This window comes from Oryza brachyantha, chromosome 2, assembly GCF_000231095.2.
Source record: "Oryza brachyantha chromosome 2, ObraRS2, whole genome shotgun sequence".
Taxonomy (NCBI): Eukaryota; Viridiplantae; Streptophyta; class Magnoliopsida; order Poales; family Poaceae; genus Oryza; species Oryza brachyantha.
The window spans coordinates 3,167,075-3,229,958 of record NC_023164.2 but is presented as its reverse complement, the minus strand read 5'-3'; the positions used below and the strand labels follow the sequence as shown (position 1 = coordinate 3,229,958).

At 37.4% G+C, this 62,884-nt stretch overlaps 6 protein-coding genes and 1 pseudogene across 10 annotated transcripts; 2 read left to right on the top strand and 5 right to left on the bottom strand.

Annotated features, from left to right (window-relative positions):
- Nucleotides 1–4,084: 4,084 nt before the first annotated feature.
- Nucleotides 4,085–7,910, bottom strand: LOC102703009 (annotated as a pseudogene).
- Nucleotides 7,911–11,307: 3,397 nt separating this feature from the next.
- On the top strand, nt 11,308–14,014 carry LOC102714259 (chorismate mutase 2, cytosolic-like). The gene is made up of 5 exons (XM_040520935.1): nt 11,308–11,594; nt 12,378–12,464; nt 12,557–12,700; nt 12,912–13,004; nt 13,256–14,014. The coding sequence occupies exons 1-5, from the start codon at nt 11,409–11,411 to the stop codon at nt 13,508–13,510; spliced, it is 765 nt and encodes a 254-aa protein (XP_040376869.1). The 5' UTR covers nt 11,308–11,408; the 3' UTR covers nt 13,511–14,014.
- Nucleotides 14,015–17,802: 3,788 nt separating this feature from the next.
- LOC107303499 (probable N-acetyltransferase HLS1) lies at nt 17,803–19,697 on the bottom strand. Its single transcript, XM_040521424.1, has 3 exons — nt 19,371–19,697; nt 19,096–19,247; nt 17,803–18,970 (listed from the first exon to the last, which is right to left on the bottom strand). Exons 1-3 carry the CDS (start codon nt 19,629–19,631, stop codon nt 18,106–18,108), a joined length of 1,278 nt encoding a protein of 425 aa, XP_040377358.1. The 5' UTR covers nt 19,632–19,697; the 3' UTR covers nt 17,803–18,105.
- A 15,380-nt stretch (nt 19,698–35,077) lies between these two features.
- Nucleotides 35,078–39,157, bottom strand: LOC102713981 (nucleoid-associated protein At2g24020, chloroplastic-like). Its single transcript, XM_006646915.2, has 7 exons — nt 38,989–39,157; nt 38,072–38,211; nt 37,007–37,107; nt 36,885–36,924; nt 35,794–35,865; nt 35,539–35,595; nt 35,078–35,454 (listed from the first exon to the last, which is right to left on the bottom strand). The coding sequence occupies exons 1-7, from the start codon at nt 39,059–39,061 to the stop codon at nt 35,380–35,382; spliced, it is 558 nt and encodes a 185-aa protein (XP_006646978.1). The 5' UTR covers nt 39,062–39,157; the 3' UTR covers nt 35,078–35,379.
- A 1,136-nt stretch (nt 39,158–40,293) lies between these two features.
- Nucleotides 40,294–43,740, top strand: LOC102713518 (ubiquitin carboxyl-terminal hydrolase 2-like). Of its 2 annotated transcripts, none has more exons than XM_040521267.1 (6): nt 40,294–40,491; nt 41,320–41,383; nt 42,138–42,184; nt 42,514–42,560; nt 42,642–42,741; nt 42,827–43,740. In XM_040521267.1, exons 2-6 carry the CDS (start codon nt 41,353–41,355, stop codon nt 43,592–43,594), a joined length of 993 nt encoding a protein of 330 aa, XP_040377201.1. In that variant the 5' UTR covers nt 40,294–40,491; nt 41,320–41,352; the 3' UTR covers nt 43,595–43,740. The 2 variants fall into 2 exon arrangements, with proteins under 2 accessions (XP_040377201.1, XP_006646977.1); XM_006646914.3 differs by lacking the exon at nt 40,294–40,491 and adding an exon at nt 41,100–41,239.
- A 388-nt stretch (nt 43,741–44,128) lies between these two features.
- On the bottom strand, nt 44,129–48,712 carry LOC102713045 (probable protein phosphatase 2C 11). 3 transcript variants are annotated; one of them, XM_006646911.3, is made up of 13 exons: nt 48,524–48,712; nt 47,403–47,504; nt 47,168–47,299; nt 46,526–46,589; nt 46,258–46,366; nt 45,997–46,150; nt 45,795–45,920; nt 45,587–45,710; nt 45,432–45,508; nt 45,272–45,324; nt 45,061–45,115; nt 44,784–44,968; nt 44,129–44,677 (listed from the first exon to the last, which is right to left on the bottom strand). In XM_006646911.3, the coding sequence occupies exons 3-13, from the start codon at nt 47,282–47,284 to the stop codon at nt 44,662–44,664; spliced, it is 1,080 nt and encodes a 359-aa protein (XP_006646974.1). In that variant the 5' UTR covers nt 47,285–47,299; nt 47,403–47,504; nt 48,524–48,712; the 3' UTR covers nt 44,129–44,661. The 3 variants fall into 3 exon arrangements, with proteins under 3 accessions (XP_006646974.1, XP_006646975.1, XP_040377034.1); XM_006646912.3 differs by having other exon boundaries at nt 47,168–47,293; XM_040521100.1 differs by lacking the exon at nt 48,524–48,712 and adding an exon at nt 48,033–48,361.
- A 4,173-nt stretch (nt 48,713–52,885) lies between these two features.
- Nucleotides 52,886–62,297, bottom strand: LOC102712604 (protein RRC1-like). Of its 2 annotated transcripts, XM_015833907.2 has the most exons (18): nt 62,182–62,297; nt 61,563–61,623; nt 61,327–61,459; nt 61,134–61,179; nt 59,584–59,635; nt 59,345–59,497; nt 58,642–58,761; nt 58,380–58,545; nt 58,127–58,239; nt 57,902–57,973; nt 56,808–57,029; nt 56,260–56,318; nt 56,076–56,154; nt 55,842–55,979; nt 55,063–55,287; nt 54,195–54,979; nt 53,665–53,840; nt 52,886–53,473 (listed from the first exon to the last, which is right to left on the bottom strand). In XM_015833907.2, exons 2-18 carry the CDS (start codon nt 61,620–61,622, stop codon nt 53,208–53,210), a joined length of 2,865 nt encoding a protein of 954 aa, XP_015689393.1. In that variant the 5' UTR covers nt 61,623; nt 62,182–62,297; the 3' UTR covers nt 52,886–53,207. The 2 variants fall into 2 exon arrangements, with proteins under 2 accessions (XP_015689393.1, XP_006646973.1); XM_006646910.3 differs by lacking the exons at nt 61,134–61,179; nt 61,563–61,623; nt 62,182–62,297 and having other exon boundaries at nt 61,327–61,407.
- Between the last annotated feature and the right edge of the window lie 587 nt (nt 62,298–62,884).

Genomic DNA, 62,884 nt, shown 5'->3' with positions numbered 1-62,884 from the left:
AGATTAATTAGACTCAAAAGATTCGTCTCGCGGTTTCCAGGCGGAGTCTGAAATTTGTTTTGTAATTAGGCTACGTTTAATACTTTGAATGTGTGTCGAAAAACTTGATGTGATGTTTTTGAAAAAAAATTTACAAACTAAAGAAGGCATAAGGGTGTAAGTGGGCCGGTCCTCCAATCCATTTATAGGATAATTAAGTGGGAAACCTATCGGATTAACCACTTAATTTGCTTATAAGCGGGTTCGTGGGGCACTCTACTTATACCCCTACCTCAATGCACGACATTAATATTATTTCGTTAATATGCTCGACATTAGTATTATTGCGTTAGTCCCAGTGTTGCTTTCCAAAGATAAATTTATTTGAGCCAAAGTATTTAGTTATTTTGGTATGCATGAATTGTGTTTGGAACGGATAAAGTAATATTAATATCTTGCAATCGAAAGTATATATAACCTTGTGCAATCAAATTTAAATTTTAAAAATCAATTTAATTTAATTTTGAAGTTTTTTATCGTAGTTTATTTTTCTAACATTTTGCTTTTATTCTAAGAAATATATATATATATATATATAATTTATTGATAAAATATTTTTTGTTTTTAAATATATCATTCTGTTTGTTTTTCTTCGAAAAAGTCAAACTATGAAGGCCATAGTTCCAAAATATATACAGTGCTAAGTTAAATATTTTAAAACTTAGCTAGTAATAAAAAAATCAGTTGTGAATGATGTTATTTACCATCGAATACACTACTTATAATATGCAACTTTTCTTTTAAAAAAATAGTAGCATACTTTACAAATACTACGGACATTTTTATTTAAGATAACCTTTTTTATATAAAAACTACTGGCCAAATTAATAATCTAAGTGTAAATTTTCGTACCGAGAAAGGCTCTGTTCCTTTTAACTTAGGATTATTATAATCCAGATTATTGAGAGTAAGCTGAAAGAAACAGACAACTTATTATTGAAGTAGTTTATTATAATTTGGAGCTTAACTTATTATAATCTGATAAGCTTATTTAGGTAAGTCTTTTTCTAGATTATTAGGTGAAAAATTACCTACCGTGCCACTCACTCTCTCTTTAGACTTACAAACCCAATAATTTAGACTCTAATAATCTATGAAAGAAACAATACACAACTTATTCCACTACAGATTATAACTAATCTCTCAAAGAAACAGAGCCTTAGAATAGTTTAGATCATAAGTAAGATTTTCCCTTAAAAAATAAACATAGGTAGATCCGGAAGCCGAGGGTCTTCATGCAATCATGAGGTCAATATAACTATGATTTCCTAGTTTGAGTCACGTTCTCGAATATTTTGACCCGGAAACTCTTGTTTTTTATTAGACAATTCCCACAAATTAATGGCACACAAGATGTTGATTGGTTAAAACAATATATAGCCCATGTGAGCTGTTTAAAATAATAGTCATGTGGTCATTTGATTAAGTTAGAACGACTTTAATATATTATATTACACCCCAATCGTTTGGTCTACAGCTGATACGTAACGTATGCTGTGCACACGATGTTTCCGTGCACAACTGTATACGTAAAGTTTCATATTATAAGATTTTTTAGTCTTGTCTAAATCTATTTATTGATTAATATATATAATTTATATATATATATATATATATATGTCTAGATTTACGAAACGGAGTACTAAACTTAAAAAGGATATTGAAAATTTTAGAAAATTCTGTAGATATACAATTAATGGTATTATACCTATGTATAATGTATGATCTAGATATTTATTATTTTTTTAGCCGTAACAAAAACGTGCAAATTTGTTAAAATTTTGTATTGTTGTTGCTCCGTATATATAATGAATTTGAAGACAAAATAATGCGTGGGTGTAATACTATTTGGAAGTAGATATGCAGTTTTTTTCTAATTTTTTTTTTTGCGAGATTTGCTAATTGATATGTGCTGTGTGCGGAACTTGCGTGCATGGAAATATGGAATACGTTCCCAGGCTGATAAATAACAACATAAAATAATTTTATAAATAATATTTTGGTGATTTAGAATAAAATACTGGAAAAATAACTAAGACGAAAACATTCAAATTTAATTTTAAAAATTAAAACTTGAATTTTGAGCACGGCTTATATAGCTATGCATGTACGCATCATCGTCGTGGAACTCTAATAAGCCACAAACATCGAAAGGTAGTATATGTAAAGGATACTGGTAGCTACACATGACACGTAGACGCCATCTTTCTCGAGTACTCCCTCCGTTCCTAGATGTTTGACGTTATTATCTTTTTTATATAAGTTTGATCATTCGTCTTATTTAATTTTTTTTAATAGATAAAGCTATATATATGCATAAAAGTATATTTAACGATAAATAAAATGATATAAAAATAATTAGTAATTATATAAATTTTTTGAATAAAATGAATAATCAAATGTGTATAAAAAATCAACGGCGTTAAATATTTAGGGACGGAGGCAGAGGCAGTAGCTGACAGACGAACGAAGGTACTTCAACGACTTCTGAGTTTGCACAATTTCAATTCATTAACTGCATTATAGTACCCTGTTCCAAAATAAATCAACATCACTGTGCGTACGATCCAATTATACTATTTGCGTACGACCGAAATACTATAACCATTGATTAGATAAATAAAGTCAATGACACTGTAGCCGTTGATCAATTAGATCGTACGTAAGTCAGATGGTTGGGTCATATGCATAGCAATTTTCAAAAAAATTATAGCCCTCTATTTAAATTTAAACTGGTAAACCGTATTTAGCTTAAAACACATATAGTAGTGATCTACTGATTTACCACCATTTTGCCTGCACATAGCCTCTAGTGAGGAACAAATGCATTGAAATTAATTTAATAAAAAATAATAAAGTGAAAATATATTCTATTTCTCTTTTGATTTTTATTGGTATTTATGGGATAGGTGAAAAGTAATTTTATTTTAGTACGAACAGAGTACTTATGACTTATTTTTAATGTTTGCCCATTTTCAACAAATTAATTAATTGTATTCTAGTACCGATCTACTGACAGCTGCGTGCTTGATGTCTCCTCAATATACCCCCACAATATAATATCTTCATCTCAAAGAATACGTAATAAGTTTTAGAAGCAGATATAGGCACTAAGAAAATTATTTAAATTAAATAGAAAGATATCGTGATGGGTAAGAAGGGGCAGTAGTGGTAAACTTTAGCACTAAAAACTTATTACAATTGGTTAAAAAAACATAGATATAAAAACTATTAGATTTCTAATTACTTTTTAAATAATAGAAGTCAGTTATATTTTGGATCAAGCGAGGTGTACACAGCGAAGTGTGGTTACGAATTATGAGCGCTGTCGTCTGTTTGGTACAAATCCCGGGAGCATATTCAACATAACAGTACGACGGTGGATGCATCATTATTTTAAAAATTAAAGTATTTGTTTCTTCTTTCTTTAAAGTTGGCCTATTTGAGAAAGCTTTTCTCAGTGGTAGTTTTTTTCAAAAACTATTTTTGTCAGAAGCTATCTCAAACGGTCCAAAAAAATGAACTAAGAAGCCAGAAGACGAAGAAGATGGATTTCAGAGTTTTCTAGATTCTCAGGAGATGCTACAATTATTTCTTAGAATCTAAAAGCTCACCCCACACATACCTCTCTCTATTTAAAAAAATATGATAGTATTATGCATTTCGGCCTTTATTACAATTATATCGCTTATTTTTAGGGATAACTGTTGCAACATTTTTTTCTTAGTCAGCGAGTTTTCAGCATGGTCATCGTGGACCGATAAAGGGCTTAATAAAATGGGTTGATTTGATTTATATATCACCGCATGCTTATTTTTTGTAGCGTTACTTCTAGCTATCTTCATTATTTTGTTTTACTTTTTCACCGATCATCGTTACATCGACCGATCACTGCCTTCACTTCGCCATCGGCCGTCTGTTCATGATTTGGTCATATGCTGTGGCACTCGGTAATACTAGTACAAGAAAAATTCACCTTTGCTGGATACTGCTAGGTGTACATGTTGGGTGTATCAGGGAAATTCAACTATAGTAAAGGCACGATTATTAGTATTAACGACTTCATTCTATATTATAAGATTTTATAATCATCTTTATATTCACATGAATACTCATAAATCCAGACACATACATTGGATCAGTCAATATGTATACATATACATACTAATTGATTTATATGGATGAATCTAAGTACGACCAAAATGTCATATTATATGAAACAGTGAGGGTACGTTTTATTTCACGTGATCAAAAGTTCCTGTAATATATTTCTGATGTGTTACGTTTTTAGCGTCAACAGCTACCGAAGCTTCGAAATCAACATGGTCGCTGGCAATTGGGAGAACTTTGCACGTGGAGTGCCTGCAACAACAAAATGGCATTAGGACTGACCAAGGGCGTCCTTTCGTGTTCAGTCAAATGGAACGTTGAAGAGCTGAATGTTTTATGATAATTATTTGAAATTATAAATGAATGAATTAACTATTACATAGTTGAAGATAGATTTAAAACATTATCTAAAAGTCATATATTGGAAGTTTTTTTTAAAAAAAAGCTCATAAAATGTGTCGCTGAATAGGATTTCACACAAATGTGGCCATTTTGTCCGAATCGTACATCAGAAAAGAAAAACGTGGGTTTCATGGAGAGTCGTTTGCATTCCAGATGATTTTCATAATGCTCCTTCCTCACTCTGTTAATCATCTTAAATATGAATATATATAAGCTTTCACATGGTTGATTTCACAAAATTCACCTTTTACTTTTGCAGTTCCATACTTTACTGATATAGGGTTGGAGTTTTACCTTGGTATTGGAGGTCTTCTTGATGAATCCCTTTTCTTCCAGCGACTTAACTGCTTCATACAGGTATTGATGAACAGGTCTGAACTTCACGCCTAGGTCCTTCAGAGGCTGGTTTGTGAACTTGTAGCCCTTCTTTGGTGGATTTACCTCATCCCTGCACCTGCACAAGCAACATGTCATTAACAGATATCAATCAGTATCAAAACCGTTGTTTAGTGTACGAGGACTTGAAGATTTTACAGGCCATATTTGTTTTTCGGATGACTGATGTATAATCTGGCTTTTACTTCAACAGAAACTACAGCACTTACTGGTTATTACACCATATTGGTTGTTAAATCTTGGAAAACAGTCGCTGTTATTGCCTTGATGAAGTTCCAACGACAATCTATTTTGTGTTTCAAGCAAAGAAGAGCAATTGTTTTGCCTTCGAGAATTCAGATACCACTTTATTTTCAAACTAATGAATAACCTGGCATTCAGGTACCTCATAGCAACTCACTGGTGCAGCAGTGCTTCAGTTTGGATGTTCAGAACTTCAGAACAGTACTACCATACATTGCAGAGTCGACTTTTGGAGGAAAAAAAAATACTTGCAGACCTTAATCGTTCAATCCTTTTTCGATAAAGGCGGCAGGAGTTCTGTCAATTTCAAATTAAAGAGAAAGAAAAAAAGTCCTGTTACAACCACACTACCATGCCGACCGTAGCGTTCACTCTAGAATTCTAAAAAAAAATAGACCGACTACTACTCTCACGTCCAAGCTCTCTGCCTCTCTCGGTAGAGATCGATAGCCTTGTCAACCACATCCTGCACCGTTACGGAGATTAGTTGACTAGTGTCTTTTCTAACAAAGAAATTGCCAGCCATGAGAAGAATACAATTTTCAAACACTGTAATCTCTACTGCCTTTGGTACTCCATCACTGTCAGTCAGCCAGTGTGGTAGAACAGCAGGAGCTCATTTGGCTACTTGGCAAGCTGACATTCTTGCCGTGAATATGCAGCTAAAAAATTGATCATTTGCTATATGATGACAGCATCTAAATCCTGATTTTGGTGTGAAACAGATCGATTCAGAGTTTGCTCTGGTCAACAAGGGGAACACTGCAATGCTAATATGCTACACAAACATCTCTACATAAATCTGTTTACCGACTTTATCGTCTTAACCAATCGCAATCACGTCTCATTATAATCCTAATCTTTTTCAAAAAAGGCGTAACAATCATTTATTTTTTGAGACGGATGGAGTACCTCGTCGGAACTGGATACTCCGGGAAGAGGTCGGCGAGGATCCGGCAGAGCTCGCCGCGGTGCAGCGTCCGCTCGGCGCAGACGTACCGGCGGCCGCCCGCGTCCGGCGCCTCCAGCACCCGGACGTGCGCGTCGGCGACGTCCCCGACGTGGACGTAGGCGTGCGACGCGTTGACGTACGTGGTGGCCTCGCCGGTGAGGTACTTGAGTATGTGCGTGGTGCTGGTGTTCATCTCCGGCTGCAGCAGCTCGCCGAGCACCATCACCGGGATCACCGCCGCCAGGTCCAGCCCCCTCGCCGTCGCCGCCTCCCACGCCCTCTTCTCCGCGATCGTCTTCGCGTAGCAGTACCAATGCTGCCACTCGAATGTGCAATTTATTTTGCAGGTGAGAATTTGAGGTAAATCCTCTTCTCATCAGAGCCAAAAAAGAAGTTGGGCAAATTGGGTGGTTTAAAATCTATAGGAAATATCTCTAGATTATCCGCCGGAATGCCATTTAACCGTTCCATTAAAACAAATCTAATTTTCGTAATTGATGGGGATTATATAAGGACAAATGGGTCGCCCGGCCTGGTACAGCCTGGGCACGACCAAGCCATGGCTGAGATCAGTTGGGTCAGCATGGGCCGATCTACACATCGAACCTACCCACGGGCTGCATCAATGGCTCAAGTCTGGTCCAGTAAGACTTGGACTTGCCATGCTAGTCCGAAGGCATGATAGTCTATCATGATTTTTTATAAAATAAGTTTATTTTCTACTTTATCCCTTTGGGTCATGTCTTATATAGAATAAGACTATTTGATTTTCCTCTTTCTCTTTGATCGTACATTATACTTCTAGATTAAGTCTATTTTGAGTGTCTTAACTCTTTTTCTTCATCATTAGACCGTGTCGTGTCAAGCGGTCCAAACATAGCCTAACTGTTGAACCAGCCCGGTATGAGTCCAATACTAGTTGTGTCGTGACGTGTTTGAGCCAGTCCAAATGGCTTTGCCGTGGCTGGGCCATCGACCCTTGCACCTTATGACCGTCTATATTGGAGATAAAAAAAGAACAATATTTGTGAATAAATGAGGATAAGATTCCAACCTTGGTGTTCTTGCAGTAGTCGAGGTCGCTCCAGCACGACTCGTCGAGTAGGGCGTCGGGGTCGCGGTTGGGGTCCATGTACATGGTGCCGATGGTGGAGCAGTACACCACGCGCCGCACGCCGGCGTCGGCGGCGACCTCGACGACGTTGAGCGTCCCGGTGATCACCGGCTCGATGATCTCCTCCTGCCAAAAAGCATTAGTTGCATCGTGTCACCGTTCTTCTTCTTCTTCTCTCTCTCTCAGGGTCAGGGAAGATGAGATCCATTGATGGTTACGGGGATGTCGTGCATCGGCGAGGCGGTGTGGATGACGCCGTCGCAGCCGTCGAAGGCGGCGCGGAGGCTGGCCCGGTCGAGCAGGTCCACCCGCACCATCGTCAGCCGCTCCGCCGCGCCGTCGAGCTCCCGCAGGTGCGCGTTCTTCTTCGGGTCATCTGCGCACGCAACCGAACAACCTCGAGCTCGTCACGTACCTCGATGTATCCCCGCCGCCGCCGGCGAAGAATCCCGGCGACGGACGGCGGCGAGGCGAAGAATCAATCCAGCCGCGCAAAACAACCAAACCGTACGTACGTACCGGCGCGGCGGGAGGTGCCGCGGACGGCGTAGCCGCGGGCGAGGAGGAGCTTGACGATCCAGGACCCGATGAAGCCGCCGGCGCCGGTGACGCAGACGACGACGGCCATCGATCGCGAGCGTAGCACGTCCGCCGATTCTTGGAACAGGCTGGGCCTGGGCCGAGCAACGTGGTATTTATAAGTATGGAGATGGACGAGAGCCAGAGTGGTCAACTTGGCGAATTGAAATGATACAATCGTACAGGATTTCAACAGAAAATGCATACTCTAGTTCTATCATTCATATGCAACTTTACAGTGTCTATACTTTCTGTTGGGTGGGAGCAGAAACACTTATAAAAGTATTTCTCATCATGGACGTAAAGAGAGTAGCTACAACTAGTAGTAGGATCTAATTATCCTATATATATATATGTGTGTTGGGGGTTTTAGCGATCTAACAGATAAGACTGCAAAATAACCTATGACGAAAAACCCCAAAATTAATTTTAAATTTAACATTAGAAATTTAAATTTTAACTTATAAACATAAACAGAAGCGAAAAGATTGGGTGATGTGCGTGTCGATCACTTGGTATTAATTGTATTAACTAAGAGCAAATTTAATAGTATAGCTAACTGCCGACTACAAATTGCCTATATCCAACATAATAGCTAATTTATACCATAGTTATATACTACATGATTAATATTCGATATCATCTGTTATATACACATGTGTCTTGAAGTCTGTGTTGCAGCTGGATGTAAATCTGTAGCTCGCTACTATTCTCTCTCATCTCTTATCATATTAAAATATGTTTATAAGTGGCTTATAGTCTGCTATGTTACCTGCTCTAATTATGTGCATGTCATCTCCATAAATGTCAATAGCATTTTCAACCCTACGCTTATAAACGGTAAGTCATCAATTAATATAGCTACGTACTAGCCAGTTTTTCTTTATGTACACATATATGTTATAAATTGAATGTTATTTTTAAGATCTACTTAAACCGTCACATTTCCACTCGAAATATAAAACTAAGGAGTCCAATATTAAAAATACTTAAACATTGGGTGGTTATTTCAAATTACTAAAATAATTTAAACAAAATATGAAAGAAACTTAACACTAAAATAAAAATAGTTCTTTATTGTATTAGAAGTACTTTAGCAAATTATAGAAGTAACTCGACACATAAGTAAAAAAAGCAACTCTTTGATGTATTAAAAGTAGTTAATTTAAACCAAGTATAGAACTAATTTTATCTGAGAGAAAAAAAAGTAACTATGCTATATTACCATATTACAAGTAATTTAGACAGATTAGAGAAGTAACTTAACATAGAAATAAAACAATGTCTGTTGTATTAAAAGTATTTGGACAAATTATAGAAGTAACTTTACTTAAAAATAAAAATATTTTTCGTTGTCAGATGATTTCTTGATGCAGTTTTTTCTGGACGCCGAGGAAAGTTGTGAACAGGAGCGCTAGTTTTGGAAGGCCGCTAGGTATAACTAACGAGTGTAGGCGCACCCTATATAGTCAGCTACATCATTCGGTTTGCTATATATCCATGGGTGTCAATTTTGTGTTCTAACAAATTTTGTGAAACAAAGTAAAAATGCAGGTGCTCATAAATCCAAATCTTATCTTAAAGACCGGACTGGTCATATATTAGGATTAACGAAGTTATCACACAGCCCACTGGCAACAGATACGTCACCTACCGCACTGTCACTAGAATAATAATTAATCGTAAATACAAGATGCGTATAAAAAAAATCTAATTTTCACAACCTAATTCTTCCTTGCTACATATTGTAGTAGAATATAATTTCCACAACCTAAAATTGACTTTGTTAGATTTATACTCAAGAGCATTTTCTTATAACTATACTCTCGTACCAAAACATAAATAAGATTTTGTCTTAAGTAAATAAAATACATCTCTTATGTTTCCACATACGGATCGAGTACATGAATTTTATTGATCAAAGATGGAAGAAAAAAATGTCATAATCTGTCAGGTAGGAAAGGACTGGACGTTGAAACAAGGGCTATGTGCAGCGTCAAGATCTGCACATGGTGCTATAAATCAGTAGTACAGTACTAATCATGTATAGTTAATGTATTGAAATGAGTAAAATACACGGACGGTCTCTAAACTTGATGGCGAGTGTCACTTAGATCTATGAACTTGAAAACTGCATATCTAGATTTATAATCTTGGTTTAATAATTTATAGCGGGTCTAAATCTCATTTGACCTAGGTTGACTCCCGACGTGGCAATCCATGTACGCAAAACATTTATAATTTACCCACTCCATGATAAAAAATGCTGGAATAATTACAATTTAATCCTCGACGGTTGGGGGGATTTTTGGGGTTTCTAGATAGGTATTGTACCATCAAAGATTAAATTACAATTAGCATTCTTTATTGTGGAGGGAGTAAATTGCAAATGTTTTGCCTACGTGGATTGTCACTTTAGGAGTCAGCCTAGGTCAAATGAGGTTTAGACTCACTACAAATTATTAAACCAAGATTATAGATCTAGATATATAGTTTTTAAGTTTATGAACTTAAATGACACTCGCTCTCAGATTAAAGAACTGTCCATTTATTTTACTCTATTGAAATTATGCAAACACAAGAGTCGCAAGTACTATTGTAGTACACTGCTATACCTGTTTTCCTCTGTCATGTATAGAAACGGAAGGAGGAGATCGAGGCTGAAACAATCAAGTGCTGGATTTAACACCATACTCCCTTTTAAAACAAAGTCGACTATGCTATACTCCGTTTTATATACGACGTATTGCCACCGTTCTAAGATATAAGTTCTTCTATGTTTTAAGTTCGATAAAAAAAGATTATAATGCTTTTTAATAAATGAGAAATGAGCAGGCTTCGTTGACTTTTAAATCTACGTTCGACCCTCGGTCTTATTAAAAAATTAATATAATTATTAATTATTTTGTTATGATTTAATTTATTACTAAAGTAACTTTAAATATTATTTATAATTTTATATATTTGGAAAAAAATAGAATAAGATGAAATGTCAAACATAAATTAAAAATTAACGACGTCCATGTAAAAAATCAAAGAGAATATTTTATATAATCTGGTCAAACTCGAAGAGATTTGAGTTAAGATAAACCAAAAATGACTTACACTTATAGCATAAAATATATAAACATATGTTGTATGTAAATAAAAACCCAATATACTATATGAAAAAAAAGAAAAGTTCACGGCACTCACGAGGTCTTGTTCATGTCGTTTCTTCCTACATGTACTTTTAGTGGGTGGGTGCGTGGAGGGAGAGACAGCGGTTCAATAGCTTTATCATTTTGTTAATGTATATATTTATAAACTAAAATTTAAATATTTAATTTTAGATATAATGTTGATTTTATTTTTCATCATTTGCATTTAGATCGATAAGAAATAAATGTAAAAAAAACTTATTTATAAATTATTTTTATTTGTAAATACCGTTCTTTTTTTTTCGCTGCCACAGGGCAGCGCACTAGCAGTGCAGTAGGCCGTAGTGGAGGAGCGAGCAACTCCATCCCCTTGCAGCGAAGCCATTATCACAGATTCACAGTCAAAGCCGCCGGATCGAGAGCGAGAGGAGCGATGGGCGAGGAGCTGAGCCTGCCGGCGGTGCGCGACGCGCTGGTCCGGGAGGAGGACTCCATCGTCTTCGCGCTCATCGAGCGCGCCAGGCTCCCGCGCAACGCGCCGGCCTACGAGGACCCCGCCGCCGGCGGCCGGTCCCTCGCCGAGTTCTTCGTCCGGGAAGCCGAGGTTCTGCACGCCAAGGTAAGCCCCCTCCCTTGCGAGCCCCTTCTTCTTGATTTCTCGTTCATGATTCAGCGCCTCTCCAACTAGGTCCTTAATTTGTTTTCTTTTTCGATCAAAATCGATTCTTTGTGACCATGCCATAGTGTCAGTTAATTTGACCTACGCAAGTTCATCATGGGCTCCTAATCTAGTTTAGCTGCCTTTCTGTCAGTTACCTTAGTAATTAAACCCATGGTTGAGGAATCCACTGCGAAATTCAGTCAAATTTTCCTGGACAAGCTTGGATTTGATTTAGCACAGATTTTCTTGGCCCTGATGAATTGATAGACTGCATCCGTGCTGATACATGCGTTCTATTTGTCATGTAGCACTGAGGCTTATTTTGGCTTGATGAATTCAGTTCCTCCAAAGGACACAAAAAAGTTGATCAAGTTTATATTAACAGGAGGGTGGTTTTGTTACATGTGTATGCAAATCAAGTGTTTTACAATTGCTTTCTCACTCTCCACTGATCATTCGACAAGTTGAGTGGGTGTGGTCTGAACTGAAAAGTAATGATGACGGATTTATTTGACTGAAAGTTGTTTGTACCACAGCCATACCAATTAACAAACAGAAAACATAAATGATTTATTCCATGTTTCGGTTTTATACTTCAACAAATACTGTTGAAACATTTAACCTTGAATCAATCAATGTAAAATCAAGTATTGGTATAGCTGCTTTACTGTGTGATATTAGTATGTTACGGTTCCTGATCATCCTTCTGCAGAATCTAATTACATCTGTAAAATCTGATAGGCTGGACATTACCAAAAGCCAGAAGATGTTCCTTTCTTTCCACGAGATCTTCCTCCACCTATGTTTCCAACCAAAAGTTACCCAAAGGTGGTCTCTCAGCTTTAGTCTTACAATAATGTCCCTATTAATCTATTACTAATGATTGTGAGGTTATGATCTTTTTATTGCTTTGTTGTTAGGTTTTGCACCCTTTCGCATCATCAGTCAGTGTGAATGATGCAATATGGAAGATGTATTTCAATGAGTTGATTCCACTATTCACTGTGGATGGCGATGATGGTAACTATGCAGAAACAGCTGCATTAGATTTTGCATGTCTGAAGGTACATGTTTCTTGTTTATTATTTATTTTAGATGTTCCATCTAGTTGTTTTATTCTTTTTAAAAAATAATATCTATCTAGTAGCTAGTTGGATATGTTAATTCAATCTTTCAATATGCTAATTCAAATTTTGCACAAATGATTGCAAATGTCTGGTAAACTGTTCTCTGATCAGTGTATATGTATGAAATGTGTTGATCGTTTCTTTGTAGGCTATGTCAAGAAGAATTCATATTGGTAAATATGTTGCTGAAGTGAAGTTCAAAGATGCTCCTCAAGATTATAGTCCGCTAATCCGGGCAAAGGTTGATTTAATGAACATCTCATACCCTGCTTCACCAAATTTTCTTAAAACTTCCTGCAGTAACGGTTGATTCATCAAAACTGTGAATACTCCTTGGTCCCATTCTAGTTAGTTTAATTCTCATCTAGATTCTTCTTCTTTTAATGTGCATTAGATGTTAAGCTCCAGTGTGCATTACCACTTCTCGGTAGGAACTGCCTGTCAGCATTGGGCCTTTAAATCTTTAATTTATTGTGTCTTTCTGCTCAACAGGATACCAAGGCTCTGATGAATTTACTAACATTCAAGGCGGTTGAAGAGAAGGTCAAGAAGAGAGTGGAGAAGAAGGCCAGGATATTTGGTCAGAATATCACTTTGGAGGAGGACAGTGCTGGCAAGCAAGAAGGCAATGCAGGTGACAGTGAGTGCAAAATTGATCCTGAAGTGCTATCTAAGCTATATGATCATTGGGTAATGCCTCTGACGAAGGATGTTGAAGTCGAGTATCTTCTGCGCCGTCTTGACTGATTCGACAAATAGTTTCAGCTGCAAAAAAAGATTCACACAATGACATAACACATGAAAGAGTTTTGATTGAATGTGGCATGAGGAAAGCCGTCTAGAAGAGCTCACAAAGGCGACTTCTTGTAGAGTTTCTGGTCTCTTGGTTACAAGTAGGGGAATACACCGTGGTATTGTATCTTGGATCTTGCTTCATGTCCATTTTCGGTGGCGAGAGACAGAAGATGGGATGATCACTGCAGCCCGATACATATTGGATGATCCTGAGGGGACCTGCTGAAATCCCAGCAAACCTGTTGTACTCCTGTTTCTGTTCTCCCTATTTTTTGTGCTGCTACTTAGTAGCATTTCTGTTCAAGCTTGTTTCACTCTTAACATCAGCTAAGTTTTTCTTGAATAAATAATTCAGATTGTCCATCTGAGTTGTGTACAAAACAATTGAACTTGTTCTTGTTTGAAATGCACGTCCATCCTCCTACATGATGTGGACAGCAAATTGAAATGTTCAAAAAAAAAAAAAATTTCTAATATTAGGCCGTTTTTCTATTGGGCCCGGGCCTCCATTTCTGCCCCCTTCTTTCTCTCTTTCTTCTCCCACCAGTAATAGCCATGGATGGACCACGCTGCTTGGGAAGGCGCCGCCGCCGGAGGTGGAAAGCGGCGACTCCGTCGGCAGTGCCAGGGCGAAGATCCAGGTCCGCTTCCCTCTTCCTACCTGCTCCTCGTTTGCTCAAAGATTTGACTTTGGTCCAACGCGGTGACGATGACGATGGCCTTCTTGTCCGGTCGGTCTAACTGCTGCGGCGATATTTGATTTTCTTTTTTTCCTATCCCAAAAAAAATTAGGATGTACTGTTCGTTTGTTCATCTGTGCTGTCACATTGAGAGGACTAATCATTTGATTTGTTATGTTATGGCATGATGATTTATTGATGAAACAGGACAATCAACAATGAAGGCCTTCCTATAAATCTGCAAATAATGGTTTTTTTTTCCTGGAAAGGAGCTATAACATGAGTAAACATCATCTGATATTCTGATCACAACATTCAGAAAGAATGGACACTTAGAGGGTGGGACTGTAATCAAAGAGCGCATTGAGGAAATGTAGAGCATTCCTCCGATTCAGCAGAGGTGCCCTTCCATTCCCTGAACTGATCATTGTGTGCTCTGTTTGTAGCTCCTCCGGTTATATGTATCCATTCATATAAAATTAGCTGTTAGGGACAGCTTGCAGTTACCATATGTGATATGCTTCACTATGGTAATCTTTTACTGGTTCGAGTAAACAGATTTGCTCTTACAGCTAAAGAAAAGAATTCTATCGCTAGCTATTACATCGAAAAGCTGAAGAAAAGAATTCTGTCACTAGCTATTACATCTAAAAGTAGACAGATACACTGACATAAATAAGTGATTTTGAAAAGCTGTTGCAATACCTAATGGTGACTTAATGCTTATAAAATCTCCTTGATGTTGCTATTTAATTCAGTCAACTGTGTGCGTGGATCTAGATTCCTAGATTTGTTTAAGCTGAACCACTGACCTCTAAACTATATTTTTTCTCGAATTACTAGCAGCGCCTGATACAAGACTAAGCTATTCATATGTTAAGTGGAAAACATATAATTAGCTTACCCACTTTGGTGGAAGATGATAGCAGTGCATATGTTAAGTGGAATTTCTACTGAAGATAAACGGCATTGTGCAAACAAATCATCATTATAACATTTTGCTTTCAGTAACTCGGTACTTTTCTTGTTTTATACTTGGACCTCCTAGCACAATCTAATCATTCTAGTAAGATGATTGGCATCCATATTTATGTTATTAATATTTTTATTATTATGATAACATCATAATCGTCACCATTATCTGAGATAACAGTTGAAGCAAATACTATCCTGTTCCAACTTTAGTTTATGCTTGAAACATGTGTAGCCCTTGCTAGCTCCTTTCTTATGTAGAGCTGTTTCATTTACAGGCTCATTTATGCTGGAGAGCAGCTTACTTATGACTGATAAACATTACTGCGTTGAAGTTGGTGGAATGCGCCACCTTGTGCTTGCTCTGAGGGGTGGCCAGGAGAGACAATGATAGGATCTTATGACTATTGCCACTCGGTATTCATTGGGAGAGCAGTCTTGGCTTTTGCTGTTTTTCTCCTAACATTGTTTTGAACCAGAAGTCATGCCCTTGGCAGTTGGTTAGAGTGTCATGTTATCACTTCAGTAATATTAAAACATGCTATTTATATGAATTGGAAAAGAAGCACTTAAACCTTATCATGTTTTGTAAGTTCTAGAATCTGATTTTTCATTGCTGTTTGTGCCACCTTTTGTTTTCACTTGAACAATACTACAGTGAAGATATACTGCCTGTGTGTTTGCCTTAACCTGTGCTTCTATAGTTCTATGCTTCTTCATATACATAAGTTGGGTACAATTTCTGGTGAATACGAATGCTGAAATGCAAATGGAAACTACAAAGTTGATTAGAGGTTAGCTCATGTGGACTATGGCCCTGCCTCCTGATTGGGACTTATATTGTCATGAAATACCCTGTGATACGAAGACCAGCATCCATGTGCTGCTTGTTTACTGTTCCACTTGGTTTAAACATGTTGAATGCTGACTAGACTAGGTATGAGGCATTCCAAACATAGTTGACAGGCATCGCTTCTGACTATGTAGGTGGTTTCTGAAATAGTTTATTTATCTTTTTCTTAATGTTGACTGATATTGAACTATTTTCATTGCTCCACATTGTGCCATGACAGATGAAGCGGGATGTGAGGGGAGGGGAGTTGTTTTGGTGGTGTGTTTAGTACCAGTGGTATATTTTTTGCATTACTTGTGAATAGTCTTCTCTAGCAAATTATTGTCTCAGAAAATAATCTATATATCTGTTTGGGCATAATTAACAATGTCTTGGGACTAAAAATTACCATCCACTGTCTAATATTTCTTTGATGACTTGGTGCCACGTTGGCACCTTCTCATTTTCCTGATTCCTTCAAGCAAATCTACTATTTTTGCTAGCCATTTGTTTTCTTAATTTCAATACATTCCTCATGCACCTGCAAGGCCACTTAAAGGATATTGCTTTTACATCTTCCTTTTCTGTCAACTTTTGTAATAAGATCTTTTGTTCTTTGCTCAAGTGGATCACTAGCTGATTGGATGGATATTTCTTTTATCCCTGGCCAAAATGTAGCTTGTTAGAAATCTAGAATTAGGCGCATAGTTTCACACAAGCAGATTGGACTGATTATGCGTATTCCGTGTCCACACTGCGATCTTTATTAGGCTTAGGTATGATGTCAGGACCTACTCATAAGTTTATTCTCAGTCTGCATATGATAGCCAATAACCAATATGCTTTTGTCTCTTTAATTTGTAGCCTCCTATTTATGTTAGTTCTTTAGACCAAGAAATATCAAAGAATGTTCTTTGAATAGTTTGAATAAATTTTACATGACATCTGACATAAAGAATTGTGCTTTTTCTTGATACAAACAGAATATCTTTTATTCTGTTTTGATATCACCCGGAAATGATTTATATGTACCTCAATGTTGACTTTGAAATTTCTTGTCCTTTTGTTGCTACTAATACTCCCAAGTGAAAAAAATGTCATGCAGATCACCTTAGACCATTGCACTCTATCATATGGTGTTTTTCACAATTATCTTGCGTTTGTATTTATTTTGCTCTTTTCATACAGGTTAGTTCCTTTCCTCCAAACTATTTCTTGTTTTCCTTTGCAGAACTCTTTGAGGATGACGCCAGAGGAATCAATCTGTGAGTGGTGATGGCTTTGCTGCTTATCCAGGTTTTGGACAAACAACACAAGGATACAGAGTCATACATAGAATTATTTGTTCTCCTTTTGTTTGTATCTGGTTCTATTGTCCGAAGAAAATCCAAGTTATGATTGTTCAAGAGGGCCTATCCAGGGCCTACTGATTAGTATTTAAGTTCCTTTACATGCCATCTGGGGTTGGTACGATGTGATCCCAGAATGGATATTTTCTTCTTTGGACATAATTTACCTGGCCCCATCAAATTTCTGTGTGGAAGATTTTTTTAGAAAATTCTGGGATCTTCTGCAAAATAAAGATTTTGCTACAATATACACGTACCTTTGTTGTTTTCTGAAACTTTACTCATTCAGTCAATGACAGTTTTTCCCCCCCTTCAGCTCAGAGAATTCTTTTTTTTACCATTGACTGTGATCCATGTTAATCTTCAGATGTAAGTGCTCCCTGTGAATTTTCAGATTATCTGATCCATGACAGCAAGACAGGCCCCAAGTACAGCCTGTCTGAATCTGTGATTTGCACATGTGTTATTTTTCTCTTGTTGCAGAGTTACTATGGTCCATTTGTGCATCACCATGATGGAATCTTCAGGGTTCAGACTTAGGAGGCAATTAAGTGATAATTAAAGCTTACTACACTGTTGGGGTGTTTGTTAACTATATGAAAAGCTGCAAATTTGCAATGCATCTTTTTTTTTTTTGCATCCATTTGCAGCTTACACTTGTCATGTATGGTGATGTATTTACAACGTCGTCAGAATACCAAAACTGATGGAGATTCAGAATTCCCGAGGGTCCACGAACAGGACGTCGGGCGGCGGCGCCGCCGTCCAGTCGTCGTCGTCGTCGTCGTTGCCAGCATTGCCGTTGTCGGCGACGGAGGGGAGCTTCTTGACGCACCAGACGTCCTCGTTGCATGAGAAGCTTTGCCACTGCGGCACGGCGGCCGCGGCCGGGTCGTTCGGGCCGATGTCGGCGGCGACGACGGCGCACGCCGGGTTCTTGCGCGCGACGTTGTGGGCGTGGCGGCAGAGCGTGCGGAGGAGGGCCGGGCCGGAGGGACCGGACATGTGGACGCCGTAGAGGAGGTAGGCGCCGAAGGGCCTGAAGACGTCGGGGACGGAGGGGACGCGCAGCCACGGCGCGCGGCGGTCGAGCGCGCGCGCCGCGGCCAGGGACGCGCGGAGGAGCGGCGGCGCGCCGCCGACGCGGAAGCTGAGGGAGCGCGTGGCGTCGTACACGCTGAGCACGGCGAACGACGGAGGGTCGGCGCCGGGGCTGCGCTCGACGGCGAGGAACGTCCCGCGCGTGAGCTTGTGCCCGAGGAGCGCCGGGAGGTCGGCGGGGACGAACTCGGCGGCGGCGGCGGCGCCCGTCGGCGGGAGCAGCGCGGCGTAGGTCGCCGCGGCGATCGGCGGCGGGAGCTGCAGCACGCGGTGCGCGCGCGGGACGCGCGCGCGGTGCCGGTGCACGGGGTGCCCCAGGAACAGCGGCCGCCGGAACCGCGCGTACGCGAACCGGCCCTCGAACAGCGCGAGCGACGCCGCGTTCGACGCCGTCGTCGCCATGGTCGCGTACGCTGCGCCCCTCGCCGCGCACCACTCCTCCGCTCTCCGCACCAGCTCCGTCGCGATCCCGAGCCGCCTGCAACCACAATCGAACACCTGTCAGTCACCCCGCCAACTAGACATGGCACACGTGCCACAGCAACCTGCTTTGATCGATCGATCGATGCATGCATGGCCGGCCATGGCGGCGCCGTCGCTCACCTGTGAGACGGAGACACCCTGAGGCCAAGAAGACACGCCGCCTTGACATACTTCTTCGTCTTCCTCAAGCTGCCGCCGCCGCCTCTGCTCACCATCCTGACACACGCCTTGATCACACCTACGACCTGCTCGTCGTCTCCATACTCAGCCACCTAGATTAAGCAGCCAATGATACCACATTAAGCAATCTAATCACATCAAGAACATCACTGTTTCATTCATGGCATCATGCTCATGCATGCACAAGATTAACACATGCAGTGTCACAAGATTACCAGGATGACGTGGTCCGGCGCATGGCGAACCCGGGCAAACGGGTCGCCGATCTGCTCCACGTAGACCGGCATGCCACTCTTCTTCTTCTTCGTCTTCGTCTTCTTGACGTTTTCGTCGCCGGCGCCGGCGTTGTCGGCTTGGTCGTCGCCGGAGAGGCCGGCCTGGCACAGGTGCTCGAGCTCCTCCACCGCCGGCAAGTCCTTCTCCATGATGAACTCCCTCACTTTCACCATCTTTCCAGCCATCTTCTCCTCACCCATCTATCTATCAATCTATCTATCTCTGTCTCTCCTTTCCAAGAGTAATTAAGCAATAATACAACTAGATTAGCCTCTGGATTAGTGACTAATTAAGCTTCTAGCTTGGCTCCTGGCTCTTGCTGAGAAGTGCTTAATTCTGCTGCTGCTGCTGCTTCTTCTTCTCAGATGGAAGGAAGGAGCTGGGAATTTATACACATAGGTTGGCAGGCAGGTTTAGGGATGAGAATGGCCGCTCGTGTGTATGACATGTGGGCCCGTCGGAGGATGTGTGATTAATTTAATTAATCAGTTAATTAAATTAGGGTGATATGCAAAGGGTGCAGAAGAAAACAATAGTGGCCTTTTGTATAATAGCTTTGTGTGAGCTTGATTTGATCATTAGGAGGATTAATAAGTGTGCTTGAGTATGATGGCATGCAAAGCCATGGCATAAAATAATATATGTGTTGTGCTTATCTAATAGTGTAGGACCTAGCTAATGCTATCTCTGTTCAGTGCATCTATCCTAGCTTGCAAAATGTTAACCTAGCCAAGCTGGTGGATATTAATGGGGCCTAATTACATGTTTACAACTAGTTTAGTGACCCATGTCAGCTTGATTAGCCAGATGCATGGCAGAGGCATGCATGCATGCATGCATCCTGGAATTATGGATTATGTTTTGTCAAGTTCAAGACAGAATAGCAACTAATCTAGCTATATATCTACAATGACATATACCATGATATAGGAACACTACTCCTTAATTAAACAAGTGAGATTCTAAATGTGTAACTTTTGGTTTTCTATGTAGACTAGCTAAGATCACCTGCCTAGCTTAATTCGATCCTCTATATCAAATTGGAACATTTTTTAAGGGAGGAAAAAGTGGTATATAGACTAAGAATTAGATAGAACATAGGCCAAAACCTATCAATTCTAGGGCATCAATCCAACAAATATTCTGGACAAAGCATTTGTGTGGATATGTACTCAGGATATAATCTTAGGGCATCATATATGTCTCTCATACACAAGTGAGAGATATATACATACATGGAAGAACAGAAAAAAATAATTAATCAATCCAGAGGTAATTAATTAAAGGAAAACTTTTGCTGACTAGAGAATTTTAGATGTGATCCGATTTATCTTACATCTTTAATTAATTAGATCATGGCAACATAATGATTGTGTGCATGCATTCTCATTGATGCAGGGACAAGAAGTTGTACTTTCATTATCTTAATTTCTGTTTCCTCATAAAACCAATGTGCTATGGTTTCTTTTTCGTGAGGGATACACATATAGAGCAAATTAAATATCCAAATTAATTGATTTGACAATTGACACAATCAAACTTAATTCTTTTTTCTCTCTCCTAAATTCCATTTCAATTAGAGAAGAGGGAAGAAGAAGTCTCAATCGGTTGACCTGTCATATATATAGGAACTAATTGGGACAGAATCTCCACAGGAAATCTGAAGGAGGAAACACGCTGTTTCCTGCAAAATTCCCTGTTCTTGCGTCCTTCCAAATGCAGTGGTGATGTGGTTATTGCTACACACAGTTTTGTATATTCTGATGTGTTTTGTTTTTAATTAGACAATTAATATTTGATAGCATATAATTAAGCTACATGCATGTTGATCAGTATGCTTAAGCTATTTCGTACTGGCTTCTGAGCAAATATTACTACAACCAATTAATTTAACCCAATTTGATTAAGAATAATTACTGGTACTGCACTTGTGGACTTGTCGTTGTGCGTGTTCAACAACTTTTTGGTTGATCCTCTAGTAAATTGCACCTGTCTTCTTCAATCATAGCTTAAATATGTACTGGTGTTTTGGATTGATTAATTGGTCAATTACCAGCAGGAACTTGCTAATGACTTGCTGAGTGTTTTCTTGTCCAATCCTAGGAAAGTTTCTGCCATTATATAATAGTACAACATGGGTGTACATGGTAATTAAGCTTATCTGTGACGAAAGGTTATTCCACGCACGGGGTCAAGTGATGTCTGAATTAAACAGAGGACAATGCACCTTTCCTAAAATCCCCCCTCTCTCTCTATCTCTCTCTATATATATATACACACATACACGCAAATTAAATTAATTAGCATAAATGTATGTGTGCCTTCCCACTCTCTAGGAATATTTAACAACTTTCGAGCTTGTGTATAGAAGACAGATATGATCGTACGTGTCTGGTGGTGTGCGCACGTTTATGATTACCACACCCATTGGATCTCAGCGATCCAATGGGTGTGGGTGCAGCAACGCGGGTGTAATAGGTGCTAGTTATTGCCTCTATTTTAGTATAAGTTAGTGTAAGTAATAAAAAGTAATGGTCGACTGGCCAATGAAATTCTTGAAGATAATGAAAAGTCAATCAAATAAAAAAATATTAGAGAGAATATATATTATCAATATTAATTATACAGCTTGTTGTACTTGTTAGCTAATGGACTACCAATAATGCTAATTAGATATTAGGCATATATGAAAGCACATTTTGACTAATTGGGATGTTAACCATGTTAAGAAGTTTGACATCATCTTGACTACGCGAGCATACCTGGCCTGGTTTCATTTCCAATTAATTATTTGACATATCTCCAAGTGTAGTATGATTAACACATATACAATCTTCCCTCAAGAAAAAATATGTATAATCTATATGCCTAAGACGAGGTCAAAAAATAATTGCGTTCACATTGAGTTAAACCTATATACAGAATTAGTTCGCCCATGTACAATGCATTCTGAATTTTATTGCCTCCAGGAGTCTATTTATAATTAAGCTTTCTGTTGTATTCTACCAAACTTGCCACATAATTTAGAGGTTACATTTTTTTTTCTTTCCAGTGATGACTTGTGCAGTGTCATGTGTTTCATTATCTTGGGTCTCCAACTTGTTCTAGATAGCTTATTAATTAGTACCATTCGAGTGGCCAAACTTGGTACACATATGCAACTGACAACTAGTTTAATTTTAATATTTGGTGAAGCATGATATATATATATATATATATATAAATGAATAAATGATCGAGATGTATGTGAGAGAATATTCCAGTCAAAATATGCAAGTCAACTTGAGAACATTCATGCGGGTGTCACTGAATTTTTCTTGAGCATTTAAGAATACATTAAAACTATTAGGTTATCTAATCATCCATATATATCATATATTATATATATGCACTGAAAATAAGATTTGTTCGTTTCTGTTGCATTCCAAGTTGACCATGGACTCTATTGACTTCGTCAAGTACTCTATATACACTTGATGAAGTCAATGACCAAGTAAAACACCATTTTTATAAAAGTAACGACCTTGCAAGACGTGTCTAGATACAGGTATTATTTTGGTATGTGCCTTGCTTAATTAGAACTAATCACAAGCTTTGTCAACCAGCAAAACAATGAGATTAATTAATTATTAATTAACAGAAATATAGTATTACATTGCACAGACATTTTTTTCCATTAACCTTGTGATGAAAAAAGATCAATGGACTAAAGTAGTAATTAGTAATTATCATGATCTGTCTTTGTGTGTTGCCTTGCTATATGTTTTACATACTCATGTTTCACAATGTGGATTTGTTTGTAGCCACTAATATAGATTCTCATATCACTCCATTTGGAGTACATGGAATCAACAAAACCAATTAGTACCTACTAAAGATCATGCCACAAAAAGGTAGGGCACATTTCGACATAGCATCATGAGAAAATATACATTTGGTACATAGATAGATTGAGCTATATAGAAACGATGCGTATCTAACCAAACTAATTATTTTATCTGAGTTAAAGCCTGGACCATGCATTAGCCTGCCTGCATGTGAGGCTCTCCTACTCAGGTTAATTAGTGTCGGTCCATAGGTTCATCTAGAAGAACACAATGGTTTTCATTGATTAGCTAATTAAAGTTCACACTGTGTTCATGCATATCCAAGTGACCCATTTAAAAATTACTGATTTTTCTTTGTAGATAGGGGACCATATATATGTATAATTCTATATACATGGTTACATATTGTGTGTTCATCATTATCTTTCATGCATTTGGATTGTTTGTTTGGAATCTGATCCCATTTATATATACTGTGTGATCAACCCGATTTAATTATGCATGTCGCCATCAAAATTTCACACAAATCATGAGAAATAATTCATTTCATATAGTTTGATCTGGTTGTTGTTGTTGTAATCTTGACTTGAATATATGATTTATTTAGTTCAAAAGGTGAGTATCTACGTATATACTCCGTCCGTTTCAATTATAAGTCAATTTAAGTTTGACGTAAGTCAAATATCTCTAAATCTAACTAATTTTATAGAAATTATAGTAATACTTTTAACTGAAAATAAATATAAAAAATATTTAATTGTGAATTTAATTAAATAATTTGATGTTATAAGTCTTAGCATATTTTTATAAATGGTCGCACCTAAAGATATTTCACTTATTATTTATTCAAAACGACTAGTAATATGAAACGGAACGGGTGGCGAAAGTACTTCTTTAATCGATCATTTTGTCTTAACCTAGCGATGTTAGGCACACCGGCTTGTATGTAAATTACTCCAACTAATTAAGGTTTGATTATGTGTGTAGTTAATTAATCATGCAAATTAAGCGTGTAATTGCCTTCCTTAATTATCATTAATGGACAAACAATATTTTTATGCATGTATATACAGTGCCAATTAGGACACTTAGTTATACGATCGTGGCATGCACCTATATATGCAGAATTATTGGCTTCCGAAACCTAAGTTGTTACGTCTAGCTAACACAATTGATTCTTCCACATGAAAAATATATAGTACTATGTTGAAAAACATTTTTGAGTTATTTTATGGTTATATTAATTATAATAAGTGGCCATATATGAGTACAGAAATATATAGTGTAAATCTAATGATTGTGTTGATAAGTCTAAAAAATATATATATCCATGCAAATCATTACACTATATCGACATTGCATGAATATATCGACATCATGCAGGTATTAATTAGTGTTAACAACCAAATATTTCATGAGATGTTTAGAATTGTATATCGTCCTTCACATTCTGCCCATATCCTTCTTTCTGTGTTGTTTCAGATATTGATTTTGACCTATCCTAAAAATATATATAATTTTGAGCTTAATTTAATTGTCCATTAACTTAACTGTATCAGCTCAAGGAATATTTATATAGGAATCCATATACTAAATGTACTGTCGTATTTGGGTTACGTTCAGGATTTTATTTTTGAAACGACATGGAAAACACTCATATTTACATCCACAAGTATATTCCCCAACACATGTTAAAAAGACAGATACCAGTAATAAATGTCTGAACTAATATTATAATATTTTTTTATTGGAAATGTTCACTAGTGCCCAAGACACTACTTAGTGCCCTACCTATTGGGCCTCTTGGGTAGATGTGTTCCATTCATTTCAAAAATAAGGATGTTTGTATATTTTAAAAATATATCTCGACAAAAGTATGTCTAGATATGTTTTGAAAAACGTAAATATGTTTATATTTTAGAACGGGTAAAGTACCATGCATATACACATCTGGTGACTATAAACCTGTTTCATGTCTATAAATTCATCCCTTCAAAACAACAAATGTGAATGGTAATTAAAAGTAGGCTCAGTATAATATTAGTTTTTTTTTGGATAATGGATATAAGCCGGTCGCTATGTGTCAAAGACAAAAACAAAGGCTAAAGATACATTCTTACAAATGATACCACACATTCAATGGTACGTGTTGACATAAATAAAACAACAAATTCCCAACAAGCTAAACTAATACCAAATATTAGATCGTAGTGTGTGTGTGTGTATATATATATATATATATATATATATATATATATATATATATATATATATATATAAACCAAAAAATAGTGCTTCAGAAAAACAAACATGTTGGTATCCAACAACAAATTAATTATGTCATGTCTTGTGACTGACGTAGTAATTATAATCATTATGTCCCATGCAACAACAACATGGCACCTATATGGTAGAGAAACACACACATATTATATATATATATATATATATATATATATAACCACTCTATCTTGTAAAGAGTACATATTTTATTATTTATGTTAATGTTTAACTTTATGTCTTATTAAAAATTCATAATTAGTATTTCTATTATTATTAGATAATAAATATAAATAGTATTTTATGTTTGACTATTTTTTATATTTTTTTAAATAAACGGACTGTTAAATATTAGAAATAGAAATATCCAGAAATATATTTAAGTTGGGACGGAGGTAGGATATGCTGATGCAGCTAAGAATGGTCTCACACTTTTGTAGTGTCAAGACTAAAACTTAGCAAAGCGACCGACCAATCAAAACACACTTTATAACCACATGCACGAGCGATGCATCGATGCATATCAGCAGATCGACACGTCTCGTATCTTGCTAAGGTATATCTGTTCACCTGCCTCTCCTGCAAAAATCCAGAGCCAAACTTATTAATTAAAGATCATTTGTATGTATATGTTAATAATAATGGCTATATTTTAGTAGCATCATATTTACGAAAATAATGCTTAAAAGAAGATCAAGGGGTCAAATATACAGGAACATAAAGAACAGTGCAGACAGTAGTAGCAAAGGTTAATTTGCATTTACAACAAAAGAATGTTCATCTCAAAATCCTATGAAATTCTTAAGAGTTATCTCAATTTATAGGAACTTTGGAGGGTTCCTATAGGATATTTACTACTCCAAAAACTAGCCAAGATGATATCCTCATCCCGCTTATAAATTATGTCACTTATATGAGACCCTACATAATTAATTAATTTTGTTTTGTGTCTTCCTCTCTCCAAATCTCCAAATTCCTTTTTTTTTCTTTGAAGCATCCAAGCAACTTATTTGAATAATTCACGCTATTATTGAGATATTAATTAATGATCCAACATATATTTTCCGTGTTTTTAGAATCATGAGTTCTAAATTATCCCTTAGTAGGTGTGAACACCAAATACTTCTTTTATTTAATTTTCTTAATAAAATCTGCATTATCTCAAAAACATAGGGACTGATTGTTTTGTCTTTTTTTCAGAAAAGGGGGATTAACGATATATTTACAAATAAAAAATAATTTATGAAAAAAAACTTTTATATGTGTTTTTAGCGAACTAAAAGCCAAGAATGAAAAATATAATATAATAAAAAACTTAAAAAATCTATTTTGGTTTGTAAGCATAAGCAGAAACGAAAAAATAAGTGCGATAGACCATACTTAGCGAGTGCAAGTGTTGCTTTATTAGGTTTATATATATTTGATCTATATGACTACTTGTACCTTGTCTGGATTCCTCCTAGCTAGCTAGAAAGCTACTACTTGGTACGGTTTAATTCAGTTGAGCTTGCTTTTAGCTTTAATTTGTTAGTTATTATCTAAGAAAGGATGTGAACTTTCATGGAAGGCCTCACGTTTGTCTCCATCTTTCTGCCAAACTCCAAGCTATACGTGGAAGAAGGGAGGTTAATAAAGGTGGTGGCTCAAAAGGAGATATGCAAAAGGATACATGATCATTTGGGATATGGTATTTTACGTATACTTCCTTTTTATAATATAAAATTTTCTTTTCTTCTCAAATTCACATGAGTGTTAATAAATTCAGACATATACACCATATATTTTCGCTTCTGCTAACGCTTATAAGCTAAAATTTAAATTTTTAACCTTAAATTTAGAGTTAATTTTGAGGGGGTTTTTTCACCGAAGTTTATTTTCTGGCATTGGTTTCTAGATAGCTAAGAATGTGTATATAGAAGTTTTATTTATAAATTATTTTTCTTTTGCAAATATAACATTACAATCAGCTCCATATACATTGATCAATAAACAAATCTACATAAGACTAGAAAGTACTACCATATGAAATATAGAAGGAGGATTTTGTAAATCAGTACATAAGGATGCAAAGAGGGCTTGAACTAAGGATACAATACTCTCAAACCCATGGGTGCTCTACATATAAATTGAAATTAATCCATGGAGATGACCCTTTTCTCGGTGCTGATTAATTAGCAGGTGCACGCTACATTAATTATAGCCTGCATTTCCCCCCTAGTAAATAGAAATAGTAAAACATATTTTATAAAAATCAGTCTATGTTTTACCCCTCATTTCTGTTCTCAGACCGATTTCAATTTTAAAATATGAAGCCATTCACTTTTATAACCCTGTACAAAAAAGTCATTCATAATATATATTCGTTAGACCTAATTAAATGCTTTTAAAGCATAGAACGGTAGGGAAGACGCCAATATACTCCCTATGTCCTTTAATGTAAGGAATCATGAAGATGAACTTGGACAAGTGATAGTCTAGATTCATCCCTATAATCCGACGAATGGAGTGTTACTTTTCATAACTACCATATCGTCTGAAATGAGATTTAATTAAATAATATATAATATATTGTATATATGTTGTCATCAAATTTTATTAAAGAAAATTATTATTAACATATTACTCCCTCCCTCCAATTCCATAATTCTTATTGTTTTGGATAAGTATGTGTTCAAACTTTTAAAACTTTAATTATTAATAACTTTTAAAATACTTAGTTTAAAACTACTATAAACTTGGCTAGCGGTCTGCCACCACCAGTAACTCTTTGTTATTTTTATCTATACTCTATTTTTAAAAGAGAAAATAATTGTGGATTCCATATATTAACAATTCTCACTAACTCTACTTATTACGAGAAAAAAACCATGAGATTAATATACCCATATATCATTCCCACTAACTCTACTTATTATGAGAAAAAAGAACCGTGAGATTAATAGACAATATGTCAATAACAAATATACGTAACAATTAAAATATAACACATGCAAAAAGTAATGTTAATAATATGTTATGATTTTTTTTAAAATTAACCTCCGTTGCAATGCATGGGCAATGTACTAGTATATATAGATGAATCATAAAGAATACTTTGAAAAACATATTTATTTATTTATTATATATTCTAATAAAAATATAGTAAAAGATAGATTTAGAAGACCGTGTCGTTGTTCAAAACGATAAGAATTATTAAACTGGGGGAGTATTACCATTATTTTCTGCATATATTATCCATTAATTGTTGCATATATTTTTCTTACTGGCATATGAGTTCTTTACCATCGTCCTTTTTTCTTCAAAAAAGGATTAGTAGGGCTGGTTAACACGTGGATTCCATAGTTATTTTTATTTTCAATAAATAGGGACTTGGTGACTTGGTGGTGGGTTGAGCGAGGAGTAGATTCACCACCACTGCTACTTTTTACAAGAGTATAGATAATGCAAGCAACAAAAATATTGCAAGATGATGCTGATTTTATAGTGGTGTTTGGGCAGAAAAGTGTATTTATTAATTTGCTATAAATTCCTGTTGCTTATTTGCTAATAATGCTTTTCGTGAAATGCTAACTAAGTGCAACGTCATGCGGCCCTTTTTTTTTCCCTTGGAAATACGGTGTTATAGGTTTCTAATAAGGTGACGACACACGACAGCTGGATTCAATTCCATTATCGAAAAAAAAAGAGAGTGACAACTCTAAGGTTAGATTCAGTTCCATTATCGAAAAAAAAAATATAAGATGACAACACTAAGGTTGTTTTCAAATTCCATCATCGAAAAAAATAAGACGATGACATAATTAAATTTCACTTCTACAATATGACACTTTCTTGCAAAATTGCACTATATGATAGATATGATTGAATGTAAGTAATTAAGCACTAATATAGAGACAATTTGCTCTTTTCTAGCATTCCCGAATACTCCCTCCTGTAAAAAATATTTGCCATTTACGTCAAGATTTATTCAAACTTCTAAAATTCTGACAAGTAATTTTGTGTTAAAATAAATTTATAAAATATAATAAGTTTATGGTACTACTTTTAAGGAGAGTTTATGTGTACCGTTTGTCTTGTATTTAAATTAAAATTTTAAGAAATTATTGATGATTAGAATTTTAGAGGTTTGACGAAATCTTATCACATAAGACGAATATTTTTGACCAGAAGGAATATATACTTCTCTACTTGGGAAGAAGTACATAGGAACATAATGCCATAAAGAATTGCTAGTTACACAATATATGCATCATGAAAGCTAAGGGCTCGTTAATAATGTCATTGAGGTCGGCATTAACCGACAGGCTTACATAAATATTACTGTTTATTATTGTTCAGACAAATAGTGGACTTTATTTGGGCTTTTGAAATTAAGCAATAATCAGCCTTTTGAATGGTGAAGGCTTGATAAGATTAAAAAAAAAATATGGTTTTGGACTTCTAGTCCCCTAACCTTATGTGTTTCCTTGCACAACTTGCTAGCTAAGCTTGTTGTTTCTCTTGGATGCTAGCTAGGTTGTCAACTGGCAGGCAGCAAGACTGGAAGTTGGAAGATGACATGTGGCTGGCTACTCATGCTGACAACACCCTGTCCCAAGGTTATCACAAGCAAATAAATAAGCTAGCTAAATGGGTTGCAACAATTGTGAGAAGAAAATGCTACATTCAGAGCCAATTTCACATGGTTTTCACAGGAATTTTTTTTTCTGAAAACAACTGAATTTCTGGAGGAAGATATGAAAACAACTGATTTTTTTTTTCTGAAAACAACTGAATTTCTGGAGGAAGATAGGGGAAGTTCATGTACTGTTCTTTGTTTTCTTTGATGCGTGTCGTGGTGTTTTTGGCAGAGTACACTTTGCGCAGAAGCTAAACGCTTTCATTTACTTAATGAAATGTCCACTCTGAAAAGTGAAGATGAATTTTTCTCCCGACAATGCTTCGCACCTGTAACATTCAGAAAATGACCCAACTAAATTAAAGCACATGAGGCAACTGTGCACACCACAGACACATCAGATATATAGTACTTCTTTTTTTTTTTCCCTCATGATGCAGATATGGCATAATTAAGGATTTGTGATTGGCATTCACAGGGCAAGCAGAAAGCATCAGTGCTGACCTGGCTGTGAGTGGTGTTGCTGGCATGCAGCTGGTACATGTTGCCCACTGTTTCCTGATCAGTGTGATGACTTTTCAAGTTTTCATCTCCTTGCCCAGTTGAGTTTTCAAATCCAAAGGCTGACTCAGAAGCAATTACTCAATGCAATTTTCTCTTAAGAAAGTTTTTCCTGTCCCCTGCTGATGCTCATGCAGGGTGCCAGTTCTTTTTTTTTTTTTTGTTTAATGGATGAATGTGCATTTTACTGAACCCTTAAACAGTGTGAGTTTTGCCCCAGAAGAAAACCTTCCATACATGAATGTTTAGAATATTGTTTTAGAGCCATTTTTCAACTTTATATGACTTAATTCATTTATTACCACAAATCATTCAGCTATTCAGTACAAAATAAAACATTAGATTGAATCTACTCTAGCTATTTCCAACCAACAATCTCATCTTCTTATCTATTCTGAACATTGCCAGGTCAAAATTCATGCAGCAGCAAGATGAAAAATAGGACAAGAGCTGGCACTGAAGCATTGGGTCCTTAATTAATTCTGTCAGGAACCAGCATTAGCATTTCTTTATCCAGAAGAGTGATCGATCGATCCATCAGCATATGGACGTTGAGCGTTGCTGTACTACCCTGTCCCAGCCAGACGCCTCCTGCGCCCTAATCTCAAGGCAGCTTGTGCTGTTCATGGATCGTCTCTGTTTCTGCTCAAAAGATTCAGACTTCTCTCCTATCTGTTTCAACTATTTTGATCAGAAATCAACGCTGTATTTTCAGTGTATGTTTGTGAAATTGTTTTCTGTTCTGCTTGTTGTTCTCAGATTGGCTGGTGCAGAATCGATCCATCGTCTCTCCTCTGGACATTGTCGATTATTTTGATATCACCGGTACAGTAGTACAGTAGTACTCCCTTCGACTTTTTTTTATTTAACACTATTACCTTTTATATCTACGTTTAGTCGTTCGTTTTATTTAAATTTTTTATACAAATATGCAAGTTATTTTTAAAGTTGCTTTAGTAATAAATCAAATGATAAAAAATTTAATAGTTATATATTTTTTAATAAGATGAATGATTAAATATAAATCTAAAAGTCAAAACTGAAGGGAGTACTAGCTAAGCTTGTCACCAGAAACAGCTGCAAGATAGCTGGTTTCCTCTGAAGAACAGCTGAATCCACATACAAAGAAAAGAATTATTGGAGCCCGACATAACCCCTAGATCCATCATTTGTGCTCTCCAAATTATGTATCATTTGGTACTACATACATGCATGCATTTTAAGTCAATGTCAATCTGAATTTTTTTTTAATGCATGTGTGTTGGGATAGGCTCACTACATGTGTTCAGAGTAATTAACACACTAGAATCCTAAAGAGCATGACTGTCAAAGTGTCAACTACACTTGTGCCCCAAATTAATCTTCTGCTAAATCCATCATCATGCATTAGGTCATCAAATTTGATCCGGTAGTATGTCCTCCATAGTTAAAGTACTCACAAATCTATAGCACCTGAAATGACATGCATATGTTACAGGAATGCCTAATCTATGCAGCCACTACTGCTGAAACTAGCTGACTCATCAGATCCAAATCATGGGGCCATTAATCAATTGGAGCACCAGAACACTCCTAGAATCTACTTAGACCATTATCTTAATCACATTAAGGCTGCTCTGGGAAAGCTCAGGGCTGATCAGGACAAGAGAAACATCAACTTCAGAGATGGCACTGTCCATCTGAAGAACAAGGCACGAAATTTCGGCATCAAATCCAGCATTATGCCAACTATATGCATGAGTAGTAGTATCAATTAAATGCATATATATGTATGATCTTTGTCATTGTCAATGCAAAGAGGCTAATATAATTTGATTATGTTCTGTACTTAGGTATCAAATGCCACTGCTTGGGAGCTGACTCTACCATAGTATACACTTCAGCATAGCTGTGTTTAAAAAAAAGTAAACATTGTTTTTACATGAATTTCAGGCCAACAAAAGAGATGAACTATAATGATGAATTTTTGGGTTTAATTAATTCCTGTAGCATAAACTACAGTATGATTATTTGATATTTTTCTGCACAGAAAAAGTTTTCCCATTTTTCATGTAGTAACAAACGTTTTTTTTTTTAATTTGCATAGCATGTATCTTGGGAAAGAAAACTTCTCACTCTTTTTCCACAGATTACCCACTTCTAGAACATTGTGCTAGACCAAGCAGAACAGCTGATATAGATATGAGAATATATCACTTTAACAAAATCACAGCTTTTCGTCAAACTATCAGCAACAACAACAATTGATTAAAAATAGGGTAGCTTAGCTCTCATATGCTTATATAAGGCAAATCATTAGCCCATTAACAATTAAGTTGAGTTATTTGGGAAAGCATGTGATGTACCCGAGATATGTATTTAGACTAGTCATCAAAAGTCTCACCATCTTAATATATTGCTAATTAATATTAATTTTTATCGTACATCTTTCATTAGGTTTAACTCCCAAATAATAATGAAATTAATAAATCTTAACACCTTTTCTGCTAGCTGCATGTACTACTCTAGAAAAAAAATACAAATTAAAAAAAAACACACAAGGCATCTAATTAAGCTAGCTGTTTGCCATGTGTCCATCTCTTGTTTATTGTCAAGCCATCTCTGCAGCCTCTCAAAACTGGAAACGTGTCCAGTTCAAGAACAGGGAAGACTTTACACATGGCACCCAACATTCTCCTCTCACATCACTAGTGGTGAGTACTTAGCAAGCATGAACCCTAATTTAATTAGCATTAGCACAGGAGGATATATACATAAGCCCGTACTGTTATTATCTCAAAACAAAAGAAGCCAAAAGGGAATCATCCATTCCATTGGATGACATGGGTATCTCCTTGCTTGGGTATCTTGATGGTGAGCATGGTTTTAAAGGCTAGTTGCCTAGCTCTATGGGAGGAACTGAATTAACTTGGAGTTGGAATATAATTAATAGCTTTGGCTTTTAACTAAGGCCTCGTTCAGTTTGCAATTTTTTTGCAAAAACATCACATCGACGTGTACGGTCACACATTTAAAGTATTAAACGTAGCTTAATTATAAAATAAATTACAGATTTCGCCAAGAAACTGTGAGATGAATCTTTTGAGCCTAATTAATCCATCATTAGCACATGTAGGTTACTGTAGCACTTATGACTAATCACATACTAATTAGGCTAAAAAAATTCGTCTCACGATTTTCCCTATAACTGTGTGATTAGTTTTAATGTTTATGTATATTTAATGTTCTATTTATGTGTCCAAAAATTCGATGTGATGTTTTAGAAAAACTTTTTGGGAACTAATCGGGGCCTAGTTTGGATGATGATAAGCTATAGAACTAAAAGAGTTGTAATTAGCAAATGAGATGTAGGTAGCAAAAGATGCTAGCTAGGTTCTCAAACAAACTAGTTTGATTTGATAAAAAAGTAAAGGTTAGTGCTCAAGATCTTCTTTTCACTTTTACCATGATTAAGTAAGCGAGCTTAATTACTGTGGGTTTCTTTTGTTTGTTATTTAACAGCCACTAACATGAGGCTTACGTGCCCTAGTTACCACTGACACAAAATCTAGCAGGCGGTGGAAAAGAATGTGGTTGATTGATTTTTAAGAAAGTAGATATGATTTAAAGGTATTTGGGTGCTTTCAGTGAAAGCCTGGTTAATCGCATCCTTTTGAGATTTGATGAAAAGGTGAATTCTTCTTTGCTATATTTTTTTTAGTACTTACCATTGACGGCGAATAGATTGCAACATTAACAATAGGTAATTAATTGTATGACGAACACAGTTTCTAAGAGGGACGTAAGTCGCTGACAGTAGACTCCACCACCCATGGACCTACATATTAGCCACCGTGACTTAAGTCAGTATAATTACGGTTGCTAACTTGAGCTTAACATGACATGTTTAGCATAGCTCCAACTAAGCCATTCATGTACAAATTTTCTTAAGGGCTTAATATCGGGCCTGATTGACAACTTTACATATGGCTTCTTTTGTCCTAAAACATAAATGTCATTGCTAAATTTTGAATTCTGAAAGTTAATTTTGGAATTGTATGGGGCCCATTTTCATCGTAGTTCTTTTTCAATATTGATATTTAAATTGTTAAAAACATAAATATTAAAATTTGAACCGCATTATTTTTTTGTTTCTGACACGCTGTTGAGCTTATTATCATTAAGCGGCCAACCAATGCATAGCTTCAGGCCTTAAGCTACATGTTATTCAAATAGGGAAACGAGTTGTGCCAAACGGTAACAGCAGGGCTATACACAAGCAGATTTTTTTTTAGCCGAACAGTGCCATTATATATTGATATTAAGGGCTCTGAAACCATATAAAGTTTGGCCTCAGAATTAGCCTCCCCAAATCCACATGCTTCTCTGTTTGGAACAGATTTAATTCTGCGATTAGTAATTTAGGCATGTTCGTTCAGAATGCAAGTTTTGGCATCACACCAACAGGCCATGCATCAGTTGTTGTAGAACAGCACCCTTGCATCAAATGCATTATGGTGAAGCCTATGATCAAAGAAAAAGGCCCATATGTTCTCGATTACCGTTCTTACACAGCTAACAGTAGTCGCCACGAATTTTAACTGATGACTCAAATACAGCTAGTATACAAAATTGAGATACACTTTTTTTTTCTTATTGAAAAAGGATTCATGTACCACACTATCACTTGAGTCCATCACCAAGACCCGCTGGCATTCCTAAGCTCTGTGCCAGATCAGCCATCCTCTCCTTCATTGCCTGCAGCAGGTTGTTGGTAGGATGCAATGTTAGTTTTAAGACACAGTTTGTGATTTGTATGCAATGTAATAGCAGAAAATGAACCTGGACACTCCTCTGGTGTGCATCCTTGTAGGCGTCATTCACTAGCTCAGAAAGTTTCTGAAAGGATATTGTATATATCACACGTTGGGCAAATTGGTTTTGTTTAGGTCCTACTAGTGGGTACAAAAGTAAAGTATTTATGAAATTCATGTGTGGACATTAAATATGGTTGCTAATGCCAACAAATCATGTGAACATGAACTTGCAAGAAATCTTCAAAGAAAATAATCACGATGATGAAGATGAGATACATACTTCAGCACCCAGTTCCATCGCCGCTTCAGTAATTTCAACTCTTATGGGCTGCTGGTTCCCAGAAAGTGTTACCTGGTTCATGAATCAGGTCAAATACTGCGCTGGAATGCATATTTTGAGGAAGGCAAAAGAATGTGATAATTTAATAGTCCTGAAAAATGTGTAAGCAGCAAATACTCCGTTTGTTCCAAAATATAAGTATTTATAGGATTCACATTTGTACCAAAATATGAGCATTCCTGCACTCTCATGATTATAATCATTAAAATTATGCTAGAGCCTATCAGGTGCTTGAGAAGGGAATCTAATCAATTCAAATTTTTAAAAGTGACTATTGAAGTGATTAAAAGGGAATCTTTTCATCCCACCTTAGTTTTCGTTAAACCTAGAAATGCTTATATTTTGGAATGGAGGTAGGTCACGTTCGGCATGAGGAGTATGAGGGTTAGTTATCCAGCACGGAAACATAATAATAGATTAATACATGATTAATTAATTATTAATTATAAAAATTTGTTAAATAGATTAATATGATTTTTTAAAAGTAACTTTTCTATAAAAAATTTTCGCAAAAAATACACCATTTAACAGTTTGAGAAGCTTGCGAGCGATAAACTAGGGAATCTAGGTTAATAGCGTGGGAGCCGAACGCGGCCATAGTAAGGTTTAGCAAACGTTGACAACATATGGGATCATTGGGGCTATGGTTATACAGATATACTAGTATAACACAGCTCATTGGGGTAAAATGTCGAAAAAATTGGTTTCTACATAGGTATCATCAAAACAATGAACTTAGTTTATATAGCAATTGACCTTATTAAGATCATACTAAACATATGGTATACATAATATATAAGGGAATATATTGAGTCTGCTCTAGAAAATGGCTAACTTTACTCAGTGAAACAAAGATCGATGTCTATCAGTGATAGTCTGTAATTTTCATAAACTGATTCAACAGGCTTTTTCACTACTGCAAATATATCAGTCATTTAACAGAGATACCCTTCAATGTTCAGGGCACAATAAAACATACAGATAGCAAGAGTTCAGTTAATAACAACATCATTCAACTAACTCAAGCATACCTTGATTAGTTCACCTTCACAGTAACCATCAATTTCGGTCCTAAAATAAGAGGGAAAAGGTCACACTAATATGTTATTTGGCAATAACATACAAAATATTACTCAGATATCCAAATGCATACGCTGCAAGCTCCTTTTGCACCCGGACAGCCTCAACTTGGACAACCATCTGGGCCTTCTTCACGGTTTCATAAAGATTTTGCATATTTCCAAAAATTCCTGCCTAAAAGAGTAGCTAAAAAATGAGAAACAAGATATCTACAAATAGAAATACAGAATGCCTACTATACCAGGTATTTGCATGGGCGGATCTAGAGTATATTGATTGGGGTCCTAGGACCCCACTCAAATTTAATACTTAGTGTATTATTATCATGTAATTAAGTAAAAAAAAATTTAGCACACTAACAATTCTAATAAGGTGCCCCCACTCAATTTTTGGGCTAGCTCCGCCACTGGGTATTTGTGCATCAAAACAGAGTAAGTTCAGGCTTCAGCTCATGCATATTAGGCAACTAAACACAAATACTTGAATAAAGTAAAAGTTTGTCATTTCAGAAGCAGCATCATTCATTGAAAAGAGAAGAAAACTAGAAAGAGAAGCTTCAATAGTAGAATGATGACAAGTACATAATATTCCATTCCATATTATAATACTTTTTGGGTTTACCTAGGTTCATCCATGTATTAACTTATATGTTTTGTATATATGTCTAGATTCATTAGCAAAATATATGAATCTAGGCAAGGCCATAAAGTCTTATAATATGGAACGGGGGGAACAGTTGAACCATTGGACATCTTAAAATTCTATTCATAATTTCATTTCACTATTTCAGAACCAACTGAAATATTAACATCATGAGTTACCCTCTTAACTATTTTCTATAGGAGTTTTAAGACTTCAACAGAATTTGCTAAGAGAAACAAACTAATGTAAAAGGAACAAAGCAAATTATTTATCTCCATAACACTTGCAGAGGAATTATCTTGAGCATATTACTACTCAGATAGAAGTATAAAACAATGAACAGCACATATTATTGAACTGATTAAGGTAGACATTCAGAAATGAATTTGCAATTGTTCCCATTCAGCAGGCATCCATGAAGATACTCTTTAATTCGTGGTAGCATGGCAGAAAAAACTAAAAGAAGATAAAGAGAAAATGCATCTAACTTTCTTACCTTTGATGGTGCTTCTTCACCATTCTCATCTTTGTCTTTTTTCCCTCCAAATAAACTGTACACACGAAAGGATCTATTGCTAGCCTTTTTCCTACTGTAACATGGCAAACAGAATGCACCTTCTACATTTATCTTAGCACCTGAACAAGAAAAAAACAATAGGTAGAAAATGTTCAGGTGTAACGATAGCGTAAGACAAACAATCAACAAGGATACACTCGTAAAAAAAGATCAAAACTCCGCCAGTCAAAAAGAAAAGGGGAGAATGGAAGCCTAAAGCCGTATAGTGCTCCATTTTATACAATTCTCTGAACAAACAGATACTGCTACAACAGATAATTTAGCATAACGAAATGAAATGAATTATCTGCATGCCAGAATCATGTCTACCACCACTAAATGATACCAATATCTAACAATATTAAACATATTTGTGCATTAAATGGTAAGATTCATTGTACATGGTTGAAATAGAATTTCTACGACGACTGCAGAAACCGAAGAAGAGATTTTTTATCAAACCTAAAAACCCAATATTTCAGGTGGTCACCTAGAACAGCACCATCGCAACAATCTTCTCCACACACCGCGCAAAAACATCAAACTAAATTGAAGCCTACGGAAAATTTTCTCTCTTTTTTTGCCGCCCAGTGAAACCCTAACCGCGAGCACGCATACCGAATTCGCATCCGCACTAATTAGAGCCACCCCGATAACCCGGAGACACCCAGGCCAGGCGGTGAACTGGGCAGCTCGGCACGGGGACGAGGCCGGCGATCGAGCCAATCTCCGAGGGATACGCAGCGCTCCGCCCGCGGGAGGCGGCGGTGAGGCGACCGCCGAGAGCGACCCCTGCCGCAGCCGCTACAACCGACACGCCATGGAGACCGAGAGAAGGATTGGAAAGGCGGGCTTACGAGACGGGCTGACGGAGAGCGGCGAGAAGGAGGACTTGAATGCCACCGGGGAGAGGGCGGTGGAGGGAGCCATCGGCGGCGAGACGGGCGGCGGCGGAGGCGGAGGTGGAGGAGGAAGAGGAAAAGGCTCGACCTTTTTTGGGATAGAGGGCTATCGTTGAAGAGAAAAGGTAGAGAGAGAGACGAAGAGTTGGGGAAATGACAAAAAATGAAGATTTTTTTGGAAAAAAAAATGTAATACAGTATTTGTATTATCTTCTTTTCTTTCCATTTCAAAAACATTAGCAAATCGATCGGGCAGAGTATTATTCCTTTTGTCTTATATCGTAAGAAACTTTGGCTATGCTAGGATCAATTTATATATTTGGTTTTTTATATAGGCAATTAAAATTTATTATTGGTTTGAGTCTTTACTGCAAAAATTGTCACTAAAAAATTATAAAATATCATTATAATGTATCACTGCAATATAAAAAACTTTGACAAATTTACAAAAGGCATATATATACATAGAAGCTTGTGCTTTGCACCGGGTTAATTTAATTTTAATTGCCTAAATTAAAATAAATATTAAAAAATGCACGCGGAGTTAGAAATGATAAATTACGATCAACCTATAATTGATTTAGTAAGCGTGCGTTACACCAGAAAGATTATAATTGATAATAGTAAATTGTGCTCAACATTATAATCATATGAAATAAGACATGTGGTCTTTCAACAATAAAGAAAAACAAAAACACACTAAAACATGTTATGTCATTTTCAACTAAGTTTGATGATTTCTACTATATTTAATTTAAATACTAAAAACCTTTTAGTTTTCAATTTTTTACATTTATCATTATTTTTTTCCTTTTCTTTCTTTTCCCGGTACAAGTTATTTTTCTCACCCATCCAAGAACCCGATTTGGACATGAATTTCACATATTATCTAGGTGAAGCATCTGCTTGGTTATTTTTTTTTTAAAAAAAAAGTACTCCATCCGTTAAAAAATAACTTTATTTTTTTATGTGTTCGGCGTTTGAGTATTCATCTTATTTTAAAAAATTAGAAAATAGTCACGTACAAAATAATATTTATATTTTATTATCTAATAACAATATAAATATTAAGTAAACCATAGAGTCTAACGTTTGTATCCAAAAACTGAATCTAGCTAAAAAGTCATATATTCACGAGGACAAGGCAGGGGGTAGGCTGGTCGACGGGCGGTGCCACGTGGCCCCATCGAAGCGCGAGAATCCACGGTTCGTATATGTAGAGAAGATAGAGATCCCCTTCTCCGTCTCCCTCCCCTGTCACAACTCGTACCGTTCACTAGGTTTTGCCGTCGCCGCCCTCCTGCCCCAGCGTCGCCGCCGCCCCCGAGCGCCTCCTCCCCCCCTCCATCCCCAGCGTCGTCGCCGACGCTCCCGAGCTCCTCCTCTGCCCCCCCCAGCGTCTCCGCCGGCGGCCGAGCGTCGCCGCCGCCGCCGCCGCCGCCCCCGCGTCTCCGGCCAGTAAGTATTCCTTCCTATATTGTTTGTATGCTGTTTTGAGACTGCGCTGTATATCTGTAAGTATATTTGACCTTTCATGAACTATTCAATTACAACCTTTGAGAACCTTGTTGTATTGGAATCAAATTGACAATAAAGACAAGATTTTTTTCAGTCTTGGGTTGGTGTATTAACATGGGAATGGTGCCTAGTAAGGCACATGCAAACAGTGCCTCTTGTACAATTCAATTACACAGAGAACACCGAGCTTAGTGCTAGTTGTCAGCTACTGCTGCCTGCAAAACTAGTAGTAGCTTACTACTATTGTCAGTCAAGTAACAAAAATACAAGTTGGAACTACTATAGAGTTCATACTAGAGCTATTGGAAACAAAAAGAACGGGTTGCCGACTTTAATTTAAACCTTGAATGACTTTTAATCGTTGAAACTTTAAGCCGATTTTTCTGACATTTCAACTGTACATCTGTTAGTCAAATTTGACACAACGAACACGACAAATGCATTCAGGCCTTTGGGTCAAATTAATTAAATAATTTCCTTTACTTAATTAACTCTTGACTAAACAATCCGATTTCTTTTATTTCTTTTTTGAAATTCGATTTCTTGGCTTAGGGAAAGCTCAGGATGTTACAACTCGTCCAAGCGAATGGTTCGGTTTGGTTTGTCTTGTTGGTAGGGGAATCCCTTGCTTGGATTTGTTTCTCTCGTCTAGTTTGGTTAGCTGAAGATTTGGTTTTTACAGTACCAGGTTGAGTGTTTTACCATAATTTTTTTGTGTTAACTTTAAGAAGTGTGTGATTCTTCTTACTGTCAAAATATTACTTGCAGATCTGCGGAGAGTGCGGAAGAGGCTTTTTCAACATGTCCTGGGCCACAATCGAGAATGATCCTGGTAAATGTCCAGTTACTTTTATGAAACACAAACACAGCACAAGAGATGGATTGTGTAGTGTATGAACATAATTAAATAATTGAAATAGGCTTTTTCCGCACGTTGAACGAGGAATTTCACAACCTTAGGACAGATAGCCGCTGTGTACATGGGCTTCCATTCAAATTCTGACTTTCCAGTACATTGTGTTACCGTTTTAGCAGTGTCTTGTGTTTTTAATAAACAGCCACTACCAGTAGTATGTGCTGCTTTACTAATTACAGGATCTTGTCCTGAAGTGGTGTTGTCATTTTGCTGACTACCTTCAACAGAGTCCTCTTAACATGCCTTAACGTTCATAGTGCATGTTAGGTCCTTTGCCTTACCTCTGAATAATTAGTGTTATGGCCACATTTATAGAGGATATGTATGGTCTTCATCCTCCCCCAAAAACACCATCTATGGTGTTGGTAGCATCGCAGACTACCAAGCTTGCTGTTGAGCCTCAGTGTTCTGAGCTGTTGGTTTTAATGCTCAATGGTTTGACAGCTTTTCTCAGGTATTTGTACTCCACTAGTCCTAAGGGACATATTGCACAGGAGGTTGTCATTTAACTAGTGGTTATGAATGATAAAATAAATATTCAAACTTCATTTGAATTAGAATCCTATCTGCCATGTTACAACTTTTTTACTAGCACAGAGTTCAGTTTCTTGTTTCTTTTTTTCCCAGTGAAGTATAGGAAATAATTCTTACATTTATATCTCTTCTGTAGGCATTTTTACTGAACTGTTGCAGCAGATGCAACTGAAGGGTCTTCAGGTAAGTAATCACCTACCCCCTTTTACTTAAGTCCATTCTTTGTTATGCTCTAGAATTTGCTGGAAATAGATGGTTTGTGCCTTCAGCTATTAAAACACTTTCTGCGGTTAATGTAGTTTTCTGAAACTAGTTTTTAACTTTGCTCACAAGTAGCAAAAAACTGTGCTTTTCAAATGCAACCTTGTTGGCAATTTTTGTTGGAAAAACACATGACAGGGCATACTTGCAATCTACTGCCATGGAGATCTGGTTCTACATTTTTGTTATTTCTGACATTTCAATTTTTTTATGGGCTCAAAAAGGGGTAATATGTTATTCCTCCTTGACAGGTTGATGAACTCTACTCACTTGATCTGGACGCCCTCAGCGATCTTCAGTATGTAATCCTGATACCTGCTTGTAATATCATAAATTACAGTGTTTGATATCCACACCAATTTTCCTTGGTGCTCCCCAGGCCAGTTTATGGGCTTATAGTGCTGTACAAATGGCGACCCCCAGAAGAAGATGAGCGTCCTATCAAGGATCCAGTCCCAAACCTTTTCTTCGCCAATCAGGTCAGAGTTGTTTATATGTTTGCTTTTGTGCTGCCTTTGCTCCTCTGCATCCTTTTGTGATAAATGCAATGCTTCACTTGCACAGATAATTAATAATGCTTGTGCCACCCAAGCAATCCTTTCTGTTCTATTGAACTCTCCTGGTATCACCCTTAGTGAGGAGCTGAAAAAGTTAAAGGAGTTTGCAAAGGACTTGCCACCAGAGCTCAAAGGATTGGCTATAGTCAACTGTGAGAGCATCCGTTTGGCAAGTAATTCATTTTCAAGGCCAGAAGTCCCTGAGGAGCAGAAATCATCTACCAAGGATGATGATGTCTACCATTTCATTAGCTATGTTCCGGTGGATGGCGTCCTGTATGAGCTTGATGGCCTAAAGGAAGGACCAATAAGCCTGGGCAAATGCCCAGGTAGCGGCGTTGGTGACATTGGTTGGCTAAAGATGGTGCGGCCTGTCATTCAGGAACACATCGACCGGTTCTCGCAGAATGAGATAAGGTTCAGTGTCATGGCCATCCTAAAGAACCGGAGGGAGATGTACACTTTAGAGCTAAAGGAGCTTCAGAGGAAGAGGGAGAATCTCTTGGCACAGATGGGTGATCCTTCTGCAAATAGGCATGGGCCATCCGTTGAGCAATCGCTCGCAGAGGTTGCTGCTCAAATTGAGGCTGTAACCGAGAAGATCATAATGGAGGAAGAGAAGTGGAAGAAGTGGAAGACAGAGAACATCAGGAGGAAGCACAACTATGTTCCCTTCTTGTTTAATTTCCTCAAGATGCTTGAGGAGAAGCAGCAGCTGAAGCCCCTGATAGAGAAGGCGAAGCAGAAGTCTCACAGCTCTACTAATCTTAGGTGAAATCTACGATTTATTTTGTCGTCTCGGTTGCTGTGGCATTTGTCCATGTAGAGATGACTAAGGCTGACTAGCCTTTGTTTCCATGGGTAGTGTTTGAACCATGTGATGATCATTACTTTAGTTATAGATGTTCGGGCCAATTTAGAGGATTTCAGGCGAATGTAACTTAAATTAGGCTTGTCTTTGTATCAGACTATATGTGTACAATGGAGGTTCCTTGGTTTGTTCTTGTATTGCTCTCCTGGGTCTCCATACAATGACACTAATTGCTTGTGCATTGTAACTAGATTTTAACTAAAAAAATATAATTAATTTGTTATTTACCATAACTTTATACATATATTATCTCATAGCTTTTAAATATATTTGTTACCGATATATGTGATACATGCGCTGGGCCTCCTTGACATGTGGCCCTCTAACACCACAACGTCAATTTTTTTTCCCTTCCCCAAAAAGTAGGGAGCAGTGTAGGTCATATGAATATACATTGCATATAATCTAATTGAGGGCCTAAACACTCATTCCATGCTACAAAATCTATATTTGATCAAAGATTATGCTTTCACATACTGGGTTTGTGACCAATTTATTTTGCAATATGAAATGAGAGCAGTAACTGCATTTCCTTGAGGCTTCTGTAAAATCACCACAACAACAGGCAGCACGCTCACTGGAACTAACCAACAGACAGCACATGATAGAACTAGTTTCAGATTCACATGATCAGAAGTAATAACCACCAAATGGAATGCAAATTGGCATATCTATCACAGATTCACAGCACACAAAAACCACCACCAAAGAAAGGAAAACTAGCCCAGGTTTACAAGCAAAGAACAGAATACAGCAACTTGATCAGTCTGAGGCGTCGACAACTGGAATCATGTCCACAGTTAGAATGTTCAACTTTTTGGCAGGATAACTGAAATGGTGGATGGCGCATAAAAACTGTGCACCAGGGTTTTTCTCTGCTGCTCCAGCCATTCCCATTTACATATTGTGTGCAGACTCATCATTTGACAAACAATCGATATGTACAATGACGGCTTCTTCAATTGGTCTGCTTATGAAAGCGAATGCCTGAATAATCATCAGCGTCAAGAACCATTCTCAGAAGTTAGCGCACTGAGGTGTTACACAAAATGATTCATGGAGGAAAGATATGACAGCATGAAGGTCTACTCACTTAATCTCGGGCTGTTCCACATTTTTCGCAGATTGCTCCCCTGCATCGGCCTTTTTGCTCTGACCGAGAGGCTTTTTGAACTGCACCAGAATCATGGTCATGTTGTCACATCCCTCTCCACCAATTGTTGATGGAGCCAGGCATCTGTCAAGTACTCTTTCACACACCGCAGAAAGGCTGCTCTCCTGCATTGTTTTTTAATACCACAAATAATTAAGTATAATAACGTCCTGCAAATTCATTGAAATTTGGAATTGGACAGAAAACTCCAAATCACCTTTTGTATGTGCTCATGGATGAAATCCACCAATTGTTGGCTTGACATACAGTCCCTGTTCATCATACAACGCTATTATTTCAATCAGAAGTCCTAGGTAAGTTGAAAAAGCACTTCAAGTGAAGGTAGGGGGTAGGCTTCAGCTGCACACAAACCAGTAAAGAATGCTATAACAAGTGTAAATGAAAAAAATGCAGGTAGAGAATCTCACCAAATGCCATCACATGCTAAAACAAGAAAGTCATCGTCGTTGCAAAGCTCCACCTAAGAAGAATAATTTACAAGATCAGGAAAGGGTAGATTAACAGGGTCAAAGCCAATCATGATAAAGCACAGAAAGTGAAGGAAGATCTGGCACTCAGAGGGCTTACAACATTGATGTCAGGATTTGCAGTCACAATTTGCTTCTCAGGAGGCAAGAATTTGTTCTGTTTAAATTCCATATCCCCTACATGGAGGTATCCACACGCTTAATGCACCAAGTGACATGCAGCTTATTAACAGATGAGCAAGTAAAAATATATACCAATTGCTCTTGTCAAGTTTAAACTTCCATTTATTCGTCCCATATGGATGAAACCCCCAGCTTTTAGTATTCTTTCTCTCTCGGCTTCAAGCTCCGGCTTGTGGTCTCTTGACAAATTGTATGCCTATTACACACTTAAAGAACAGTTGCTCAGACTGCCATTCATATATTCACAACTATATCTAAAATGATGAAAAAGAAAACAGACCTGGCCAGCCCTAGAAATAACACAACGGGAATCACCAGCATTCGCCACAACAAGTTGGTTATTTCTTATTACCGCTACACATGCTGTACTTCCACATGTTGGCCCAGCAAAATCAGAGTGGGGTCCCTGAAAACAGAATATCAATGCGAGATAGCTTATTTTGAATGAGAAGTTTGGTGATGCACTTGTGTGGCGTAAATACCTCTTCAAAAGACCAATCATCTTCTCCATTATTTGAATCACTGCCTCTCGGAGACCAAATCAACCCTTCTATCATACCACTAAACTTGTTTATCTTATCCCCAAGTGCTGATAGTTCTCTCCAGCCTCTCTGTCCTCTCATCATTTCGTCCATTCTGAAGTAGTACATCAACAGAATTAATCACTATGATCCTAATGTTGGCATAAAAATAAGTTCAAAAGTTTTGTACTATTTCTTATGGTAAGCTAATGACCCATATACCTGAAGAAAGCTTTATGAACAGCAGTGCCTAGGTCACCAGCAGAATAGGCTTCATTTCTAAGAACTTGAGTGTGTAAATATTTCGCACAGAATTTGGAAACCACTCTTCCTGAGGAAAACAAGGAATATGAGGGTGTGCAACATTTAAGAACTTGTGGCTTACTTAACATATTTAATATGTGATTCAAGCTGTGTGTCACTTAAAGACATCCCACATGAGTACAATGAGAAAACAGGCAGATAATTAGTCTTTGCAAGTACTGTTTACCTCCATGGCCATCAAAAACACCAAAGAATGATGTCTCATTGTCGAGATTTAGCAAAGCTGAATGCTGCAGAGATTTGCAAAACATTAAACATTCCATGATGGGGTGTTCTCAAAAAACTATAATTAGATTAAATGAACAGTACTGGCGTGTTCTAAATGCTTATCATCAATGCATGCTTTACTGCTATAGCTATGTATAATCAGCTTACATCACTCTGTTAATGCACCAGCACAAAAAGAAAACATCTTTGCTATTGTCACTATGATGATTATTGTACAAAGCAAATTGAAATATTATGGACAAGTCTGTAAAGAGGCCTTATGCATCATATGATAAGAAAATCGACCATAGCAAACCTAACTTTTGTCATTTCATTAAATTAACAAATGCAGATTTTAGATCATATCTACGTTGAGCGTAGCACGGTAGCAATTCTTGCCAAGCCAATGCAGAAAGTTTAATTGTAAAATGTTTACCCCAGCAGCATCAAGGGCGCTCACTTTATTTCTGAGAAACTAACTATTATCATGATATGAAAGTTGGGTATATCTTCAGAATATTATCAAGGTTTCATTAAGCGAATGAGGTCAGTGCACAATAGTGAAAAGCGACATGCTTAGCCTTGGGAGTGGGAAACTCACAGCATCCTCCATGCTTGCACGCCATCCTTGCATAGAGGAAAGACCAAATTTAAGCTTATCACTTTCCCCATCTTCAGATAGTTTATCAGTTTTGGGGGTACTGAGGTAGATTCCCATGTTGATAAGCTGTACCTAAGAAAATCAACTCATGAGGAAAGAAATAGGTATCCTGGGAAATGGAAATAACAGAACAATCAGACACCAAAAATCAATTGGGTCATCACATGACACTTACAGGAGTTATGTCAGATCAGGTATTTCTGGACCTTCTTCCAAGCATGGAAACTCATCCAAATCGCAAGCTTTAACCAAAGTCTCTCAGTGAGCTAGGGAATTCCTGGAAAAATAAAGATGGCAGGTTCAAAACAAGAACCAAAACGCTATACAATGAACACGAATAGTGACAAAACCAAAAAGAAAAAGGTAAACCAGCACCAAAAGCCAAACAATCAAGAGCACAATCACCCGTATTGATAAGTACCAGGTATGCAAAGCACCAATGCTGATGTAACAGGATGTACACAGTAAGGACAACCACCAAACAGACTCAGACAAGTGTCATGTACTACCAGGCAAGACACAGAAGAGTACAGTCCCAACACCCACTTCTCATTAGCCCATTTCAAGACTTTCAGCTAAGAAATCCAATTGCTGCATCATACTCAGCAATCACAGGAGACAAGCACAAAAACCCATCTATAATTGCACAGCATCAGGAATAAACTAAGCCAACCCCTATTATTGCAATATAGTAAACTAGAACACACTAGCCAACCAACATGGAAACATCCTAACCTGCACATCAATAATTGCTCTAAATTTAACACACGAATAAAATGAGACCAATCAGAGTCCTAAAACACACCCGCAGACAAATCAAGGGGCTATGGCAAAATGATATCTTTTCTTCTTTTCCTTAAGCCACCTGAGTATATCTTTTTTTCTTTTCCTTAAACCACCTGAGTTTGGTGAGGTTTCACCATCCAACTGGTACTCAGCTACTGATAACAGTGGATGAGATAACTTTCTTTGACCCCAAATCATCCACCAATTGATCCACATGAACCGCCATCACGTCAAATCCGAGCGAATCCATGGATAATAAATAAGAGAATGAAAAATGGCACATGACGATGACACCATGAACACAACCACCAGCGAGCGCGACGATTCTCCAGGCACCAATTACTCCCTAACCATAACCAGCTCGCGATTCAGACAGTCAAAGAACACACAGCGACCACCAGCTCAGACCGAAGATTAACACAAACCATCTCCACAGCCAAAGCAACCTCGGCAATGAACCAAAGCGGCACTGCAGCAAGAAAACGGATTGAAAAGAAACAAGATTTATACTCTTTTTTCCCCTCTCTTCTTCTCGCGAGGTGGTCGGGCGAGGTGGCGGAGGGATTCGGGGAGATCGGAGACTTGGGGCTGGGGCGGCTCTTGCGATCGCGGAGGAGCGAGGCGAGGGAGAATGCGCGGATTGGGTGGCTGGCTGGATGGAGAGCGGAAATGGGGGTTCTTGGGCGGATGGGATATTTTGGGTTGTTGTCAGCTCAGTTGTCGCGGAGAAAGGCAGCTCCTTTTCTGGGGGTGTACTAATTGCTAGGTGCACTGCATCTGCATCGCATGCCAGTGTACTACTGTACTCTACTCCCTGGATCCGGAGTTCCGGACCCATGCTGCCACAAAACATGTACTTTTTGGTGCGATTATATCGTCTGGATGTAATTAATGATACTCAATAAAAGTTACTCTGTCTTAAAAAAATCAACTCTTTTGATTTTCGTATTCAGCGTTTGAACATCCGTCTTATTTAAAAAATTTTCAAAAAATTTAAAAAATTAGTCACACTTAAAATACTATTCATGATTTATCATCTAATAAAAACAAAAATATTATTCGTAATTTTTTTAAATAAGATGAACGGTCAAACATTATAGGTAAAAAGTAAAAAAATAATTTATTTTGGATGGAGAGAGTACCATTTGGGGCGATTGTTTGATGCTCTAAAGGAAAAAAGGACAAACAATACACGTACAAACGAAAAATAATTTATAAATAAAATTTTTTATATGTGTTCTTCTTAGCGATCTAAAAGCTAAAGCTAAGGCTAAAAATAAACTATAATAAAAAACCCTCTAAAATTAACTCTAAATTTAAGGTTAAAATTTTAAATTTTGATTTATAAGCACAGTAGAAACAAAAAGACAGGGAGTTTGTTAACAAAATTTCAAAGGTGATGGTTGGTTGGGCTAATTATCCGTTTTCCCGTGAGCATGCTTATCGGTTGACCAACCTATACACAATGACACACTGTTTATTTACCAAACAGAAAGGGAATCGCTTTTACTGTTGCTTAAGAGCTAATAAACAATTATTAGCTGGTGTACAATTCGGTGTGAGTGGAGCCTTTTGTCCATGAAAATTATAATAGTGCAATATGAATGCAAGCCTAAATCTATGTGCCGCTGTGTCATGATCTGATGACTTTTCTCTTATGCATATCTTATCATCTTTTTGATCCATTTATGCTGAGATAGCTCGCATTTGCTTCGTTGGGCCTCAATTTTTAAGAGAGAAAAAGTCGGGTTTTTTTAGTATCCTCATTTCATTTATTGTACGTAGTAACCTTGCCATCGTGCAAAGACAAATTAGCAACGAAAACTGAAGCTGACGGGCAGCGTGTAATATTCACAGTTCATTTATATCTCTACACAGTCTTTAGTGGAAAATAAGTTGCGATGGTGAAAGGTGACGGATCAATCCAATGACGGAGCTAGAGTAAAACAGAGGGGTGCCACAGTATCTAAATTTGGATCGAATGAATGAATACATGGTGAAAAATCATAAACTTTAGTTAAAAATTTTTTCAAGGGGTTCCTGATATATGCAGCTTCGCCACTGGATCAATCAATGCTCTTAATTATTGATGGGACGATCATTTGCCGGTATATTTGTAAATAAAAATAAATTATAAATGGATTTTTATTTATATATTGTTAGCAATCTAAAATCTAAGGCTGGAAAATAAGCTTCGGTGAAAAACCTCAAAATCATCATTAAATTTAAGATTAAAAACTTAAATTTTAGCTTATAAGCATAGGCATAAGCGAAAATATAGCGATGGATCTTGTTTGTCGAGGCCATACCATCTCCGACAAAATTTCTAAAATCTTTACTAAAACGCAATGCATATTATTGATGAAAAATGAAAGATTATTTTATTCTGTGATAGCTATTTAATGATATAAATAACGGAATTAAATACTATAAAGTTCAAAAATCTATTTTAGAAATATGAAATGATGAACTTCTCTGTAAAAACTTTCTAAAAACTTTCTGCAAAATAATACACTATTTAGCAGTTTGAAAAACGTACACGCAAAATCCGAGCAAAAAATTACCTAAAAACGCACCATTATATTTTGATCCATGTTTCCCTTTATTACGCAACTGAGATGGTCCTAGTGATATTTTTGGTTGGCTTCACCTCTAGGTATGATGCTGAATTTTATTTGAGGTTGAAATTACTGTGCTATTTTTTTCTATTACACTAAAGACTAACGCGTATACACGTCACTACATATATAAAAAAGATCACATCTAGAGTGTTTCGACACTGACACACGCTTTATATACTTAAAAATCTATTGAAAACACACTAATGTATACTCCTCCTGTCAAAAAAAACCAATTCTCCGTTTTTCGTGTCCAACGTTTGACCATCCGTCTTATTTGAAAAATTTTCAAAAAATTTAAAAAAAATTAGTCACACGTAAAATACTATTCATGATTTATCATCTAATAAAAACAAAAATATCAATCTAAAAAAATTTAAATAAGACGAAGAGTCAAAAATTATAGGTAAAAAATAAAAAATTGGTTTATTTTAGAACAGTATATAGCACTAGAATTTGCTTTTTAATCATTATAGCATGGAGCACTACTATAAAATGAAACGGTGGAAGTTTCATCGTCTATAAAATTGAAAAAAAAATCAAGAGGATTTAGCGGAAAATGAAGACGTTATATGCAACCCCATCGTTTGCTTCTACGGTTTATAAGCTATTGTCAAATTTTGATTATTAAATTTTAATTTTACAGTTGATTTGGAGATGGGAAAGGATCATCATGGCTCCATCCTTATTTATTTATAAATTGATAAGAGCACGCATATAAATATTTTATCAATAACTGTTTTTTTACGATGACACTCAGATCGATATAAACACCGAGGGCTCAAAAACAGATCTTCTCTAGATAACATAATATAATAAAAGTAGCTTCAGTTTTCTGTTTGTATCATTTAATTTCTGACAAAGAAAAACAAACCCAGTTTGCCACTTGATAATGGATCACCGAAAATGTAGCTAGACCTAGACTAATAAGTAAAGATTCCTCTAACTAACAAAGACCTACGTCATTAGCAATCACAAACCGGTGGGCTGCTACGGCGGCTTGGCAGCGTTGCCTCTGAATTCGCTCCCAGATGCGACACTTTCTTGTTTGTTGCGACGTCTCACCCTCTCGGACGGTTGGCTTTGCGGCCTACCTAGAGTATTAACTTCGTCTTAGAATAAAAATAAAGAGACAGCCGTTTCTCCTTAAATAAAGAAATTTATATGCTAAAAATTTTAATTTTTCAACGTTATATTTGAAGTTGATTTTAAGGTTTTTTCATTTAAATTTATTTTTCAACATTGTCTTTTAGATCGCTAAGAATACGTATATAAAAAATTATTCATAAATGATTCTTTATTTACAAATGGTCCGAATCACCCCCTTAAGTATATGTAAAAAAACATGTGCAAACATTAACACATTACACATGAGTATAGAAACATAGCATTATCTATTAGGGTTCATGAAATTATCAGTTACCACCATGGTAACTAGGGTTATTGCTCGAGCACGCTAGCAGTAACCACCGGTTTTATTTAGATAAAATTATCTAAATTCATATAAAATATTCATTTAACTAATGACGGTGTTCACTTTAAGCCATGTGGTTTACCAAGATAAAATCACACGTCTCTACCATGGCTTACATTGCTTTAAGTGGAGAGGATCAGCTAAAACCATATAGTAACCATGGCAAAACCTCAGTTAACAAAGTCCAAAAATTTAAATTCAAATGCTAGCACCTTATCTTTTTTCTTTTGCTTATAAATCTTCAATTTTTTTAACTTTGGAGTTGATTTTGAAGTTTTTTCATCGTGACTTATTTTTTAGCATTATCTTTTAGATCGCTACCAACACGTATATAAAAGTTTTATTAATAAATTATTTCTTGTTTACAAATGTCATTTGGCTTTTTCATTAAAAAACAAACAATCGCCTAGATCAATAAATTTATGGTGGTTTGGTAACCATCCTACCGCTGGGCAAGGTTTCGGCTCCACGAACGGTTTTGAAACCCCCTGGTATCCATGCATTTGAGCAACAAATGTGAATGAACTAAACAATGCGTTGCCAAAAAGTCTCTTGACAACCAGGCAACCTTTTTTTTCGGTTTTTATATATCCAATGCAATAGTACAAGTAAAACTAACAGCACAGCTAAAGACTTGTTGGATACAAACGAACAAATGAGAGCTTTTAGACCTCCATCTGAGCAGCTTTACCCTACACCTGACCAAACATACCCCTTTTTGATCCATATATCTACTACCTTCTCCACAGCATTAAGTTTAAAATGTCGACAAAATTCAGAAATCTAAAGCTTGTGTATGTCATCCATGAATAAGCATGTGAAATAGAGTGGACAATGGCATCAAAGCAACTTCCTAGCTCCGGTCGTCTAACAGAATTTCATTAACTACACAGCTCCACTTGATAATATTTCTATTTTTCACACGCTACTTTTGTTCAGGCTACATAAGTAGGGAACCAACACATAGGTTCTTCAATGCATACGGCACGCCGGATGCTCTTCATATGTGCAGGATATTTTATCTGTTGCGATCTGGCACAAGATTGATCCACTGCACCTTATTGAGGCAAAGGGATGAATGCAGAAGATTTTCCGGCATCAATCACCTTCCCTTCCTCCTGTCCTTCTCCCTGTCTTTGCTTCTGTCATAGTGGTCGTCCCTTCCTCGGCTTGCACTTTTTTCACGTAACCTGTCTCTTCCAGCATCATTGCCATGCAATCTGTCTGTGTCCCTGTTACGATTGTGCTCTCGATCTCTTTCCAGCGACCTCCTTGGAGGACTACGGCTCCTGCTTAAGCTACGCCGACGTTTCCTTGAAGAATCTCGCACATCATCGTACCTATCTCTCCGCTCCAATGACATTCTCTCTGAAAAAGAAGTGATGTTTTTCATGAAGATAAATCACCCAAATAATATAAGTAGCAAAATATTCTGAGATAGAGCATGGCTCATTGGTATCAGAAATGAAGATGCAACAGGTTGGAGGATGTATGTTAAAAAGCAACAAAAATGCAATTATCTAATAAGCATGACATGTTGTTGCTGCCTTCTTACATACCAGAAGAACGTCTGCTGTTTGCACCATCATTTGATAAGGATAAACCATATTCAGACTGAAGACGCCTACGGTGGCTGGCAACCTTCTTCTCGATCTCTTCTGTGTTTCGCAAACCTTTCTCTTCAAGAGATTCACGATACTGCATGACATCAATTTCGATCTGCCTCAGCTTCTTCCTGCATCACAATGCATGTGCAATTAAATTAAAAAATGAATGGAGTAATTGGCTAGTACATGATAGAAAATGTAATGAATGTCAACATGATAAATCATGAAAACTAGCTGAATGCATGTGCTTTGCAAAGGATAAAAACATATTATGTTATTCCTAAAGTAAATAGAAAAATATTTTTCATGAAATATGTGACCATCTTTTTTATATAGGAAATATCCATATCAATTTGATTTTATGTCGATATCCATCTAGATTTGATTGATTTTAAATATTACGAAATTGAGTAAATTGTAAAAATGCAATGGGAGTAGGTGCCACCACCACTAGAGGCTTTTATAGTAGTAAAGATAAATACCTATGCTCTTCATCAAGAATCGTATCCTGATGATGATTAGAATTATCAGTACTAACTTCGGTCGCATCAGCTTTCCCAGAATCACCAGCAATATCACTACCAGATGAATAGCTTAATCCTAAGCCTCTGCCACCTTTTCTATCTTCATCACTGGCATCATCATCACGACTCCATTTTGAAGCAGGCAAAACAGGATCAACTTTTGGCTTCTTGCTTGGAACAGGTTCAGTGGATGTGTATTCGTTAGAGCGTTTGTGCACTGCTTCTATAGCATAATGAGAGAGACCTACAATATCTGATTCACCACCATCAGTACCTTCTCCAGGTCTTGAAGCATTACGAGCATTCACAACGATGTCATCTCTTCCAGTTCTGTGTGGTTCTCCTTGCCCATATTTAATGCCAGCATCCTTATCATATAATCGCTCCTTTTCAGCCTCTTCCAAGCTAAGCAACCTAGCAACCATCATCTCTTTACCACCACATAGCGAGAGGCCATTATGTCTGCAACGGCGTTCAAGTTCAGCTAGTGGAAGCCCTAAGAGCTCTCTCGTTGCTGCTACCTTTCCTGTGGCCAAGGCACCATCTTCATTGAGCCTAAATCCATCACTTCCATCCTCAGAGTTAGCTTTCTTTTCAATCTCCGGTGCATCACCACATAGAGAGTGAAAAGGGATGACCCCTGAGTGGCTTGTTCTAAGAAAGGTAGCTCTTAGCCCATTCAGATATGCATCAGAAAATAAGAACCAGTCTGCCCATACTTGTAGAACTTTCAAAACTCTCTCCTGCAGAACAATAATGCTATCATGTGACAACATCACAAAAGAAATAAAATAAAGGACTGAAAAGACAGAGTAGTATAACTTACCTTCAGAGCTTCAGCAGTAATCCTTCCTGTGATGCTGCGGTACAGATCATTGAAGCTTTCTATAACATCAGGTAAAGCAGCCTCAAACTTCGTTCGGAATGCAGAAGCATTCTTCACAGGAGCACTGCTGTTATGGAGAATATCAGACACTAGCATAAGCCGAGCAACCTTGGTTGGGATGGGTGTCTCCTTGAGTGTCAAAGATTCTGTAAGAACCTCAACAATCTGAACATACAAGGGAAGTACCAATGAGAACCCATGTTATGTGAATTTTACCAAAAAAGAATTGTTTTCACAAAAAATCTAAACACCAATATTAAAGCATGTGCTATGTGGTTTCTGGAAGTATGATCTGAAATAGTGGGTAAAATAGACAGCAACCTAGTAAACAACAAACTGTATGCAGTTGTAAACACAAACCAGAAGGTATCAATAGTTAATACACACCACTCTAACCATGCTCAATGAATAAACCAGTGCTAATTGAATGGTGGAAGCAGCAGCGAAAAAAATAGAGAAAATGACTGATCCTTGTAAACCCAACAATGCTCTATTGAACCTGAGACTGAACATCTTCATAATTCTAATTAATAATAACAGTTTTATAACAAAATATAGAGTATCATCAATCAGTGTCCACTAGAAATATCTTCATAATTCTATTTCTAACTAATAATAACTATGGTTTTATAATAAAATAGAGTATCATCAATCAGCGTCCACCAGAAAGGGACAAAATTGACTGGTTGGGCCAAATCTAATGCAAGGAAGGCTTTTACCTCTCCAGCTGCATCAGCATTATCCAATGCAAATCCCATAGCCTCCTTTATCTGACTTCTCTCCAGTGTCAACGCACGTAGCATGTCCTCAAATTCATCACGCTGTGAATCAGTCAATGTGCGCTCCAGTTCGACGCGCTGAAGAAAGAAAATTGTAAATTAGTATTGTAATATTACAAAACAATTAACAGTAGCAAAGCAAAATGCCTTCAAAAAGGTGCAAAAGTCTCTTACCTTGCTTCTACCAGCTGCAAAAGTAGATTCTTTTTCACGCTCAGGACTTCTGCTGGATGGCAAAGCAGGTGGAACCCATCTGGAATATCGTGTTTAATATATTATCATGCCATCACATATTCAATGGGCACATGCAGGACAAATACATATTGGAATATAAATATCACTGTGCACTGTCTATTACCTTCCACTTCCTGTAATCATAATAAATGGTTCCGTTCTCCACCTCTGCAAAGTATCACCCTGCATCCCAATATCACTATAAGCAGTTAGTGCTACCATCCTATCGTTTCAATGATTGAAATGCATCTCACAATGTATGAGAGCATAAGTGCCTGGGTCCAGTCCAAAGAAGATAATTTCCAGCCCAAAGCACCAAGGAAAAAATTCTCATGAGAATGTTGTTAAGTGAGCCTCAAAGATAAATAAATTAAACCAAAAGATTTTCATTTTAGCTATTTGATGTTTGTATTCCAAAACATATGCACTGGAAAAATCAATGATAAATCTGCATTGGATAAAAGAAATCAGAAAAGATGATGATTAAGACAAATATATTTACCATCACCACTTCTAACAGTAAACAGTATACTATCACCAATTCAAAAAAAGAAATACCACCCCCACTTCTAACAAAAGAAAAGGAAATTTTGGAAAGGAAACACAGATATAAACTATTTTCCATTAGTCGATCATAGAGATTGAATATTTAACGACGGCAATGTAGTTTACCTGAGCAAATGAGTATAATCTCCAAACGTAGTATGTGTGCTCCTTTGATTTAAGATCAAACAAGAAACCAAATAAAGAATTTCCTCGGCTTCTCTCCATAACAGCCTGTTCAAAAGCACACCCCCCATCAAGTACATGCAGAGCCATTGTGTCAATCACATGGCGAAGATGTGCATCATCTGGCGGAGCAACCACTATATCAGGAACATTTGGGGTGAGGACCTGTTAAATCAAAGGAAATTAGGATAACAAAATATTGATTATAAATTATGAGATAACATTCAATAATTTCAAGCTAACTGCGGATATCCTGAACCAATGCAGCGCAACGCCTACTTGAGGTTAAAATTAAATCTTGGGGTAAGCATCTGTAGCATTTTTTTAGGTGATAAGGTGGGACTAACATCCTCCTTTTTAGATCATTCTTTTGGCTACAATTGGTCTGACCCTTACCATCCACGTCCATCTCTGCGGTGGGATTTATTACACTAATGTTACGAGTTAATCAAAATAATATCATTAAATAAATTTCATGAAAACCGTGTATTCCTCGCCATATGATCCATTAAGCTTATTTGTTTGCTTAGAGAAAAGATGGTAGGTTTGATAACCCAAAAGCACACATGTTTCCAATGGTTAGGACCACTCCAAATAGGCATGGTGCCTCCCATTTGGTGGTTGGCATGTACTATACATGCTCTCACAGATTAATAAGAACATAACCAACAAAGTGAAACAAGATAAGGAGCAAGGCCTACATAAATGATGTGGTAACTGAGGAAAGATGAAAAATTATTCCAGATACTAATTTGTACACAGCAAGAGAAGTAGTAAATCTCTCTATTGGTCTATGCAATTCAAGCATTTAAACATTTAGAAAAAGAAATCAAATGAAAAGTAGTGTATCTTTATTTTCAACCGTTTCTCCATTGAAGATTCACGAAAGCAAAACATGGGAATATTCAACAAGATGACCAAATAAGACAACGGAGAGTCAAGAACGGATGCACTTTACTAATATTGCAAATCACAAAATTACAAAGGAAAGGCATTTCATAACAGAAAACAGCTAAAGTAAGAAAAATATCCCCTACCAGTTCCGAGGTTTGTGGTTTAACAGATGCAATAGGTGGGCCACCGGAACCAGATAGGACGACATTACCACCCTGTATATAAACATAAAACTTGTAAATATAGGTGGGCCACCAGAACTCTTGCAAGCAGCACCAATTGTACATCCAATTTAGAACTTGTAAATATAATAAAAAAGGTATCTCAAACAGAAGCTTTAAAACAGCACAAAAAGGCAAACAAAGCACCTCCTTATTTCGGATTGCCATGTGCCCAGGAGGAGGAGCAGGAAGTGCTTGTGATGGAAGAGCAACAGATTTGCCCCACCCTAACTTCAGCTCATAGTCATACACAACAACACCTGAGATGAGCCATAAGCCCATAAGTATGTCAAAAACAAGAACACAACTAGAATTTTTGAAAGCAAGAGTGCAAGTATATTCAAGCTCCTGTACAAATGGACAAAAATGATCCCTGCACTACATGAAAATGTATAGTAACCTTCCATTTCATCCTTGGCTGCCTGTCCATCTGCTCTATTCATGAAGGCAACAAAACCACAATTCCTTTGCCTTCTGCGTTCCTCTTCTGTTCGAGGCCACATAATCTTGACACTAGCAATAGGTCCAAAACGACCAAATGTCCTCAGAAGAAAATTTTCATCCACCTGTACCATATCATACAATGCAGGCGTCAGCTAATCATGCTGCACTAAAAGTTAAAATTATGCACAAATTGAACATGTGCATTGGAGAATGCCAACCTTTGGAGAAAGATTCCCAACATATAAGTTCGTTGTTTGCGGATCCCCATCATCAAATGATCCTGGAAGTCTCCCAATGGGATCAAATCCATCTGGCAATTCATCAAAACGGCTAGATGACTGCAGGAAGCAGTGACTGGCATCAATTAATGAATATTACAGATATACTAACAAACTAATGCTACAAAGATTTCTATAGAAAAACACTGCAAGAAATCATGTTTTTTTCCTTATTAACTAAATACATATTAAAAACAGTTATGTTGCAGACAGACAGAAAAAAAATGTTGTTCTACAACTAGTCAATTAACAAAAGAATATTTATTTATTTTGCTCTTCTAAAAGGAGTTGGGGTGATAGTGTGTTTATACCTCATAAGTCATAACACCTATTCCAGAGGATTGCATATAGTCATGCAGAAATGTGTATTATTTGAAAGATTGTTTTTTTAGAAAAAATATTGGATAACTTTTTGCATGTGTCCATATATAGGTTACTAACTGATCTCATGTGATCAGGTACAAATTCTTTAAATTTTGGTTTTGAGACCTATATGTAATATAGCATATTCATTCATCATACATTGAAACTCATGGGCTAGCCAGCAAACTAAACATGATCTAAAGCACTCCACAAGTTCTTTTGAAGTGATGTCCAGTGCAAGTAAATAAAGGCCTATTGTGTCATATACTTAAGTACTTACAGAAGAGGTATCAGTGTGTCGACCCTCACGCCATTGCTCGCGTTCCTGATTACGCCTTTGTCGAAGCTCTTTCTCAAACTTGAGTTCCTCCATGAACTCATCTATTACCCGTGACTTTCGTCTTTCCTTTTCCTTTGGGCGCTCCTCTTCCCTCTGCACAGCAAGATAATGCTTAACCAAAGAATCATAGCAACTACTTGACAGCCATAAGACCATAAGAATATTGGAAGTGTACTAACCTTTTTCTCTGGCTCTTTCCCAAATGACGGCGGCAAAAAAGATGGAACATACCTGGATAAAAGTATGCTACGTATAAGGTATCTAGCATGTGTACACCTAGATGATACGGGTCTATGAAACAAAAGAATTAAGCAATGTGCCCAGCGACCAGCAGGGGTGAGTTGCTAATAACCCTATAGCCTTCTTGACAAACAGCTGCACTTTTCACCTTACTATACTTTCACAAATTCTCTTTCTGAAATCATGTTTGCTAACCAATATACTTTATAGATGATACAGTTAATCATAAAGCTTGCATTTCGTGCCAGCAATGATTTATTGGATAGCATTTCTTACTTATAGAATGATTACATAAGAGGATCCAAATATTACACAACCAAGGGTCCTTTTGTCCATGCCATGCCTACTCTATGCACATTTTTCAATCTCTGGGGAAATATATTTCGCAGCATCTTGTTTTGGAGAAATAACAGCAGAAATGTTAAGTAAAATATGAATTATTGTAAACTCCAGGAAGCTAACTAAATGAAGTTCTATTATGGTTTTTTTTTTGGGGGGGGGTATGGAGAGAGGGAGGATTACTAAAGACAAAACACTACTCAATAAACCAGTTGCTCAGCACATGCAAATCATAATATTCTAAAATCTATGATCAGCTTCACTGATATAATTGAAAGTTCTTCCCAAAGGCAGTAGGCATGACGTATGATGAATTTGGAAATGCTTTTATGCACACATCAACATGAACCATATTTGTCCTTGTATGTCACAAACTCAAAAAGTTATCCCGAGATTAGGTACACTTCACTAGATGGAAATATTCTCTCTGCTCTCAGTCCAACAACTGTGTGTTTTGTTACAGTCCCCAAGTAAAAACAATAAAAAGGATGAAAAATGGAATATTCAAATGCAAGTGATAAATCCGAAGTCAATGGACTGTGGAAAGTAATGCTACTATCAGCAATTTAAGGCCTCTATTTTTACAGATAGTTGATTGGCACCTTAATACTGTCAAGAGCTAAACAGAAAATCCACAATAATGATTTAGTATATGATGAAGGTGTGGCAACTATAGTCATAAGTCAGCACTACAGCATAAATGTGAGTTCAAATTGCAATAAGAAAGCATGAACCAAATCAACGGCTATTTGTCCCCTTAAGACAATCTTTCAAAAGTATTCACAGTTGGTACCAACTTTGTAGATAAATAGGCAAACAATTCACAAAACAGCAATGCTAACAAAAAATAAAATATGTATTCCCTCCGTTTTGCAATGTAAGACTTTCTAGCATTGCCTAAATTCATATGGATGCTAATGAATCTAGACACATATATAAATTATATACATTCATCAATGAATGAATTTAGGCAAGGCTAGAAAGTCTTACAATATGAAATGGAGGTAGTAAAAAAGATAGCATGAATCATTTAAATAGCTCATGGTTGCCGTCTGGATTCCAATTATATCAGCCATATGGCCATCTAAGATGAAGCAGTGGTACCACAAGATACCCTCTTCTAGAAATCGAGTATTTTTTATTCGTTTACCTACTGCCCTTCTTTGGAACAGACCCCCCATCTTTGGACTTTCCACCTGCCATTGCCGAATGAATAAAAAGGCCGGTCTCTTGATTAATTGGAGCAATAGAAGAAACAATGTATATATCCATCATGATTTTCAATCTAGAAAAAGGGAAACCAATTACAACAAAGTACATTGAAAAGTAAACCCATCACTAACCTTCGGAATCAACCCTCAGTTTGGCATTGGGATCAATCACGCCTCCTCGAACAAACTTCGACCCAGATGAGCTATCACCCTTGAATGACTCGACAAATTCCTCGTACACGCGTGCTGCTTCATCTTGCTCTCTCTTTACAGATAAGCAGTTAAAATGAGATGTGGATGGAATGTGCATGCAGAGAGTATAACTAGATGTGTCTCCAGAAAAGATTGAAAGAGATTTGAACCCTTACCTTCTTCCTGGCCTCCTCGTTCTCCTTGTGTCGGTGGAATGGAACCTTCTTCGAACTCATCCTAGTATAAAATTATCACCAGAGCATCAGAATTTGAGAAGCAAGTACTTCAAACTTTGATTACTCTACCACTCTGCACGCCACTGAAATTAATCATATGTAACTACACACACAAAAAACCCACCCAACGAGAGGAGTGCTAAAGTTTCTGCGGCAATCCAGATGCTAACAGCGATGACCCGAGCGAAAAAATTAGGCAATGAATTCAACCTAGATCAGCACATCGACACAGCACAGGTTCCATCCCTACAAACTTACGCACGCACGGCACGCTCCATCCAGGCACGGGGGAAATAGTAAAAAAAAAATTCGCGAACGCAGACGCAGGTAACCAAAGCTCATGTCCATGGCCGCCACCTCCGCGGAAATCACTTTTAGCCCCCGAGCAGACGAGCAACGGCATCTGGCTACTGGAGCCGCACACCAATCCCACCGTGCCACACCACAACCGAGACGCTCAAACAAACCCTAGCCCACGAAGCGAGAGTCGGGGGAGAAAGAAGAACAAAAAAAACAGGTACAGAAGGGCGAGTCACGCCATGAGAGCCCCTTCCCTTACCTCGCTGCCGGCGTCAAGGCGCGGAGCGGACGGCGGCGGGATCGGGCAGGTCGCTAGGGTTTGGGGCTCCCTCACGCCGCCGCGGACGGAGGCGGAGGCGGAGGCGGAGGTCGGGGACGCGGACAGGGACGGGCTCGTGTCGTGCCGCGGGACCAAGGCCTACCTAGGCGCCGCGCGTCTGGGCCGGGCCGGCGTCCAGTCCGAAGCGGCCTTGGGCCGTAAGCGATCTGGGCCGCGTACTGGGCCTCAAGGCCCATCTCGGGGAGCAAGGGCCGTGATGGGCAGGCCCACCAACGCTTTCGCCCAGGGCATACCATATGTGGTGTTGGATCAGGCCGAAAAGGCTAATGCGCGCGCGCCGCGCGACCGCGCGGCACTGCCGGCCCATGGACCACGGCCCACATGCTATTGCGGCCCAAATTGGCTACATACATTTTTTTTACTAGAGGTTTTAACTTTATGCGTATAAATTTATATGTATAAAGTTTTTATATAATAAATATATATCTATATTTTTTTGTGTATATATAATATTTTGTATCTATATAGATTTTTATATGGAGCGTTTATATGTATGTGTATATGTATATAAAATTTGTATGTATAAAGTTTACACGTATAAAATTTTTCCATATATGTATAAACTTTACAAATAGGGGTTTTATATGTATAAAGATTTATATATGAAAAGTTTGTATGTATA

Bases quoted from the DNA above. Each gene is read 5' to 3' on its own strand.
- LOC102713981 (XM_006646915.2), bottom strand. From the start codon at position 39,061: ATGGCTCCCTCCACCGCCCTCTCCCCGGTGGCATTCAAGTCCTCCTTC. The intron at 37,108-38,071 runs GTAAGAAAGTTA...CTACTCTTTTAG, and splicing joins GTGAAGAAGCACCATCAAAG to GCAGGAATTTTTGGAAATAT. The intron at 35,455-35,538 runs GTTCATTTTCTG...AACCTGCTGCAG, and splicing joins CACACCAGAGGAGTGTCCAG to GCAATGAAGGAGAGGATGGC.
- LOC102712604 (XM_015833907.2), bottom strand. From the start codon at position 61,622: ATGAGTTCGAAGAAGGTTCCATTCCACCGACACAAGGAGAACGAGGAG. The intron at 58,240-58,379 runs GTTACTATACAT...GGCTCATCTCAG, and splicing joins AGCCAAGGATGAAATGGAAG to GTGTTGTTGTGTATGACTAT. The intron at 53,841-54,194 runs GTATTTATCTTT...ATTGTGATGCAG, and splicing joins ATTCTTGATGAAGAGCATAG to GAAGAAGCTGAGGCAGATCG.
- LOC102713518 (XM_040521267.1), top strand. From the start codon at position 41,353: ATGTCCTGGGCCACAATCGAGAATGATCCTG. The intron at 42,185-42,513 runs GTAAGTAATCAC...CCTCCTTGACAG, and splicing joins TGCAACTGAAGGGTCTTCAG to GTTGATGAACTCTACTCACT. The intron at 42,561-42,641 runs GTATGTAATCCT...GGTGCTCCCCAG, and splicing joins GACGCCCTCAGCGATCTTCA to GCCAGTTTATGGGCTTATAG.
- LOC107303499 (XM_040521424.1), bottom strand. From the start codon at position 19,631: ATGGGTGAGGAGAAGATGGCTGGAAAGATGGTGAAAGTGAGGGAGTTC. The intron at 19,248-19,370 runs GTAATCTTGTGA...TGCTTAATCTAG, and splicing joins CGCCGGACCACGTCATCCTG to GTGGCTGAGTATGGAGACGA. The intron at 18,971-19,095 runs GTGAGCGACGGC...TTGTGGTTGCAG, and splicing joins AGGGTGTCTCCGTCTCACAG to GCGGCTCGGGATCGCGACGG.
- LOC102713045 (XM_006646911.3), bottom strand. From the start codon at position 47,284: ATGGGAATCTACCTCAGTACCCCCAAAACTGATAAACTATCTGAAGAT. The intron at 45,711-45,794 runs GTCTGTTTTCTT...AGTGTGTAATAG, and splicing joins TTATTTCTAGGGCTGGCCAG to GCATACAATTTGTCAAGAGA. The intron at 45,509-45,586 runs GTATATATTTTT...ACCTCCATGTAG, and splicing joins AAACTTGACAAGAGCAATTG to GGGATATGGAATTTAAACAG.
- LOC102714259 (XM_040520935.1), top strand. From the start codon at position 11,409: ATGGGCGAGGAGCTGAGCCTGCCGGCGGTGCGCGACGCGCTGGTCCGG. The intron at 11,595-12,377 runs GTAAGCCCCCTC...AAAATCTGATAG, and splicing joins CCGAGGTTCTGCACGCCAAG to GCTGGACATTACCAAAAGCC. The intron at 12,701-12,911 runs GTACATGTTTCT...GTTTCTTTGTAG, and splicing joins TAGATTTTGCATGTCTGAAG to GCTATGTCAAGAAGAATTCA.